The sequence below is a fragment of the Cygnus atratus genome, unplaced genomic scaffold (genome assembly GCF_013377495.2).
Source record: "Cygnus atratus isolate AKBS03 ecotype Queensland, Australia unplaced genomic scaffold, CAtr_DNAZoo_HiC_assembly HiC_scaffold_90, whole genome shotgun sequence".
NCBI classification, from domain to species: Eukaryota; Metazoa; Chordata; class Aves; order Anseriformes; family Anatidae; genus Cygnus; species Cygnus atratus.
Genome location: NW_026110215.1, coordinates 1 through 59,452, shown reverse-complemented (window position 1 = coordinate 59,452; position 59,452 = coordinate 1). Strand labels below are relative to the sequence as shown.

Genomic DNA, 59,452 nt, shown 5'->3' with positions numbered 1-59,452 from the left:
GTTGGGGTGTTTGGTGCCCGGGTGCAACCCCCCAAGAAGGAGCCGGGAGGCTGAGGGGTAGGAACTGGTTTATTGGTGCCGTGCTCGTACTGGGAGCACTGGGAGCGGTGCCGTGCTCATACTGGGAGCTCCGGGCCCAGACTGGGAGTGGCGGAGCCATACTGGGAGCAGCGCAGCCCATACTGGGAAGCCGCTTGCTGCGATGCTGGGCCCGTACTGGTTCCATACTGGTCTATACTGGTTCCATACTGGTGCACACTGGTTCCCTACTCAGTCCATACCGGTTTATACTGGTCCATACTGGGCTAGTCGCCGCCCCGCACGAGCAGCACGGGGCCCAGCCCCCTCCGTCAGCACCTCCAGGAACTCCACGTCTGCAGCGCATCAAGGAAAACCCCAAAACCGCCGCTTTTTGCCCCATTTCCCCTTCCCCTTTTTCCCCTCGCTTTAACCCCATTTTCCCCTCGTTTGAACCCGTTTTTCCCCGGGTCAGCCCATTCTGCCCCATTCCTACCTCCTTTCCCCCAGATTTGTCAGAAATCTCCACTTTTTGCCCCATTTTCCCAATCCTTCCCCTTTTCCCCTCATTTTACCCCATTTTTTCCCCTATTTCCCCCTTTAGTACCCACTTTTCCCCCTCATTTCCCTGTTTTCACCCTATTCAACCCCATTCCTCCGTCATTTCCTCCCTCCTTCCCCCTTTTCCCCCTTTTTTTGCCCAATTTCCCCCTATTTCACCCCATTCCCCCGTCGCCATGGCAGCGCTGTCAATCACCCGTCGCCATGGCTACGCTCCCCCGCCCTCCGTTGCTGTGGCAACACCTCCCTCCCGCCGCTCCACGTCTCCGTGACAACCGTGCCCCCTCCTTCCCGTTGCTAAGGACGTTGCGAGGGACGCCACCCCCGTCTCCATGACAACCACACCCCCTCCCCTTTCTGTTGCTAAGGACGCCGCCCCCGTTGCCATGACCACCGCCGCCGTCGCTAGGGATGCCGCGGCGAAGCCTGCCCCCGTTGCCAGGGACGCCGCGCCGTCGCCATGGATACAGTTGTCGTCACGGGGGCGGGGCGAGGCGGGGGGCGGGGCCGGCAGGTCGAGCAGCACCAGGCGCGCCCCCGCCGAGCGCCGCCCCATGGCCTCGTTCAGCCGCTCGGCCGCGTGCATGCGCCGCACGTTGGTGCTGCAGGCACCAGTACCGACCAGTACGGACCAGTATGGGTCGGTACAGGCCCGTGAACGCCGCCCCGGACCCGCCCAGTACAGTCCCAGTCCGTCCCACTCCCCTCCCAGTATACCCAAGTGCCTCCCAGTACCCCCCCAAGCCCCTCCCAGTGCCTCCCAGTCCATCCCAGTGCCTCCCAGTACCCCCCAGTTCCTTCCCAGTACCCCCCAGTCCCCTTCCGGTATGTCCCAGTGCCTCCCAGTATGTCCCAGTACCCCCCCAAGTCCCTTCCCAGTAGCCCCTGATACCTTCCCAGTATATCCCAGTGCCTCCCAGTCCCACCCAGTCTCCCCCATTCCCCTCCCAGTATATCCCAGTCCCTCCCAGTACCCCAGAATCCCCTCCCAGTCCCCCCCAGTCCCCTCCCAGTATATCCCAGTCCCTCCCAGTACCCCAGAATCCCCTCCCAGTCCCCCCCCAGCCCCTCCCAGTATATCCCAGTCCCTCCCAGTACCCCAGAATCCCCTCCCAGTCCCCCCCAGCCCCTCCCAGTATATCCCAGTCCCTCCCAGTTCCCTCCCAATCTCCCCATATCCCCTCCCGGTCCCTCCCAGTTCCCTCATATCCCTTCCCAGTACCCCAGAATCCCCTCCCAGTATATCCCAGTCCCCTCCCAGTCCCTCCCAGTCCCCCCAGTACCACTCACGGGCTGGGGCCCGGCCGGGGGCCGCCCCCTCCTCCCCCCTCCTCCTCCTCCCCTCCACTGGGGGGGGCGGAGCCGTGCCAGGCCTGCGGGGGGGGGGGGGGAACACGTCACGCGGTCACAAGGGGGTGTGGCCACGAGGGGCGTGGTCAAAAGGGGGCGTGGCTAGTGACGTCACCTGGCGCGCCAGGCGCATCTGGCGCAGCATGCGGGAGCGCTGCTCCATCATCAGCGTGCGCTCGTACGTGTAGGCGGAGACGTCGCTGTCGTGCTGCGGTGACGCCACGAGTGACGTCACGGTGACGTCAGCATGACGTCCCGCTCCCGGGGGAAGGGGGTACCCACCAGCTCGACCACCTCGGTGCGGGCCGGCAGGCGCAGGCGCTGGGCGAAGGCCTGCAGCAGGCGGCCCAGGGCCAGGCTGTTGTCCTCCAGCAGCGCCACCGCGAAGAGCCGCAGCGGGCACCCGCGCCACGCCTGGGGCCAGGAATGCCCACACCGACCCCATAAATGCCCGTACGGACCCGTAAATACCGACACCGACCCCATAAGTACCCACATCGACCCCATAAATGCCCGTACGGACCCATAAATTACCCACAGTGACCCCAGAAATACCCACACCGACCCCATAAATGCCCGTACGGACCCGTAAATACCCACACCGACCCCAGAAATACCCACACCGACCCCATAAATGCCCGTACGGACCCGTAAATACCCACACCGACCCCAGAAATACCCACACCGACCCCATAAATGCCCGTACGGACCCATAAATTTACCCACAGTGACCCCAGAAATACCCACACCGACCCCATAAATGCCCGTACGGACCCGTAAATACCCACACCGACCCCAGAAATACCCACACCGACCCATAAATGCCCGTACGGACCCGTAAATACCCACACCGACCCCAGAAATACCCACACCGACCCCATAAATGCCCGTACGGACCCGTAAATTACCCACAGTGACCCCAGAAATACCCACACCGACCCCATAAATGCCCGTACGGACCCGTAAATACCGACACCGACCCCATAAGTACCCACATCGACCCCATAAATGCCCTTACGGACCCGTAAATACCCACACCGACCCCAGAAATACCCACACCGACCCCATAAATGCCCGTACGGACCCATAAATATACCCACAGTGACCCCAGAAATACCCACACCGACCCCATAAATGCCCGTACGGACCCGTAAATACCCACACCGACCCCAGAAATACCCACACCGACCCCATAAATGCCCGTACGGACCCGTAAATACCGACACCGACCCCATAAGTACCCACATCGACCCCATAAATGCCCTTACGGACCCGTAAATACCCACACCGACCCCAGAAATACCCACACCGACCCCATAAATGCCCGTACGGACCCATAAATTTACCCGCAGTGACCCCAGAAATACCCACACCGACCCCAGAAATGCCCGTACGGACCCGTAAATACCCACACCGACCCCAGAAATACCCACACCGACTCCATAAATGCCCGTACGGACCCGTAAATACCCACACCGACCCCAGAAATGCCCGTACGGACCCGTAAATACCCACACCGACCCCAGAAATACCCACACCGACTCCATAAATGCCCGTACGGACCCGTAAATACCCACACCGACCCCAGAAATACCCACACTGACCCCATAAATGCCCGTACGGACCCATAAATTTACCCACAGTGACCCCAGAAATACCCACACCGACCCCATAAATGCCCGTACGGACCCGTAAATACCCACACCGACCCCAGAAATACCCACACCGACCCCATAAATGCCCGTACGGACCCATAAATTTACCCACAGTGACCCCAGAAATACCCACACCGACCCCAGAAATGCCCGTACGGACCCGTAAATACCCACACCGACCCCAGAAATACCCACACCGACCCATAAATGCCCGTACGGACCCGTAAATACCCACACCGACCCCAGAAATACCCACACCGACCCCAGAAATGCCCGTACGGACCCGTAAATACCCACACCGACCCCAGAAATACCCACACCGACTCCATAAATGCCCGTACGGACCCGTAAATACCCACACCGACCCCAGAAATGCCCGTACGGACCCGTAAATACCGACACCGACCCCATAAGTACCCACATCGACCCCATAAATGCCCGTACGGACCCGTAAATACCCACACCGACCCCAGAAATACCCACACTGACCCCAGAAATGCCCGTACGGACCCGTAAATACCCACACCGACCCCAGAAATACGCACACCGACCCCATAAATGCCCGTACGGACCCATAAATTTACCCACAGTGACCCCAGAAATACCCACACCGACCCCATAAATGCCCGTACGGACCCGTAAATACCCACACCGACCCCAGAAATACCCACACCGACCCCATAAATACCCGTACGGACCCATAAATTTACCCACAGTGACCCCAGAAATACCCACACCGACCCCATAAATGCCCGTACGGACCCGTAAATACCCACACCGACCCCAGAAATACCCACACCGACCCATAAATGCCCGTATGGACCCATAAATACCCACACCGACCCCAGAAATACCCACACCGACCCCATAAATGCCCGTACGGACCCCTAAATACCCACACCGACCCCAGAAATACCCACACCGACCCATAAATGCCCGTATGGACCCATAAATACCCACACCGACCCCATCAATACCCCTACAGACCCCATCGATATCCACACAGACCCCATAAATATCCGTACAGACCCATAGGAACCCACACAGACCCACAGAACCCCCAATATACCAGCCCATAACCCCCCCCCATATACCATGCCATAAACCACCCCCCAGACCCCCAAAACCCCATAAACCACCCCATAACCCTCCATATACCATCCCATATGCCCCCCAAACCCCCCCATATCCCCCAATATCACCCCCAAAGCCCCCATAACCCCCCCCAACCCCCAATATACCACCCCCATAACCCACCCCAAGACCCCCCCAAACCCCATAAACCACCCCGACGCCCCCCGACCCCATAACCCCACGCACCGGGTGCTGGCGCAGCAGCAGGGGCAGCAGGGTGAGCAGCCGCCCGTCGCCCACCACCCACCACACGTCCAGGGACCCCCCCGGTGCCCCGGTCCCCAGCGGCCCCTTGGCCACCAGCAGGGCCCGGCCACCGGCCGCCGCCACCCGCAGCAGCTCTGGGGGGGGACACACGGGGGTGGGGGACGGACACCGGCCCTATAACCCCCCACAACCCCCCCAGCCTCCCGCCAACCCTCCCAACTCCCCCAACCCCCCCCCCCTTAATCCCCCAATTCCCCCATAACCTCCCCCAAACCCCCCATAACCCCATTATACCCCCCAAACTCACCTACAGCCCCCCCCATAACTCTGTTATACCCCCCCCCAAAACCCCATTATACCCCCCAAACCCCCCCAAGTCCCCTGATGACCACCTTATAACCCCCCCATAACCACCCTATAACCCCCCAAATCCCCCATAACCCCCATAACCCCCCCCAATCCCCCCGTAACCACCCTAGAATCCCCCAAATCCCCCATAACCCCCCAAATGCCCCCATAACCACCCTATATCCCCCCCAACCCCATTATAACCCCCCCAACCCTATTATAAGCCCCATCCCCCCATAACCCCATTATAACCCCCATAACCCCATTATAACCCCCAAAACCCCTATAACTCCCCCAAGTCCCTGATGACCACCCTATAACCCCCCCATAATCATCCTATAACCCCCCAAATCCCCCATAACCCCCCCAAATCCCCCCATAACCACCCCATAACCCCCCAAATCCCCCGTAACCACCCTATAACCTCCCATAACCCCTCGAAATCCCTCATACCCCCATAAACCCCCAATCCTCATAGCCCCCCCATAACCACCCTATAACCTCCCATAACCCCCCAAATCCCTCACAACCCCCCCAAACCCCCCCATAACCCCCCAAATTCCCCGTAACCACCCTATAACCTCCCATAACCTCTCGAAATCCCCCCATAACCCCCATAACCCCCCAAATCCCTCATAACCCCCCATACCCCCCATAACCCCCCCAAATCCCTCATAACCCCCCATAACCCCCCAAATCCCTCATAACCCCCCCATAACCCCCCCCAAATCCCTCATAACCCCACCCCCATACCCCCCCCATAACCCCCCCAGCCCCCGTCTCCCCGTACCCACGAAGTCGCGGGCGGCGGCGGGGTCGTCGCGGCGGCGCCAGCCTCGGGGCCAGCCCAGCAGCACGGTGTCGGGGCGCAGGGCCCCCAGGCCGCAGCCCTGCACCAGCGCCGCCAGCCCCTCGCGCGCCCGCCCGGCCGCCAGCACCTGCACGAAGCCCCCGCAGCGCGCCCCCGCCAGCGCCCCCCGCAGCGCCTGCGGGGCACGGGGGGGTTATAGGGGGGGTTATGGGGTCACTAGGGGGTGTTCTGGGGGGCTATGGGGTGTTATGGGGTCACTAGGGGGTGTTATGGGAGGCTATGGGGTGTTATGGGGTCACCACGGGGTGTTATGGGGTCACTAGGGGGTGTTATGGGGTCACCACAGGGTGTTATGGGGTCACTAGGGGGTGTTATGGGGGGCTATGGGGTGTTATGCGGTCACTAGGGGGTGTTATGGGGTCACCACAGGGTGTTATGGGGTCACTAGGGGGTGTTATGGGGGGCTATGGGGTGTTATGGGCTCACTAGGGGGTTTTATGGGGTCACCACAGGGTGTTTTTGGGGGGGCTGGGGGGGATATGGGGTGTTATGGGGTCACTATGGGGTGTTATGGGGGGGTTAGGGGGTCTTACAGGGGGATATGGGGGGGCTACGGGGTGTTATGGGGTCACTAGGGGGTGTTATGGGGGGCTATGGGGTGTTATGGGGTCACTAGGGGGTGTTACGGGGTCACCACAGGGTGTTATGGGGTCACTAGGGGGTGTTATGGGGGGGTTAGGGGGTCTTACAGGGGGATATGGGGGGGCTACGGGGTGTTATGGGGTCACTGGGGGTGTTATGGGGTCACTAGGGGGTGCTATGGGGGATTACTGGGGGGCTACGGGGTGTTATGGGGCACTACAGGACACTATGGGGCACTATGGGGCACTATGGGGTTCCATGGGATTTAATGGGGTTCTACGGGTTCTGGGGGGTTCTAGTGGGTTCTAAAGGGTTCTCTGGGATTTAATGGGGTTCTGTGGGATTTTATGCAATTTAATGGGTTTCTACTGGGTTTTTACGGGGTTCTGTAGGATTTTATGGGGTTCCGTGGGATTTTATGGGGTTCTGTGGGGTTTTATGGGATTTTATGGAGTTCTATGGGGTTTTATGGGATTTAATGGGGTTCTATGGGGTTTTACGGCTTTTTACGGGGTTTCCCAGTGCCCTACCTGCTCGGCGGCCCTGACGCGCTCCCTGGCCTGCAGCACGTCCCCGGGCAGCACGGAGGCGGCCACCGTCAGCCCGCCGGCGGCCCGCAGCTGAGCGGCCAGGGCCAGCAGCTGGGGCTGGGTGACCCGCAGCTCGGCGTCCAGCTTCAGCAGCACCAGCAGCTGGGGCCTGCGGGACCCCAAAGGGATTTAGGGTCGGGGTACAGGGCCGGGGGGGGGACCCCACCCCATAGCCCGACCCCACTCACCGCCGCGGCGGGCGCTGCTCCAGGTGCCGTAGGGCCGCCAGGGCGGCGCTCAGGGGGAGGGAGCGGAAGCCCTCGCCCCACTCCGAGGGGGCGCTGGGGGGGATTTGGGGGTTAGTTATGGGGTTTGGGGGGATTTAGGGGGATTGGGGGGGAATTGGGGGGCTTATGGGGGGGTTGGGGGGATATAATGGGGTTTTAGGGGGTTGGAAGAGGGCTTGGGGGGAAATAACGGGGTTTGGGGGGAAATAATGGGGTCATGGGAGGGAATAATGGGGTTGTGGGGAGAGATAACGGGGTTTTAAGGAGGTTATAACTGGGGTTATGTGGGGAGATAATGGGGTTTTAGGGGGTTAGAAGGGTGTTATGGGGGAAATAATGGGGTTACGGGGGGAGATAATGGGGTCATGGGGGAAAATAATGGGATTTGGGGGGAATTGGGGGAGTTGGGGGCGTTATAGGGGATTTGGGGTGGGAGAAGGGGAGGGAAGGGGGAATGGTGTGGGGGGAAATGGTGCCCAGAGGGGGTAAAAATGGGGTGAAAAGAAGGGAAAATGGGACCCAAAGGGGAAAAAATGGTGGCTGAAGGGGACAGAAGGGGACCAAAAGGGACCCAAAGGGGACAAAACCTGACCCAAGGGGACCCGAGGAGACCCGAGGGGACCCGGGGGGGACAGGAGGGGACCCAAAGGTGACAGAAAAGGACCCAAAGGGGATAAAATGGGATCAAAAAGGGGACGAAAGGGGACAAAATGGGACAAAAAGGTGCCCTGAGGGGACACAAAATGGCAGCCTGACGGGACAAAATGGCAGCCTGAGGGGATGAAATGGGATCCAAAGGGGACAAAAAGGGACCCAAAAGGGACAAAATTAGACGCAAAAGGGACAAAATGGGACCCGTGGGGACCCTTGGGGACAGGAGGGGACCCGAGGGGACGCGGCTCACCCCTGGAGGTCGGCGTAGGTGTAGGCCATGCCCGCCATGCCCAGCGCCGGCAGGGCGTAGAACCAGCAGGTGGCGAACATCAGGGCCAGGCACAGCCCCGCGCCCGCCAGCGACACCGCCCTGGGGACAGCGGGGACACGTCGGGGACATCGGGGACATCAGGGATGTGTTGGGGGACGTTGGGGATACTGGGGACGCGTTGGGGATGTTGGGGACGCGTTGGGGATGTTGGGGACGCCTTGGGGACATCAGCGATTTTGGGGACATTGGGGACAACTTGGGGATGTTGGGGACACCTTGGGGACACGTTGGGGTCATCGGAGATGCTGGGGACATGTTGGGGACATCAGGGATGTTGGGGACATCAGGGACATGTTGAGGAAGTTGGGGACATGTTGGGCACATTGGGGACACGTTGGGGATACGTTCGGGACATCGGGGACGTACTGGGGACATCGGGGATGTTGGGGACACCTTGGGGACATTTTAGGGACACTCTGGGGACACATTGGGGATACTTTGTGTACATTTTGGGGACACACTGGGGAAACTTCGGGTACATTTTGGGGACACGCTGGGAACACGTTCAGGATACTTTGGGGACACTTTGAGGACATGTTGGGGACACCTTGGGGACATTTTGGGGTAAGTTTGAGTATAATCTCAGGACATTTTGGGGATATTTTGGGGACACGTTGGGGACACTTTGTGGACATGTTGGGGACATTTTGGGGTAACTTTGGGTCCGTTTTCAGGACACTTTGGGGACATTTTGGGGCCACGTTGGGGATATTTTGGGGAAACCTTGGGGATATTTTGGGGCCACCTTGGGGACATTTGGGGGGGGCACGTTGGGGATATTTTGGGGACACTTTGGGGACACCTGGGGCCGCGGCTCACCAGTGGTAGAGGCGGCAGCGCGGGTTCCAGCCGGGCGCCGTCAGCAGCCCCTGCATGGCGCAGGCCAGGTTGAGGCACAGGTAGGCGGTGAGCGAGAACCTGGGGAGGGGTCATGACGTCATGGGGGGGTGGGGCTTGATGTCACCGAGAGGGCGTGACGTCATCGCGATGACGTCAGAAGGAGGGGACAGGGCCACCCACACGGACAGGACGGGCGCCACCAGGTCGATGGAGCCCAGCAGCACGCCCAGCTCCGCCACCGCCGCCGTCACCGCCAGCGGCCACAGCTCGCCGCGCCCCAGCGCCTGTGACACCACCGATGACATCATCATGACGCCATCACCGGGGTGGTGACGTCATGAGGAAGGGGAGGGGCCACTCACGGGGGGCAGGGGGAGGGCGCGGGCCCGGGCCAGGCCCCTCAGGAGCCGCGAGCCCCCCGCCAGCGCCTGCAGCCCCGCGCCCCCCGCCGCCAGCAGCGCCCCCGCCAGCGGCAGCCACGGGGACGGCCACGACAGCGCCGCCAGCACCGGGCGGCCCCGCAGCGACGAGCCGAACCTGCATGGGGACAGGGGGACGTGATATGGGGCGTGGGGACAGGGGGTGGGGTGACATGGGGGCGTGGGGACACGGTATGGGGACGTTGGGACAGGATATGGGGTGATATAGGGGCATGGGGACACGGTGTGGGGACATGGGGACACGATACGGGGACATGGGGACACAATATAGGGACATGGAGACATTTATAGGGCCAATATAGGGACGTGGGGACACGATATAGGGGTGTGGGGACATTTACAGGGACACGGCAGGGACGGGGGGACGCCACCAAAGGGATGGGGACAACAACAGGGACACTGTGAGGACATTGAGGGGACCCCTGGGGACACCATAAGGACATGGGGACACCCATGGGGACATTGGGGACACCCTGGGGACATTGGGGACACCCACAGGGACACCACAGGGACATGGGGACACCCATAGAGACACCCAAAGGGACATTTAGGGACAAAGGGGACACCCATGGGGACATCAGGGACACCCACAGGGACATTAGGGCCATCCATAGGGACACCGTGGGGATATTGGGGACTCCCTGGGGACATCGGGGACCCCCTGGAGACCCCCATAGGGACATTGGGGACCCTTTGGGGACCCCCATAGGGACATCGGGGACCCCCTGGGGACTTTGGGGACCCCTTGGGGACATTGGGGACATTTGGGGACCCCGTGGGGACACGCAGGCACCCACTTGTCGCGCAGCAGCTGCCCCTCCACGCAGGCTCCCAGCAGCAGGGCCGCGCTCAGGTCTACGCCGTCAAGGAAAGAAACCCCAAAAAACAGGCACCCGGCCCCAAAACGCACCCCCGAAGACACTTTAGGGGTCCCCCCCACGCTTTTAGGGTCCCCCACCCCCATTTTGGGGTCCCCTCCCACATTTTGGGGTCCTCTTCCCACACTTTAGGGTCTTCCTTCCCCATTTTAGGGTCCCCACTCATGTTTTAGGGTCGCCCTCCCACATTTTGGGGTCCCCCCAAACAGTTTAGGGTCCCCCCCTCACATTTTAGGGCCCCCTCCCACACTTTTAGGGCCCCCCACCCCCCATTTTGGGGCCCTCCACCCCCATTTTAGGGCCCCCTTTCCACATTTTAGGTTCCCTCACCCCCACTTTGGGGTCCCCTTTTACATTTTAGGGTCCCCGTTTTACATTTTGGGGTCCTATTTTTCTATTTAGGGTCCCCTTTTCCCATTTTGGGGTCCCCCTTTTCCCATTTAGGGTCCCGGATGCACCCCAAGGCACTGCCGACAGCGGCCCCGACGCTACCGGCGGGGATGGAGTGGGCGGCGTCGCGCAGCTCCCCGGCGTGGCTGCAGCCCCACAGCACCCCTATAGGGACACACATGCATAATGGCGGCCCTATAAGGTTTATAGGGCCGTGGGGGGGGTGCTTATAGGGCTGCCGGGGGGCCCAGACCCACCGGAGGCCGTGGGGAGGCTGAGACCCAGCAGGAGCCCAAAGGTGGCGGCGGTGTCGCCGAGGGGCGGCTCAGGGGGCCACAGGTTCCCTATGGGATCGCATATAGGGTCGGATTTAGGGTCGGGGGGCTCTGCGGGGTGCCCCCAGTGCCCCCCGGGGGGGACTCACGGGCCAGCAGGCGGGCGCTGGGCCCCGGTACGGCCGGCAGGGGGGCGGCGCTGCCGTTGTCCCCGCGGCGCGGCGTGGGGCAGGGCTGGAGATGGCCGCCGGGGGGCTGCGGGAGGCACAACCTGTGGATTATAACCTCCTTTGCATAAATCTGCATACATTTGCATACATTTGGGTAAACGGGGGAGGGACTTACGTGGGGCGCGCCCCCGGCAGGGCGGCGCGGAGGGCACCCGCCTGCAGCCCCAGCAGGGCCAGCAGGAGCCCGGCGGGGCCCAGGGGGGCGGCGCGGGCGGCGGGGGGCGCGGCGGCCCCCAGCCCCAGGAGCCCCAGGAGCCCCGAGCCGTAGCCGCGGCCGTTGGCCAGCAGGGCCCCGCGGCCGTGGCCCGGTAAGATGGCCGCCTGCGGCACCACGTACACCTGCGGGGACACGGCTGCGGCCACGCCCAAGGTGGACGCCCTGGGGGGACGCCCCACGGCCACGCCCAAGATGGCCGCCACAGGATAGCCACACCCAAGATGGTTCCCCCAGTGACCACACCCAAGATGGCCACACCCAAGATGGCTGCCCCAAGGGGACCACCCCAATGGCCACACCCAAGATGGCCGCCCCATGGTGTCTCCCCCAACGACCACGCCCAAGATGGCCACACCCAAGATGGTTCCCACAATGGCCACACCCAACATGGCTGCCTCGAGCTGGCCACCCCAATGGCCCCACCCAAGATGGCTGCCCCAAGTTGGCTCCCCTAATGGCCACGCCCAATATGGCTGCCCCCTTGATGCCCCCCCCAATGACCACACCCAAGATGGCTGCCTCGAGGGGTCGCCCCCAATGGCCCCACTCAAGATGGCCGCACCCGATGGCTCCCCACCAATGGCCACACCCAAGATGGCCACCCCACGCCCCACCCCACCCCACCAGGCCACACCCCCTCCCTTCAAACCCTGCCCCTCCAACCCCCACCCCCTCCTCCAAGCCCCTCCCACTTCCCCTTGACCACGCCCCCTCCCTCCACCCCTCCCAGGCCCCGCCCCCCGCAGGCCCCGCCCCTTAAAGGGCCAGCTCACCAGCAGCAGCTCGGCGGCGCCCAGGGCGGCGCTGGCGGCCCCGAAGGCGGCCCCCAGGAAGGCGCAGAGCCCCACCGCGCCCCCCGCCTCGGGGCCCAGCGCCCCCCACAGCAGCGCCAGCGGGCCGCCCCCTGCGGCGCCCCGCAACACCCCGTGACCCCAAATACCCCAAAACCCCCAAAAGATACCCCAAAGAGCCCCAAAACCCCACCAAAATACCCCAAAACCCCACAAAAAGATCCCCCAAACCCACAAAAATACCCCAAAATACCCCAAAACCCCACAAAAACACCCCAAAATCCCACAAAGTGACCCCAAAACCCCATAAATAACCCCCCAAAACACCCCAAACCCCCGCAAAAACACCGAAAACCCAATAACCCCCAAACCCCACAAAAACACCCCAAAACCCCATAAATAACCCCCCAAAAAAACCAACCCCCCACAAAGATACCCCCAAACCCCATAAAGAACCCCCAAAACACCCCAAAACCCCACAAAGGTACCCCTAAGAGCCCCAAAACCCCATAAAAATACCCCAAAACCCCATAAATAACCCCCCAAAACACCCCCAAATACCCCGTAAAAACCCCAATGACCACCCCAAATACCCCACAAATACCCCAAAACCCCACAAAAATACCCCGAATAACCCCAAAATACCCACACCCCCCAGAAAACACCCCCAAGCCCCACAAATACCCACGAAATACCCCACAAATACCCCAAAACCCCACTAAAATACCCCAAATACCCCACAAATAGCCCCCCCCAAAACAAAATACCCCCAAACCCCATAAATACCCCCTAAACAACCCTTAAATGCCCCAAGTGCCCCACAAACACCCCCAATACCCTGACCCGAAATACCCCAATAACCCCCCAAAGACCCCAAATCCCCCCAAATCCCCCAAATTCCTCCAAATCCCCCCAAACCCCGACCCTGACCCCGCTCACCGGGGGCACCCCCGTTGGTGGCGATGGCGCTGAGGGACAGGGCGGTGAGCACGGCCTGCGGGGCGACGCGTCTGGGCACCCTAAAACCACCCCAAAACCACCCCAAAACCCCCCAGAGACCCCACAACCCCCCAGAGACCCCCAAACCCCCCAAAATCCCCCCATAAAACCCCCAAATCCCCCCATTCTGACCCCAAAAACACCCCGACCCTATACAAACCCTATAACGGCCCCATAACCCTCACGCAGGCACCCAGCAGCACACCACCCCCAGGACCCCCCAGAACCCCCTTTTCTCTCCCCAAACCCGCGCATAAACCCCTGACATCGCCCCACCTTGACCCCGAAACCCCCCCGACCCTATAAAAACCCTACAAAAACCCCACAGGACTCACGCAGGCGCCCAGCAGCACGCCGACCCCGCAGACCTGCAGCACGCCGCCCGACCCCACAGCCCAGGGCAGCCGCAGCACCAGCACCAGCCCCAGCAGCGTCTGCAGCGACGGCGTCGCCACCCCGCACAGCGTGCCCAGCGCCCGCCGCTGCGGCCCCAAATAGCCCCGTCACCCCAGAGGGACCCCCCAAGGGACCCCAAAACCGCCCCCCCCCCCCAAAACCCCAAATAACACAAAAGGGACCCCAAAACCCCAAAGGGAACCCAAAAACCCCAAATAACACAAAAGGGACCCCAAAACCCCAAAGGGAACCCAAAAAACCCAAAACCCCAAAAGGATCCCCCCAAAAAAACAAAAACCCCCAAAGGGCCCCCAAAACCCTAAAAGGAACCCAAAAAAACCCAAAGGGATCCGAAAACCCCAAAAGGACCCCAAAAGGACCCCAAAAGGACCCCAAAACCCCAAAGGGAACCCAAAAACCCCAAATAAGACAAAAGGGACCCCAAAACCCCAAAGGGAACCCAAAAAACCCAAAACCCCAAAAGGATCCCCGAGAAAACCCAAAAACCCCCGAAGGGCCCCCAAAACCCTAAAAGGAACCCAAAGGGACCCCAGAACCCCCCAAACCCCAAATAACCCAAAAGGGACCCCAAAAACCCCAAAGGGACCCCAAAAATCCCATATCACCCTAAAAGGACCCCAAAACCCTAAAAAGAACCCAAAGGGACCACAAAATCCCAAAAAAAACAAAAGGGACCCCCCCAAAAAACCAAAGGGAACCCAAAAACCCCAAAACCCCAAAAGGATCCCCCCAAAAAAACAAAAACCCCCAAAGGGCCCCCAAAACCCTAAAAGGAACCCAAAAAAACCCAAAGGGATCCGAAAACCCCAAAAGGACCCCAAAGGGACCCCAAAACCCCAAAGGGACCCCAAAACCCCAAAGGGAACCCAAAAACCCCAAAAGGAACCCCAAAACCCCAAAAGGGACCCCAAAACCCTCAAAAGAACCCAAAGGGACCCCAAAACCCTAAAGGACCCCTCGGTTTCCCCCATATCCCCTGGGTCCCCCTTATAGGGTTTGGGGTCCCCCCCTTATGGGGTTTTAGGGTCCCCCCTCCCCTTTTAGGATAACCCCCTTTTAGGGTCTCCCCTTCATAGGGTCTCCCCCCACCCTTTTTGGGGTCCCTCCCTTTATAGGGTCTCCCCTTTTAGGGTCCGTCCCCCATCCTTTATAGGATCGCCCCCTTTTAGGATCCCCTTTACAGGGCCTCCTCTTTTAGGGTCCCCTTTTAGGATCTTCTCTCTTAGGGTCCCTCCCCCCCACCCTTTATAGGGTCCCCCCTTTATAGGGTCTCCCTTTTAGGACCCCTCTTTATAGGGTCTTCTCTTTTAGGGTCCCTCCTTTATGATCTCTCCTTTTAGGATCTCCCTTTTTAGGATCCCCTTCATAGGGTCTCCCCTTTATAGGGTCTCCCCTTTATAGGGTCCCTTCTCCCCACCCTTTATAGGGTCATTTATAGGGTCGCCCCCTTTTAGGGTCCCTTATAGGGTCTCACCGGGCCGGGCCCCAGCTCGCTGTCGGGCCCCAAGCTGCTGTAGGCGGCGATGCGGCGTAATAGGGCCGGGACGCGGGGCCGGGCAGCCAGCTCCTCCTGCGGCCCCATAAGGTTTGTAGGGTCGGTTATAGGGTCAGGGGGGTTATGGGGTCACGGGGGGGGTTATGGGGTCATGGGGGGGGGTTATAGGGTCGGGGGGTTATGGGGTTAAAGGGGCCGGGCGGCCAGCTCCTCCTGGGCCCCATAGGGGATTTATGGGGTCGGTTATAGGGTCGGGGGGTTTATAGGGTCATGGGGGGGGGTTATAGGGTCGGGGGGGATTATAGGGTCAGGGGCTGTTTTAGGGTCAGGGGGTCCTTTAGGGTCAGGGGCTGTTTTAGGGTCAGGGGGTCTCATAGGGTCACGGGGCATTTTGGGGTCAGAAACCCCCATTTTGGGCTCAGAATCCCCGATTTGGGGGCCACGACCCCACCCCGGACCCATTTTAGGGGGGGGCGGGGCCGCTCACCTCGAACAGCGCCAGGTTGTGGTCGCAGGGGGCGTGGCCTCCGGCGGGGGCGTGGCCAGGCGGCTGGGGGGCGTGGCCTACGGGGGTGGCGGGCGATGAGCGAGGCCCCGCCCCCTCAGGCCCCGCCCCTCGCCCGCAGGCCCCACCCACCCCCCGCGGGCCGTACCACGCTCGGCGCGGGGGGGGGCCGAGGCCTCGCTGGGGCTGGGGCTGCTGTCGGAAGGGGGGGGGCGGGAGCTGGAGGCCGAGGGGGGCTCGGGGCTGCTCTCGGATGCCTCCCCCCCCCGGCTGGGCGTCACCACGAAGCGCACCGCTGCTGCCATGGCGACCGGTGGGGGGGCGTGGTCAGGGCCAGGGGGCGGGATCAGTGCGGAGAGGGGGCGGGGTCACGGCGGCCTGGGAGGGGGGGGTATAAAAGGGGGGGGAAGGGTTTGGGGGGAAAAGGGGGGTTTTGGGAAAAAGGATGAAGAAAGGAGGGGAATGTTAGTTTTTGAGGGGAAAGGGACGAGTTTTGTGAGAAAAATGTCACTTCTGAGGGAAGTAGACCCAGTTTGGAGGGGTAAATGACAGTTTTTGAGGGAAAAGACCCAATTTAGAGGGAAAAATGTTGGTTTTTGAGGAGAAAGGGCCCAGTTTTGAGGGAAAATGTCAGTTTTTGAGGGGAAAGGGCCCAGTTTTGAGCAGAAAATGTCGGTTTTGAGGGGAAAAGACCCAGTTCTGTGAGAAAAATGTCAGTTTTTCAGGGAAAAATGTCAGGTTTTGAGGAGAAAAGCCCAGTTTTGAGGGAGAACAACAGTTTTTTGAGGGGAAAGGGCCCAGTTTAGAGAGAAAATGTCAGTTTTTGAGAGAAAAAAAGTCAGATTTTGAGGGAAATATGCCAGTTTAGGGAAGAAAATGTCATTTTTTGAGGGGAAATGCCCAGTTTTTAGGAGAAAATGTCAGTTTTGAGGAGAAAGCGCCCAACTTGGAGGGGAAAATATCAGTTTTTGAGGCAAAATGTCAGTTTTTGATGGGAAAGCGCCCCACTTTGTGAGAAAATGTCCTTTTTTGAGGGAAAAATGTCAGTTTTTCAAGAGAAAGGCCCAGCTTTGAGAGAAAATGTCGGTTTTTGAAGACAAAGGTCCCAGTTTTTAGGAGAAAATGTCGTATTTTGAGGAAAAAGGCACCAGTTCTGGGAAGAAAATGTCAGTTTTGAGGGAAAAGGACCCAATTTGGAGGGGGAAATGTCAGTTTTTGAGGAGAAAGGGCCCAGTTTGGACGGGAAAAGCCAAAGTTTTGAGGTAAAATGTCAGTTTTTGAGGAAAAAGGCCCCAACGTGAGGGAAAAACATCAGGTTTTGATGAAAAGGCCCAGTTCTGAGGGAAAATACCCCAATTCTGAGGCAAAAGGCCCCAATTTGGGGAGAAACCTCCAATATTCATGGGCGCCCACCCGGTTTTGACCAAGAAAAGCCCATTTTGAAAGAAAAAACACCAATTTTGACAAAATGCACCTCAACTTTGAAGGGAAAAAGGGAAACTCCACAATTTTGAGGGGGAAAAAAACTATTTTGGGGGATAACGCCCCAACTGTGAGTGAAAACAGCCAGTTTTGAGGGGAAAAACACTGTTTGGAGGGAACTCTGGAGAAAAAAGAGCACTTTTGGCGCCATTTTTGTGAATAGAAACAACATTTATTGGAAAAAAAGACAATTTTGAGTGAAAGAAATAACCTTGAGCAATGAAAAAAAGCCGTTTTGAGAGAATCCCTGCAGTTTTGAAAGACAAAATTCAAAATATAAGGGGAAAAAAAGCGTTTGGAGGATCAAAAATTGCCCTTTTTGAAGGAAAACCGCATGGTTTTGATGTCAAAACACTGTTCTGAGGAGAAAAACACTCTTTTGGGGAGCAAAATGCCCTTTTTGAGGGAAAAAAGGAACATTTTGAGGGAGAAAAGCTCCTGTTTGAGAGAAAAAAAAAATCAAGGAAAAATAATTCTTCCTAAAAAAATAAAGCAATTTAAGGACAAAAAGTTTTAAACCACACCCACAAACAACAATTTTGAGATAAAAAACACACTTTTAAGGAAAAAAAAGAGCATTTTGTCTGGGGAGAACAACGCAATTTTTGGGGGAAAAAACCCACAATTTTGGGCACTGATCCCCCTGGGGAGACACCCGCCCCTCCCTGCAGCACCCAGTGTGCCCTTTTTGGGGTGAAAAACTGGCATTTTGGCATCTGACACCCCCCTCCCAGCATCCCAACCCCTCTTCAGGGCCTCGTCATACTGCATTTTGGGGCAAAAAACACACTGTTTTGGGGCCCGCCACATCTACAGCGCCACAACTGGGGTAGAGGAAGGGTTATTTTGGGGCCAACCCCCCTGACTGCAAGCCCAACCCCCTTTCCGTCCCCCGAACCTCCCATTTTGGGTCCAAACCCCACAACTTTAGGTCCAAACCTCCCATTTTGGGTCCAAAAGACACAATTTTGGGTCCAAGCCCCCCCATTTTGGGTCCAAAAGACAGAATTTCAGGTCCAAACCCCCTGATTTCAATCCCAAACACCCCCCTAATGGGGCCCAACCCCTCTCCTCCCCTCCCCCCGCCCCCCTCCCCCTGTAGCGTACGATTTTGGGCCGAAAAGCGCCGATTTCGGGGCCGCTGCTGACAGGAGGGGATGAGGCAGCGGGGGGAGGGGGGCGGGGCTAGAGGCGGCGAGGCCACGCCCCCCGCTGCGGCAGGGGCGTGGGTGCCGCAGGGGCGGGGCTGGGAGCGACGGGGCGTGACCAAGGGGACGGGGCGCGGCCGAGGGGAAGCAATGAATGGACGGCGCTGAGCGAAGGGGCGTGGCCTGTCGGAAGCCACGCCCTCCCCGTAGAGCACGCGGGCGCGGCGTGGGAAAAACTCATTTTATTGAATGGAGACGGCGGCGCCTCGGGGGCTCCCCCGGGTCCTAGCGCCGGGTGCCCCCGTGGGGGGAGCTCCCGGAGCCGCTCCCGGTGCCCGGCTCAGAGCAGCGGCCGGGGCTGCTGGGTGAGCAGGACGCCGAAGCGGCGCTTGAGGACCAGGCGGTGCCGGGAGAAGCGGTCGTCGGGGGAGAAGCGGGCAGGGTGCGCCGAGAACGTCGGGGTGCCGGCGGGGGACAGCTTCTGCGGGGACAGCGGGGGGCGTGAGGCCGGGAACGAGCCGCGGAGCCCCCCCCGGAGCCCCCCTGGATCCCTCCCGGTTCCCCCCGGAGCCCTCCCGGTGCCACCCGGTACCTTGAGGGTGTAGACGCGCTCGCCGCGCTCGTTGTAGTAGCACTGCAGGAACATGGCGGCGGCCGGGAGAGAGGGGGGGGAAGAAGAAGGAGGAAGCGGAAGTGGGGGCGGCGGCGCATGTGCCCGCGGCCGCAAAGGCGGCTGGGAGTTGTAGTCCCAGGCAGCCCAACTGCGCATGCGCGCAGGGCGCGCAAAGGCTGCTGGGAGTTGTAGTCCCCAAGCTGCTCAACACCCTTATGCTTCTCCATTATGGGGTGACGTCACGCAGCGTAACGTCACGCAGGATGACGTCACTCACCAGAATGTCGTCACCGCCCTTCTCCCCTCCCATTGGCTGCCACCCCCTCTCCGGGGAAGGGCAGGAGGTCGCCCCAGCGGCTGGTGCGGGCCTGGCGGTAGAGGGACCTGCGGGATGATGTCATAAGTGAGCGTGTCCCTTGGCGTTATGATGTCATCGATGACGTCATACCATGCCTACCGGCCGTGCCGGGCCGCCGTCACCGCCAGGCGCCGCTGGGCCCCGTCCGGGCAGCAGAGGGACAGGGAGACGTGGCGGGGGCGGGGGCGGACGGGGGCAGTCACCCGGGCCCAGCCCGCCGGCGGTGATGTCATTGGGTCTGGTGATGATGTCACAGGGTCCGGCGATGACGTCACAGGGTCCGGCGATGACGTCATCGAGCTCCCAAGCCTCCGCACCACCAGGAAGGACACCAGCTCCCGCTCGGGGGCGGAGGGGTTCTGCAATGGGGGAGAAATGCGTGTCCCAGTACAAACCAGTATGTCCCAGTGGCCCCCCAGTCCATCCCACTATATCCCAGTACATCCCAGTATGTCCCAGTAGCCTCCCAGTACATCCTAGTGTCCCCCCAGTATGTCCCAGTGCCCCCCAAGTCCATCCCAGCGCCCCCCCAGCTCACCCCAGTATATCCCAGTGCACCCCCAGTATATCCCAGCCCATCCCAGTATATCCCAGTGCTCACCCCCGACAGCGGCAGGGGCCAGAAGCTCTGGGCGAAGGCGCAGGCCCGGCCCTGGCTCAGCCGGGGACAGGGCAGGCGGTGGGGACACTGCGGAGACATTGAGGGGAGGGTACTGGGGGATACTGGGAGGAACTGGGAGGGACTGGAGGGCACCGGGAGGGGACTGGGGACATTCTGGGGGCGCTCACCGGGGCGAAGATCTCCACAGCGTCAGCGTCGGGTCCCTTTTTTTTGAGACGGGCGGGATAAAAAGGGTTGGTGACGTCATCAGTGATGTCAGTGAGGGCCGATGACATCACTGATGATGTCATTGATGATGTCACCCACCTGCAGCAGCTCCTCCCGTGCCTCCATCAGCGCCTGGTGCCCGGCGCGGGTCCCGTTCTCCAGCAGCACCTTGGGGGGCGGGGCAACCTATGACCCCCCCCAAGTGACCCAAACACCCCCAAAATCCCCCCAAAATGTCCCAAAATCCCCCCCAAATGACCCCAAAATGTCCCAAAATCCCCCCAAAACCCCCCAAATGACCCCAAGCCCCCCCCGAAATCCCCCCAGCCCCCTGAAATGACCCCAAATCCCCCCAAAATGTCCCCAAATCCTCCCCAGACCCCCCCCAAAGCCCCCCTTAATCCCCCCAAAGTGTCCCCAAATCCCCAAATCCTCCCCAGACCCCCCCAAAGCCCCCCTTAATCCCCCCAAGTCCCCCCCAGACCCCCGAAATGCCCCCCAGACCCCCCAAATGCTCCCAAATCCCCATGAAATGTCCCCAAATCCCCCCAAATTCCCCCCAAATGCCCCAAAATCCCCCCCCAAATCCCCCTTAACCCCCCCATACCCCCCCATGACCCCCCCAAATCCCCCCTTAACCCCTCATAACCCCCCCCCAATCCCTCCCCAGCCCCCCCAGACCCCAAAATCCCCCGAATTCCCCCCAAAACCCCCCCTCCCCCCCCTCACCAGGACGCCCCCCGTCCTCCCCCACAGCCCCCGCAGGGCCCGGGCCCGCTGGCCCCGCCCCCGCAGCCCCTCCAGGGCGCGCCGACCAATCACGAGCTCCCAGCGGGCCTGGGGGGCGGGGCCAAGATAGGGGGCGTGGTCAGGGGCGTGGCCTAGCAGGGGGCGGGGGTCAGGGGCAGGTGCCACAGGGGCTGGGGGCAGCAGGGAGGGGGCGGGGCCAAAGCGAGGGGGCGTGGTCAAGGGGTTGGGGTGTGGCTTGAAGGAGGGGGCGGTGCCCCGCTTGGCCCCGCCCCCCCGAGGGGAGGGGCTCACCTGGGGGCCGGGTGGGAGCAGGGGGCGGAGGAACACGGGGCCAAAGTGGGCGGGGCCTGGCGTGGCTCCGCCCCCTGGGGGCGGGGCAAACAGGGGGTTAGGGCCTGATGGCCCCGCCCCCAAGGGCCTTGAAGGGACCCTAAAGGGCCCCAAAAGGGCCCAAATTGCCCCCCAAATGACCCAAATTCCCCCCAAAACGACCCAAATCCCCTCAAATCCTGCATAGCGACCCTAACTTGCCCCCGAATCCCCCAAAATTGCCTGAAATCCCCCCAAAATCCCCCCAAAACTGCCCCAAATCCCCCCATAGCGACCCTGAATTGCCCCAAATCCCCCCAAAATCACCCCAAATCCCCCCAAAATCCCCCCAAAGTGACCCTAAATTGCCCCAAATCCCCCCAAAATTGCCCAACCCCCACCCCCTAAAACTGCCCAAAATTGCCCCAAGTCCCCCCAAATTGCCCAAAACCGCCCGAAATCACCCCAAAACCCTGCCCGTACCGTGGCGCAGGCGCTCAGCCAGCTCCCTCATGGCTCCGCTGGGCTCCACACACACGAACTGCTGCAGGCTGCGGCCCCACATGCCCTGTGCCGCCCTATAGGGGGCCAGACCCTATAGATACCCCCTCCAGACCCTATAGATCCCCCCGCAGACCCCCCTCAGACCCTATAGGGAACCCCCAGACCACCCCAAAACCCAATAGACCCCTCCCCAGGCTCTATAGGGGATCCCCTAGACCCTACAGGAGAAACCCCAGACCCTATAGATACCCTAGAGATCCTCTATAAGCCCCCCAGCTCTCTATAGGGGACACCCCCAGACCCTATAGACCCCTTATGGACCCTATAGACACACCCCCGACCCTACAGACCCCCCAAATGGGACACCACAGACCCTATAGAACCCCCCCAGACCCCTATAAGCCCCTTACAGACTCTATAGACACCACCCCCAAACCCTATATGGGGCATCCTAGACCCCTATAGACCCCCCCCAGACCCTATAGGGAATCTCCAGCCCCTATACACCCCCTATAGACCCCATATAGGCCCCCCAAACCCCCATAGGGGACCCCCCGGACCCCTCCCCAGACCCCTATAGGGGACCCCCCAGACCCTAAAGACCCCCTACAGACCCCCCAGCCCCTATAGACCCCCTATACACCCCCTATGGACCCCTATAGACCCCCAACCCCCTACAGGGGAACACCCAGACCCCCCCTAGACCCTACAAGGGAACTCCCAGACCCTATAGGGAACCCTCAGACCCCACACACCCCCCAGCCCCTATAGATCCCCTATAGTCCCCTCACCAGCACGCGGTGCCCAGCCCGGAGCCGAAGTCCAGCAGGGTCCTGGGGGCGAAGTCGGGGGCGCGCACCCGGATCTGGAGGGGGGGGCGGGAGCGGGGTCAGCCCCAAAACCCCCCAAAATCCCCCCAAATCCCCAAAATGCCCCAAAATCACCCCAAAACCGCCCCCACCTCGCTGAGCGCCCGCCCCACGGCCGCATAGTCCCGCGCCAGGCGAGCCGCCAGGTAGCTCCGCGCCGCCTCCGCCGTGTCCCTGGGGGGCAGAGGGACCCTATAGGGGTGCCTACAGGGGCTATAGGGCCCCACACACCCCTATAGGGCCCCCAAACCCCCCCATATGGCTCCTATAGGGCCCCACAGACCCCCTATAGGGCCCCATAGGGCCCCGGAGACCCCCCATAGGGACCCCAAACCCCCTACAGGGCCTCTATAGGACCCCTCAAACCCCTACAGGACCCCAGAGATCCCCTATAGGATCCCCAACCCCCCCCATAGGACCCCAGTGACCCCCTACGGGACCCCAAAACCCCACTACAGGGCCTTTATAGGGTCCCACAGACCCCCTATATGACCTCAACCCCCCCCCATAGCACCTCACAGACCCCTATAGAGCTCCCAACCCCCCCCTTAGGGCCTCCAAACCCCCTATAGGGCCCCAAAGACCCCCTACAGGACCTCTATAGGGCCCCAAAACCCTCCATAGGGCCCTCCAGACCCTCTACAGGACCCCCAGACCCCTATAGGACCCCATAGACTCCCTATAAGGCCTCTATAGGACTCCAAAACTCTTCATAGGGCTTCCCAGACCCCCTATAGGACCCCACAAACCCCATATAGGACCCCAGTGACCCACTATAGGGCCTCTGTTGGGCCCCACAGACCCCTTTAGGCCCCCCTAGGTCCCCCTATAGGGCCCCCAAACCCCCCATAGGACTCCTCAGACCCTCTACAGTACCCCAAAACCCCCCTTTATGGTCTCTATAGGGCCCCACAGACCCCTATAGGACCCCAGAGACCCTCTATAGGGTCTCCATAGGGCCCCAGACCCCTATAGGGCCCCCCGGGCACCTCACTTCGGGTTCCGGGCTCCGGCTCCGCTTCCTCGCTCCCGAATCCCCTGGGGACGTATAGACGTGTATGGGGGGGGGATTGGGGTGTGCTGTGACATCATCACACCCCCCCCCCCGATGACGTCATCACCCCCCTGATGACGTCACCGCCTCGCTCACCGGGGGGGCGCCGCCCCCACAGCCGCTGCCTCAGCACCTCCGCCTGCGCCCGGCTCCAGCCTATAGGGGAGGGGGAAAAAGGGGGGTCAGCACAGCCCTATAGACCCTATAGATCCCCTATCGATCCCCTACAGCCCCTGTATGGCCCCTATAGATCCTCTAAAACCCCTATATGGCCCCCATAGATCCCTTATAACCCCTATAGATCCCCCCAGCCCCTATAACAGCCCTATAGCTCCTACAGATCCCCTATAGATCCCCTGTAGCCCCCCTATAACTCCCCTATAATCCCCTACAGCCCCCCTATAACCCCCCCAACAGCCCCTATAGCCCCCCAAAGATCCCCTATAGCACCCCCCAGCCCCCTGTAGGCCCCTATAGCCCCCATACCTCCCTCCTGCAGCAGGATCTTCGCTGCCCGCACCAGGGCCGGGGGCAGCTGCAGGGCCCCGGGCTGCACGGCCCCCGCATGCTGCAGGGACGGGGTCAGTGGGTGGGGGCCCTACGGGGGGGGCCCGGGCCCTATAGAACCATAGGGACCCCCTGGGGGCCCCCCTGAGCCCTTTAAAGCCCCCCACCAGGCCCTATAAAGGCCCCCCAAAGCCCCACAGACCCTGTAGGGACCCCCATAGGCCCTGTAAGGACCCCCACAGGTCCTATAGAGACCCCCCAGAGCCCTATAAGGACCCCCCCCCAGAGCCCTCATGGGCCCTATAGGGATCCCCATAGGACTCCCATAGCCCCTCAGATCCCCATAGGGACACCCAGGCCCTATAGAGACCCCCCAGAGCCCCATAGGGACCCCTCAGAGCTTCATAGGACCCCCAAAGCCCCATAGGGACCCTATAGGGACCCCCCCAGGCCCTATAGAGACCCCCCAGAGCCTCATGGGGCCTATAGGGATCCCCATAGGACTCCCAGAGCTCCATAGGGACCCTACAGAGAACCCCCAAAGCCCCATAGGGACCCCCCAACCCCCCCAGTGCCCTATAAGGACCCCCATAGACCCCCCATAGACCCTATAGGGACCCCCAAAACCCCATAGAGACTCCATAGGCCCCATAGGAACCCCCCCAGAGCCCCACAGACCCTATAGGGACCCTCAGAGCCCCATAAAGACCCTATGAGGGCGCCTATAGGCCCTATAGAGACCCCCCCAAAGCCCCATAGAAACCCCCCAGACCCTTATAGGCCCTATAGGGACCCCTCAAACCCCCCCCAGAGCCCCATAGGGCCCCCATAGACCCTATAGGACCCCCCCCAGGCCCCCAGGCCCCGCCCCCTTCCCGCCGTGCCTTGCGCCCCGCTGCCCCCCGCGCGCCCCACGGGGCCCGCAACAGCCGCCGCGCCGCCATGGGCGCCGCCATCTTGGCTCCCGCCCACCTCAGGCGGCGCAGCCAATGGGAAGGGAGAGTGACCGTGATTGGCAGGCGGCGGGGAGAGGGGCGGGCCCGGGCCTCGCGCATGCGCAGCGCGCTGCGATCCCCCCGCCCCTTCCAACCTTGCCAGCAGCGGATTGGCTGGCGCTCCGCGTTCATTTGCATGCGCGCCGCCGATTGGCTGCTCGCTCCGCTCTTAAACGCGCCCCGCCCCCAGCCCTCGTAGTTGGCCCCGGAACCCGCCCGAGGCCTCACCGCCCGCAGCGCCCAGCGCGGGCCCAGCCGTAACCGGGAATCCCCCCGGGACCCCCTGGGACTCCCCCGGGACCCTCCCGGGACCCCCAAGCTATGGACGTGCTGCGGTGAGAGCGGGGAGCGGGCCTGTGGGAGCGGTGGGGGAGGGTGTGGGCAGCGCCATCTTGGTTTTGAGGCGAGATGGGCGCCGCCATGTTGGGTGGGGGCCGCAGGATTGGGTGGGGGCCGCCATCTTGGGTGTGGGGGCCGCCATCTTGGGTGGGAGGCGGTAGGTTGAAGGAGGCCGCCACTTTGAGTGGGAGGTGCCATGTTGATGGCGGCACCCTGCTAGAGGCGGCCATCTTGAAGGCGTGGCTTGTCTCTCGCCCCGCCCCCTTCAGGACGGTGGCCCGCAGGGCCTGGCCCGCCCCGGCCCCGCCCCCGCGGCCATTTTGGGTGTGCGACCACCGCCGGGGGCGGCCCCGGGGGGTGCTGGCGGCCGGCCTGGAGGAGCTGCGGGGGCAGGTGAGGGACACAACCGCCCCTGGAGACCCCCAATTACCCCCACGGTCCTTAATTACCCCCAAGACCCCCAGTAATTGCCCCCCAGACCCCAATAATTGCCCCCCAAGGGTACTAATTGCCCCCTTGGGAGCCCCCTAATTGCCCCCAAGATCCACCATAATTGCCCCCAGGACCCATAATTGCCCCCCAAACCCCTAATTGCCCCCAATATTCCTTGTAATTACCCTCAAGAGCTGCAATTGCCCCCCGGGATCTCCTCAAGATGCCTATCTGCCCCCCATAATTGCCCCAAAGATGCCCAATTGCCCCCCAACAGCCCATAATTGCTCCTCCAGACTATCAATTGCCCCCTTGGGACATCCCATAATTGCCCCCAAGACCCGCAATTGCCCCAAAACTTCCCCTAATTACTCTCAAGACCCATAATTGCTCCCTTCGGATCCCTAAATTGCCCCCCAAGAGCTGTAATTGCTCCCTTGGGACCCCCCCTAATTACCCCCGGGACCCCCCCTAATTACCCCCGGGACCCATAATTGCCACTTGAAACCCCATAAAACTGCCCCCCAAACCTATAATTACCCCCAAGACCTGTAATTACCCCTTGGGAGCCTCCTAGTTGCCCCCAAAACCTGGAATTACCCCCCACGGCCCCCTATAATTACTCCGAAGACCCACAATTTCCCTTTGAGACCCCATAAAATTACCCCCAAAGCCCATAATTACCCCCCAGGACCCAAAATTGCCCCTTGGGAGCCCCCGATTGCCCCCAAATCACACTCAGACCCTGTAATTGACCCTAAAACCCAACAAAATCACCCCAGAATTACCCCCCATGGACCCAAAACTGCCCCCAAAACCTGCAATTGCCCTTGGGACCCTATAAAAGTACCCTCAGGACCCAAAACTGCCTCTTGGGAGCCCACTAATTGTCCCCAGGCTCCCCCAAATTGCATTCATGCCCAATAATTGACCCCACAACCCAACAAAATCACGCCATAACTGCCCCCATGACCCCGTAATTGCCCCCAAGACCTGCAATCGCCCCTTGGGAGCCCCCCTAATTGCCCCCAAATCAAATTTAGGTCCCATAATTAACCCCACAACCCAACCAAGTGACCCCATAACACCCCATAACTGCTCCCCACAACCCCATAACTGCCCCATTGACCCCATAACTGTCCCCCTGACCCCTTAACCACCCCCTGGGGCAGGCAGCGGAGGCGCTGGGCCTGCCCCTGCCAGTGGAGCTGGTGCTGGCGGAGGACGGCACGGCCGTGGACACCGAGGGCTTCTTCGGGGCGCTGCCGCCCCACACCCCCCTCGTGGCTTTGGGGCCGGGCCAGCGCTGGGAGCCCCCGAAGGTGAGCCCCAAAACCCCAAAACCTCCTCTCACCCTGCTCAGCGCCCCTTAAATCTCCGTTTTTCTCCCAAAAATTACAGGCGGTGACGTTCGGGGGGCAGTGGGACCCCCCCGGGGCGCGGGGCGGGGACGAGGTGGCGCGGGTGACGGTGGCGCTGGCGCGCGCCGGGCCCCGGGACCTGGTGGGGCGGCTGCGGGTGACGGCGGCCGTGCGGGGGCTGCGCTGCGACGTGGCGGGGCTGGGCCCCGAGCGCCTGCTGAGGTGGGTCCCCGATAACCCCCTAAGATCTTCTCCTGCCCCATAGAAAGCCCATTGGTTATGGGGTTGGCCCCGTTGAGGTCCCAATGGGGGATTAGAAGGTTTTGCCCCATAAAAGGGTTTCTTGGGGCGTTGGGTCAATGTCAACTCTTTGGGGTCTTCTCCTGCCCCATAGGAAGCTCCGTTGGGTGCGGGGTTGGCCTCATTGACTACGCCCCCCATGGAGATCCCAATGGGGTGGAGAAAGCTCTTGCCCCGTAGAAGCTCTTCATGCTTCATTGGGTCAACGTTGACCCCGTGGGGTCTTCTTCTGCCCCATAGAATGCCCCATTGGTTGTGGGGTCAATTCCATTGACTGCTCCCCCCATGGAGATCCCAACGGGGCACAAAAAGGTTTGACCCCACAGCACCTTTCCCTATTCCCTTGGGTCAACGTTTACCCCATGCGGTCAACATTGACCCCATACCATCTCTTCCTGCCCCACAGAAAACCCCACAACTTGTGAGGCTGCCCCACGGACCCCTCTCCCCACAGTGGGGTCACTCTCTTCCTATGGGGTCTCACTGCTCCTCCCCATCACTCCCTGCCCCACAAGTCCTTCTGCCCTACAGGACCCTTTCCTACCCCATAGGGCGCTCCAGCCCCACAGCGGGGGGCTCCTGCCCCATAGCGCGGCGCCGTGGGGCAGCTCCGAGCCCCCCCCCTCACCCCTCCCCCCCCCCAGGGAGCTGCTGCGGCTGCTGGCGGCCATGACGCGCGCCGTGGGGCAGAGCCTGCTCAACCTCTCGGCCCTCCTGCGCCGCCTCCTGGACAGCGCACCCCAAAGGGGCGGGGCCTATGAGCATTAGGCCCCGCCCCCTTTCCCACAAACCCGCCCCCGACTTATAGCCCCGCCCCCTTCCCCATAACCTGCCAATAAAGAGCTGTGATGTGGTTTGGAAGACTCATGGGGGGACACAAAATGGCCGCCGAAGGGTGGGGGTGTGTTTGGGAGGAGCCAACGGGCCTGGCCCCACCCCTGGTTGTGAAAATAAAGTGAAAATGTGAAGAAATTGGTTAATTTATAAAAATACAGATAGAATAGAAAAGACAGAGCAGACAAGACTTGGTTATGCGGTACCAGAGCGTCGCCTATAGGGATCCTCTCTAGTGGTCAGTTCTCCAGCACCTCTATGGCCACTGGTCCTCCAGCAGCTCTATGGTTTGGTGGTCCTCCAACAACTCTATGGCCACTGGTCCTCCAGGAGCTCTGTGGCTGCTGGTCCTCCAGGCTGCTCTATGGTTGGTAGTCCTCTAGCAACTCTATGGTTGTAGCACAGAAAGGTGACCCTCTACTGCTCAGTCCTCCAACACCTCAGTGGTACAAGCCACACCCAAGCTTTGGAGACACTCTAGTCAGTCCTCCACCACCTCTATGATCTCCATACCAAGCAGAGGGACCTTCTATCCGCCCATGGCCACTCTCTATGGTCTCACCTTCGTACTCATGCTCCTCCAAGCTCCGCCCCTGACGCCTCTCTACCCCTGGCGGCGGGAACTCGCTGGCTCTCAGTCCTCCAGCCGCCACTGCCGGGGCCGGCGCAGGAGGAGGCGCAGCCGCCGCTCGACGCCGCGCCCGTGGGGGTCCCGCAGCAGCGCCGGGCGCTGGGGGGCTGCAGGGGGGGGGGGTGTTAGCGGGGCCATTTGGGGGCGCTGGGGGGCGGGGGGAGGGTGCTGAGCACCCAGGGGCGCTCACCCAGCTCGGCGGCGATGGCGGCGCGGGTGCGGGGCGAGGAGGAGGCCAAGATGGCGTCGAGGACGCGGCTGCCGTTGCGGTGGCAGGCGAGCGACAGGAAGTGACCCTGGAAAACCCATCTGTTATCCCCGATAAACCACTGCCAAACAGGAAGTGATGTCACGGGGGGGGATAAAGCCCCCCAAGATGGCCGCCGGTACCTTGAGTTTGCGCAGAAGGCGGCGGCGGGCGCGGGGGGGCACGGAGGGGGAGGCGAGGAGCGCGTCCCACACGTGGCTGCCAGGGGGGCTGAGCGCCAGCGCCGCCAGGGCCGCGGGGGGCAGCGCCGCCAGGGCCCCCAGCACCGGGCCGGGGTCCCCGAAGTGCAGCAGGTGCTGGAGGAGCAGCGAGCCCGGCAGCGTCACGGCGCCTGGGGTGGGCTGCGGGGAGAGAAAGGGGTACTGGGAAACACTGGGAGGAACTGGGAAGGGTTTTGGGGGGACTGGGAAGGGACTTTGGGGGACTGGGAGGCACTGGGAGGGATTTGGAGGGGACTGGGAGGCACTGGGAGGGATTTGGAGGGGACTGGGAGGCACTGCAAAGGGACTGGGAGGAGTTTTGCGGGGACTGCGAGGGGTTTGGGAGGCACTGGGAGGGGTTTGGGGGGGACTGGGGTATACTGGGATGCACTGGGATATGGTGGAAGGCAGTTTGGGGGGACTGGGAAGCACTGGGAAGGGTTTAGAGAGGACTTGGAAGGGACTGGGAGGCATTGGGAGGGAGTTACAGAGGATTGGAGGCACCGAGAGGGACTGGGAAGGGTTGGGATCAACCCAGGGGACGTGGAGCAGCCAGGAAACCCTGCCCCCCATCGTAGCCCCGCCCCTCACCTCAGGCTCCGCCCCCTGCTCCTTGTCCCCGACCCCCCAGGGCCGCAGGGCAGCCAGCGGCCCCACGCAGCCCTGGCGGCGCTCGGGCGGCTCCCAGCAGTCGAAAGCCTATTGGGCAAGACCAAAAAGGGGCGGCGCTTAGCCGAGTGGGCGGGGAGATGGGTGGGGCCTCGGGCTAGAGGGGCGGGGCTTACCTCAAGCACACGGCGCAGGGCCTGGGGCTGCAGCGGGGGGTGGCGGCGGCAGGCGCCCGTCAGCGCCGTCAGCACCCCGGGGTGCCCCCGCGCCAGGGGCTGCTGCAGGGCGGGGCCCAGCTCCTCCAGCACCGCCCCCACCTGGGGGCGGGGCCAGCATTAGTCACGCCCACTCAGCACACAAGCCCCGCCCACTAGCAGGCGGAGCCACACACATCCCTCGCTCCCTCTTGGTGCGCCCCGGTTTAAGCCCCGCCTACCACGTCGCAGGGGGCGTGGTCCAGCAGGCGCTGCAGGCCGTGATTGGCCAGCCGGTGGTTGGCCACGCCCACAAGGTGGCCCTGGAGGTGCTCCCGGAAGAGATCCCGCAGCTGCTGGGGCCCGGCCGCCGCCAGCACCGCCTCCACCAGGCGCCCGCGCTGCGCGTCCTGCAGCGCTGCCACCAGGGGGCTGCAGCCAATCAGAGAAAGGCAGTTAGAGCCCCTGGCCAATCAGGAACGGGCAGCCGAGACCCCCGGCCAACGAGAAACGGGGAGCCGGAACCCTTGGCCAACGAGAAACCGGCAGTTAGAACCCCCAACCAATCAAAAAAAGGTAGCCAGGAGCCCCAGCCAATCAAGAACAGGCAATTAGAACTCCTAGCCAATCAAAAATGGGCAACTGGAACCCCCAGCCAATCAGAAATAAGCAGCCAAAACCCCCGACCAATCAAAAACAAACAACCAGGATTCTCAACCAATCGAAAACAACCACCCAGAACCCCTGGCCAATCAGAAACAAACAGCCAGAACCCCACAACCAATCAAAAACAAGCCCGCAAGCCCCACCCCCCAGCACTAACCAATGGGAGCTCACCTCTCCCCGGGGGCGTGTCCCGGCAGGGCCAGGTAGCCAATGAGGGCGTCGCAGAGGCGGGTGCAGGCGGCCGATTGGCTGTGGCGCAGCGCCTCCAGCGCCCCCTGCAGGCAGAGGCTGGCACAGGGCGGGGACACCAGGGCTGGGGGCAATTGGGGGGGCAATTAGTGGGGGCGGGGGGCAATTAGGGGATGGGGGGTAATTGGGGGGGATTGGGGGGTAATTAAGGGGGTCAGGGGCAAATTGAGGGGGTTGGGAGGGCAATCAGGGGGGGCAGGGGGCAATTACGGGGGTATTTGCCCCCCCCCCCCCCACTCACAGGGCAGATTCTCCTCGAAGACCTCCGCCAATTGCCCCAGGAGGAGGGGGAAGGAGGGGGGAAGCTCCGCCCCCTTTGGTTTAGGCTCCACCCCCTTGGCTGCTGGCTCCGCCCCCTTCGGTTTGGGCTCCGCCCCCCTGTGGGGTGGGTGAGGGGGTCCTGGGGGGTGGCAAAGAGCAGTGAGAGCACGGCACCTTCCCCCCTTAATTCCTCCTTCCCTTAATTAATTTCCCTTCCCATTAATTCTTTCTTTCCTTAACTTTAATTCCCGTTAATTGCTGCCTGAAACCCCCCCAAATCCCCCCCAAACTCCCCAATAACCCCCTAACTCCCCCCAAAAGCCCCCAATAATCCCTTAAAACCCTCAATATTCCCCTAAAGACCCCAAAAAACGCAATAATCCCCTAAATTCACCTAAACCCCTCCAAGAGCTCCCAATAATGCCCTAAACCCCCCCAAATGCCCCCAATAATCCCCTAAACACCCCCCTATAGTCCCCTAAAGCTCCCAGTAATCCCCTAAAGACCCCCAAAAGCCCCCAATATTCGCCTAAAACCCCCCCAAAACCCCCAATAATCCCCTAAATGCCCCCAAAAGCCCCCCAATAATCCCCTAACCCCCCCAAACCCCCCCAATATTCCCCTAACTTCCCCCTAAAAGCCTCCGATACCCCCTAAACACCCCCCAATAATCCCTTAACCCCCCCTCCCCCAAAACGCCCCCCCCAAAAGCCCCAATCCTCCCCAAAAAGCCCCAATCCCCCCTCACCTGCCCCCTGGATGCCCGCCAGCGCCCTGAGCAGCGCCCTGAGCACGAAGCTGCCGTTGGGGTGCCGGGCGAACGCCACCGCCTCGCCCCGCACCACCGCCGCCTGCCGCCCCACGGCGTCCTCCAGCCGCCCCATAGCGTCCCCCGGCGGCCCCACAGCGTCCCCCGGCGGCCCCACAACCTCCGGGACCCGCTGCAGGGCGGCCTCGAGCACCCGAGCCCCCAGCGGGTGCCCCGCGGGCCCCCCCAGGCCCCCCACCAAGGGGCTCAGCACCCGGCTCAGCACCGCCGCGGGTGCCCGGGGCAGCAGCGCCTCCAGCACCCGCGAGCCGCTGGGGTCCAGGGCAACCCCCGGGCCCGCCGCCACTGCCTCCGCCAGAACATTTGTGGCAAAAAGATCTGAAAAAAAGAGAAAAAAGAACGTAAAACATTCAATTACTATCTTAAATATCTTTATTTCAATCCGTTAGTGGTCTAAAGTTTCTTTATTTGCCCCCAAATGGCTCCCTAATGAAGCAAAGTCCTGTAAAAATACCTTCAAACCCCATTAAAAATCCCAAATTTCTCTATTTTTCCCCTGAATGACTCCCTAAGAAAACAAAATCCTCTAAAAATACCTTCAAAACCCATTAAAAATCCAAAAATTCTGTATTTTGCCCCTAAATGAGTCTCTAAGAAAACAAAAACCTCTAAGTAACCCCCGTAAATAATTTTCAATTCTTTAAACTTCCCCATAGAATGACCTAAATCCACCCAAAATAGCCTCAATGAACCACTGTTTCCCTACAGTGACCCCAAATGTTCTTAAAAAGTCCCAAATTCCTTCAGGAAACCCTGAAGCTCCTTAAAAACGAATTTGTTTCTACCTAAAATGCTTCGTGGAGACCCCAAATCTCCTCAGGGAAGGCTTAAGGAACCCAAATCCCCTCATGGAGCCCCCAAAAGAGCCTCAACCCCCCTATAACCTTCTTTAATCGCCCCCAAACCCTCTTTAATCCCCTAAAACTCTATTTAATCTCCTGAATTCCCTCATGGAACCCCCAACTCCTCTCAGAGGAGCCTCGTCCCCCCTCAAATCCCCTCATGAATCCCCCAAAAAGTGCCTCAACCCCCTAAAACCCTCTTCAACCCCCAAATCCCCTCACAAACCCCTCAAATAAGCCTTAACCCCCCCAAAAAATCCCCTTTAACCCCTTGATCCACTCACAAAATCCCCAACTCCCCTCAGGAAGTCCCCCCCCCCGGCCCCAAACCCCCCGTCCCGCAGCCCCCAGCGCCCCCCGCCCGCTTTTACCGAGCTCCTCCGGGCTCAGCCCCTCCTGCAGCGTCTCCAGAGCCCGTCGGAAATAAGCGGCGACGTCGCCCTCCAGCACCGGGGCCACCCGGCCCCGCCGCACCCCCATGGCGCCCACCGGCGGCAGCGGCGGAGGGAGGAGGAGGAGGAGGCACAAAATGGCGCCCGCCGCGCCGCCCGCTGAGGGAGGGACAAAATGGCCGCCGCCGCTGGCCGCCGCCATCTTGGTTGTACCGTGGCGGCCGCCATCTTGGGGGTGGCTTCCCCACAGTGCCCCGCGGCTCCGCCCCGCCCGGTTCCGCCTCCTTCCCGGCGTGCCCCGCGCCCGCCGCCGCTCCGGCCCGGCCCCGGCGCCTCTCGCTGCTCCCCGCCGCTATGGTGAGTCCGGCCCACAGTGCCCCGCGGCCCCCAGTGCCTCCCAGTAGCCCCCCAGTACCTCCCAGTAGCCCCCCCAGTTCTTCCCAGTAGCTTCCCAGTAGGTCCCAGTGTCCTCCGGTCACTCCCAGTAGCTTCCAGTAACCGTCCAGTATGCCCCAGTTCATCCCAGTCCCATCCCAGTGCCCTCCCAGTACATCCCAGTATCCTCCCAGTCATTTTCTAGTCCCTCCCAGTGGCCTCCCAGTCCACCCCAGTCACCTCCCAGTGGCTTCCCAGCCCATCCCAGCTTGTCCCAGTTGCCTCCCAGTATGTCCTAGTCCCTCCCAGTCACCTCCAAGTCCCATCCCAGTTTCTCCCAGTCCATCCCAGTGCCTCCCAGTTGCTTCCCAGCCCCTCCCAGTTCCTCCCAGTTCCCTCCCAGTGTTCTCTGATCCCTCCCAGTAACCCTCCAGTATATCCCATACCCATCCCAGTGCTCTCCCAGTATATCCCAGTCCCCTCCCAGTACATCCCAGTGCCTCCCAGTCCATCCCATTCTATTCCAGACCCATCCCAGTGCCCTCCCAGTATATCCCAGTTCCTCCCAGTCCCCTCCCAGTCCATGCGATTCTATTCCAGTCCCCTCCCAGTGCCTCTCAGCCCCTCCCAGTACCCCCCAGTATATCCCAGTATCCCCCAGTCCCCTCCCAATACCCCCCAGCCCCCTCCCCGCTCCCCCCGCCCGCCCCCAATCCCAGCATGCCCCACAGCACGGCCGCCTCAAGCTCCGCCCCCCGGACGCCGCGCGCCGCCGGCAGCGCGAGGAGAAGCTGCGGCGCTACCGCGTCGCCATGGCGACGCTGATTGACAAGGTAACCACGCCCCCCTCCGCCCCAACCCCGCCCACCTCGCGGTTTGGCCCCGCCCACTGAGCCGCGGCTGGCCTATGGCGCAGCGGGGGCGGGGCGAGCTGGACGCGGAAGTGGTGGAGCTGACGGGGGCGGTGCTGGCGGCCAATCCCGACGTGGGCACGTGCTGGAACCTGCGGCGTCGCGCGCTGGAGCTGCTGGGCGGCGATTGGTGGATGGCGGCGCGGGGGGCGGGGCCTCGCGGGAGCAGGGCGGGGCTTGGGGAGTGGGAGGGGGGAGCGGGGAGGGAGGGGGGAGGGGGGAGGAGGGGGTTGAGGGGACTGGGAGGGATTGGGGGGAACTGGGAGGGACTGGGAGGGGGTGGGGGGGACTGGGGACACTGGGGGGAGAATGGGAGGGGATCTGGGGGGAACTGGGAGGGGGTATGGGGGGGATTTGGGGGGTGCTGGGGTATACTGGGAGGGGATTTGGAGGCGTTTGAGGGAACTGGGATATACTGGGAGGCACTGGGAAGGGAGTTGGGGGGGGATATGGGGGGACTGGGAGATACTGGGAGGGAACTGGGGGACACTGGGAGGAGACTGGGGGACACTCAAGGCCGTTTATGGGTGTGTGCTGAATTGCATTGGTTTATATGGGTTTACACTGGCTTGTACTGGTTTTTAGTGGGTTTTAGTGGTTCGTACTGGTTCGTACTGGTTCACACTGGTTTGTACTGGTGCGCAGGGTGCCGGGCGAGCTGGCCTTCGTTGGGGGCTGCCTGGGGGTGAACCCCAAGTCCTACGGGGCCTGGCACCACCGGCGCTGGGTGCTGCGGCACGCGCCCCCTGACCCTGCCGCCCAGCGTGCCTTCTGCGCCCGCCTGCTGGACGCCGACCCCCGCAACTGTGAGACTGGGAGCACTGGGAGGCACTGGGGGGCACTGGGGGGCCGCTAGGAGGGGCTCCAAGTTTTTTGGGGGCGGGGGTTGGGGCTAAAAAAGGGGATTTTGGGAGGGCTTTTGGTGGTAGGGGGTTACTGGTTTGGACTGGTTTGGACTGGGAGGGGTGGGGGGTGGTACTGGGGAGCACTGGGAGGGCGGGTTGGGGGTCCTGAACCGTACTGGCAGGGATTTGGGGTCTTTAAAGTCATACTGGTGTGTACTGGAAGGAGTTTTAGGCCTCTAAAACCGTACTGGTTTATATTGGGAAGGCTTTAAGGTGATACTGGGAGGGCGTTCAGGCCTCTAAACCCATACTGGGTGATACTGGGGTGTACTGGGAGGAGTTTTAGGGTGCCTAAGCCACAGTGGGTGATACTGGGGCATACTGGGAAAGTATTTTGGGTGTGCCAAACCGTACTGGGAGGAGTTGTAGACCTCAAAAGCCATACTGGGATGTACTGGGAGAATATTTTGGGTGTCTGGGGTGATACTGGGAGGAGTTTGAGGGTTCTGAAGCCATACTGGGTGATACTAGGATGTACTGGGAGGAGTTTTTGGTTTCTAAAGTCATACCGGGTGATAGTGGGAGGAGCTTTAGGTCTCTAATACCATACTGGGATGTACTGGGAGAATGTTTTGTGTCTCTGCAACCTTACTGGGGGGCCTTTTAGGGCATCTAAAACCATACTGGGTTGTGCTGGGGCATACTGGGAGGACCTTTAGGTCTCTAAATCCATACTGGGAGGACGTTTTAGGTGTCCTGGGGTATACTGGGATGACTTTTAAGCCTCTACAACCTTACTAGGATCTTTAGGGTTTCTAGACCCATACTGGGATGTACTGGGACATATTGGGAGAATCTGTAGATCTCTAAAACCATACTGGGTTATACTGGGATGACTTTTGGCCCTCTATAACCATGCTTGGAGGCCGTTTGGGCCTCTATAACCGTACTGGGAGGACTTTTAGGGCCTCTAAAACCGTACTGGGATGTACTGGGAGATACTAGGAGTTTGTTTAGCTCTCTAAAACCATGCTGGGCTATACTGGGGCAACATTTTGGGTCTCTACAGTGTTACTGGGAGGAATCCTGGGTCTCTAGACCCTTACTGGGATACTATTTGGGCCTCTACAACTATACTGGGAGGACTTTTAGAGCCTCTACAACAGTACTGGGAGACCTTTTAGGGCCTCTAAAGCTGTACTGGGTTGTACGGGGACATACTGGGAGATTCTTTAGGTCTCTAAAACCATACTGGGTTGTACTGGGAGGCCGTTTTGGGACTCTTGGGCTATACTGGGAGGCCTTGTGGGCCTCTACAGCGTTACTGGGAGGACTTTTGGGTCTCTACAACTGTACTGGGACACTTTTTAGGCTCTCTAAAGCTGTATTGGGTTGTACTGGGACATACTGGGAGAATTTGTGGGGATATATAACATACGGGGATATACTGGGAGAATGTTTTGGGCTTCCACAGCCTTACTGGTAAGACTTTTGGCCTCTACATCCATATTTGGAGGCCGTTTTTGACCTCTACAACCCTACTGGGAGACCTTTTAAGGCCTCTAGACCCGTACTGGGCCGTACTGGGAGCCCTGACGGCCGTCCCTCCGCAGTCCACGCGTGGGAGCACCGCCGGGCGGAGGCCGGGGGCGAGGCGGAGGCCGAGCTGGCCTTCACGGCGGAGCTGCTGGCCCGCGACTTCTCCAACTTCTCCGCCTGGCACCACCGGGGCCGGCTCCTGGCCGCTGGCCCGCTGCCCCCGGCCCGCCTCCGCCAAGGTTCGTAGCACCTTTTCGGGGCAAAAACCCCCCGAATTTGGGTCTTCGTTGCCTGAAATTTGGCGTTTTTGCCCCAAAACCAGAGCTGGAGCTGGTGCAGAACGCCGTCTTCACCGACCCGCAGGACCAGAGCGCCTGGGTCTACCTGCGCTGCCTGCTGGCCCGCGGTAGGGGCGGGGCCAAAAGTGGGGCGGGGCCACCCGTAGGCCCCGCCCACTTTGTGACCACACCCTGTTTGCCTCCGCCCCCTTTATTTAGCCACGCCCCCGCCCCGCCTCCTGAGCCTCCACGCCGACCTGGAGGACGGCACGCTGGCCGTCGCCTTCTCCCGCCCCGTCGTGGTGAGGCCACGCCCCCTCAATAAACCACACTGCCCAATAAGCCACGCCCCCACAATAAGCCATGCCCTCTGCCAATAAACCACGCCCCCCCAGGTCGCCCCCGGGTCCCTGGAGGCCGCCCTGGAGGACCAGCCCCTCCCCGGGCCCTGGCGCCCTGCCGATGGCCGCCCCCGCCCCAGCTGCTTCTGGGTAGGTGTGATGTCACCGGGGGGTGGGGCTAAGGGAAAAGTGGGCGGGGTTAACAAAAAGTGGGCGGGGTTAAAGCCGGGAGGCTCCGCCTCCATTTAATGCCTTTCCCCCCCAGCTCTGCAGCCTGCCCCCCGGCCTGGCCACGCCCCCTGCCCACCTCCACGTCACCTGGCAACAAGGCCCCACCCACTGCGAGGTGATGCTCCGCCCAGGTAGGAGGCCACGCCCACTTTTAAGCCCCGCCCCCCGGTGTATAAATGCGTGGCTCCGCCCCCTTTAACCTATCCTCATCCCCCAGGGGAAACTGAGGCATGGTGGCAGGAGCCAATCGCGGCCCGGGAGCTGATCTGGTAAGCCACGCCCCCTTTTTCCTTAAGCCACGCCCCTTTCCAGCAAGCCACACCCCTTCCAATAAATCACATCCCTTGGAATAACCCACGCCCCTTTACCACCTATGGCACAGCCCCTTTAAGCCTCCTCTGGGTTGCCACGCCCCTTTCAGCCACCAGGCCACGCCCCTTAGTTAAGCCCCGCCTTCTGCGATAAACCACGCCTCCCTGTAATAAGCCACGCGCCCTTTTCCATTCACCCCATGCTCCCCAGCTGTCAGGGGCGTTAACTGAGGCCCCGCCCCCTTAGGTTAGGCCCCGCCCCCTTGGGTTAGGCCCCGCCCCCTGGTCGAGGCCACTCCCCCTGACCCGTGGCCCCGCCCCCAGGCCGGAAGTGGGCGTGTCCGACCCCGCGGTGCTCTCGGAGCTGGCCCAGGCGTGCCGGGAGCTGCTGGAGCTGGAGCCACGCAGCCGGGGTAAGCCCCGCCCCCAACCCCTTTAAGCCCCGCCCCTTAACATAACCACGCCCACCACTCTGACCACGCCCACCCGCAGGCTGCCTCCTGACCCTGGCGCTGCTGCTGGGCGCCCTGGACCCGCGGGCGCACCGCGACGAGCTGCGGCAGTGCTTGCGTGCCCTGCAGGTAGGGGGCGGGGCCTCCCACAAAGGGGGCGTGGCCTCGAGGAAAAAGGGGGCGTGGCCTCACGGTGCCCCACCCCCTTTTCCGGGACAGGAGGCAGACCCGCTGCGGCGCGGCTTCGTGGCGGACGTGGCCTCGCGGGCGGAGGTGGCGCTGGAGGTGCTGCGGGAGGGGGCGGAGCCTGGGGAGCTCCGCCTCCACGATAAGGTAGGGGCGGGGCTTAGGGCTTGGGGGCGGGGCTTGGGGCTTGGAAGCTCCGCCCCCCAGCACCATGCCCTGCAGTGACCTTACCCCAAGTGTGGGGTGGCCACGCCCCCCTGTTGGGTATGGCCACGCCCCCCAATGGTTTGGCCACGCCCCCCAATGGTTTGGCCACGCCCCCAGGCGCTGACGTCACTGCCCCTGCTGGAGCACGCAGCCCTCGCCACCCACCTGGAGCTGGCCCGGAACGAGCTGGGGGCGCTGCCCCCGGGGCTGGGGGGGCTGCGGCGGCTGCAGGTGGGGCCACGTGACCTGTCACGTGACTTTTGGGGGGGGCGGGTCACGTGGTGGTGGGGTCACGTGACTTTTTTTTGTCCCCCCCCTGTTCAGGTGCTGGACGTGTCCCATAACAAGGTGCAGACCCTGCGGGGGCTTCCGCCCCTCCCGCGCCTGGAGGAGCTGCGATTGGACGGCAACCGTATCCTGGGGGCGGGGCTTAGCACGAGGGGCGGGGCTTGGCGTGGTGGGCGGGGCTTGGGCTAAGGGCGGGGCTTCATTGGGGTGGGCCTTAATGGATACATGAGGGTAAAGGGTGGGAGCGGGGCTAATGGGAAGGGGAGGGGCTTAAAGAATTGGGCGTGGTCTTTGTGGGAGGAGCTTAGCAGAAGGAGGAGGGCCTATGGTAAAGGTGAGTGTGGTCTACGGAGGGGGTGGGGCTTAAAGGGTGGGCGTGGCCTAGTGGGGAGTGGCACTTGGGTATGTATGAATGGGACCTGGTGGGCGGGGCTTGTTGCAAGGGGCGGGGCCTCTCTTTGTGCCACACCCTCCTTGACTCCGCCCCCCTCAGCTATAAGCCACGCCTCCGACCTGGCCCCATTGGCTGCCTGCCCCCGCCTGGCGCGCCTGCGATTGGCCGGGACGCCACTGGCCGCCGCCCCCGAGGCTGCTGCCCAGCTGGACAAGCTCCTCCCCCACGTGGCTGTCGCCCTCGCCTGATTGGATGGCTCCGTTTGCTCCGTCCCTTTCGTCTGGACCTGGCTCCACCTCCTTTGGGCTCTTAAAGGGGCAGGCGCCCCAATAAAGTGACATCACGGGGACGTGGCTCATGGCCCCGCCCAGGCACCAGCTCTTCCCAGCCCTGCCCAGTTCCTCCCAGTTCCTCCCAGTTGCTTCACCACCGGCCTGGTTGCACCACCGCAGGGCGGGGGGGGCCCCACGCGGCCGCCAGACCTGTTCGGCCGCCCCTGCCAAATAGTGAGCCGCGCCCGGGCCTGCCAAAAAGGGAGCCCGCCTTGCCGTGCCCTGCAGCCCTTCCCTTGCCAAATAGTGCTGCCGCCCTGCCGAATTGTGAGCCGCCCGGCCCCTCCCAACAGCCACCCTCCGGCTAAATAGTGCGCCACCCCTGCCAAATAGCGAGCTACCCCGCCCCTTGCGAAATCCTGAGCCTGTGGATGTGCCCTGTGGTTGCCCTGCCACATAGTGAGCCGCCTGCCACAAAGGGAGTCATTGTGTTGCACCATTCTGCATCCCTGCCAGATAGTGAGCTCATGCTAAATAGAGAGCCGATGGCTCATCCCATAGTACCTCCCTTGCCAAATAGCGAGCAAGAGCACACAGGTGAGCCCTGCCAAATAGGGAGCCATTGCCCCATCCCATAGGGACCCCCTGCCAAATAAGGAGCCCTTGGCCTACCCCATAGCGAGCGATCTGCCAAATACAGAGCCATTGGGTTTCCCATAAGGACCCCTGCCAAAAAGGGAGCCATTGCCCTACCCCGTAGTGTCCCCCTGCCAAATAAGGAGTCCTTGGTTTTCCCATAGAGACCGCCTGCCAAATAAGGAGCCACTCACATCTTCTATGGTGTCCCCCTGCCAAATGCAGAGCTATAGGTTTTCCCATAGGGACCCTTGCCAAATAGGGAGCTCTTGAGCCGTCCCATAGCGTTCCCCCTGCCACATAGTGAACCAACACACCTCCCATAGCGACCCCTGCCAAATAGGGAGCCATTGCCCTACCCCATAGCGTAGCCCCTGCCAGATAGTATGCCGCCACATAGTGAGCCAAGGCCCCACCCCATAGGCGCCCCTCTTGCCACATAGTGACCGCCCGGCCCCACAAGTGTGGGGCAATCGGGGGCGGGACCTGCGGTGGCCACGCCCCTTCCTCCCCGGGGCCACGCCCCTTTCCTTAGAGCCACCGGCACCAGTGGGAGAGGGGCACTGGGAGCACTGGGAGCTGCTGGGAGGTACTGGGGCAGCGGGAGGGGGTAACTGGGCAAACTGGGAGCACTGGGAGGGGGTTACTGGGCAAACTGGGAGAAGTTAGGCTTACTGGGGGGGGTTACTGGGCAAACTGGGAGGACTGGGAAGGGCTTACTGGGCAAACTGGGAGAAGTTAGGCTTACTGGGAGGACTGGGAGGGGGTTACTGGGCAAACTGGGAGAAGTTAGGCTTACTAGGAGCAGTGGGGGGGGGTTACTGGGCAAACTGGGAGCACTGGGAAGGGCTTACTGGGCAAACTGGGAGAAGTTAGGATTACTGGGAGGACTGGGAGGGGGTTACTGGGCAAACTGGGAGCACTGAGAAGGGCTTACTGGGCAAATTGGGAGAAGTTAGGCTTACTGGGAGGACTGGGAGGAGGTTACTGGGCAAACTGGGGGCAGTTAGGCTTACTGGGAGGGGGTTATTGGGGTTACTGAGAGCACTGGGAGGGGGTTACTGGGCAAACTGGGAGCACTGGGAGGGAGTAGCAGGGCTGCTGGGAGGACCCAGGGGGGATACTGGGAGGACTGGTTGTTACTGGGAGCAGTGGGAGAGAGTTATTGGGCAAACTGGGAGCACTGGGAGGGGTCAGGAGGGTTACTGGGAGGACCCAGAGGGGCTTACTGGGAGAGGCTGCTGGGCAAACTGGGAGCACTGGGAGGGGTCAAAGAGTTACTGGTAGATGGGGGGGGTTACTGGGAGGGCTCCGAGAGTCTTACTGGGAGGGATACTGGGAGCACTGGGAAGGATACTAGGAGCACTGGGAGGGATACTGGGAGCACTGGGGTTACTGGGAGCACTGGGAGGGGCTGACTGGAAGCACTGAGGCAACTGGGAGCACCGGGAGGGGGCTGCTGGGAGCCTGAGCAGAGGGCTACTGGGAGCACTGGTGGGCACTGGGAGCACTGGTGGGCACTGGGAGCACTGGGAGGGGGCGGCGGGCAGACTGGGGGAACTGGTCGGGCCGCGGCGGGGGAGGAGGCGGGGGGGGAGCGGCTCGGGCAGGCCCAGACCAGTGTCCCCGCGGCACTGGGAGGGACTGGGAGCACTGGGAGGGGCTGCCAGGCCCTACTGGGGGGACTGGGATATACTGGGGGGGGGACTGGGGGGACTTGGGGGGGTTACTGGGGCATACTGGGGGGAAATGGGCCATACCAGGGGGGTTACTGGGGGGAACTGGGCTATACTGGGAGTACTGGGGAGGTTACTGGGCCATACTGGGGGCACTGGGCTGTGCTGGACAGTAATGAGGGGGTTACTGGGCTAAACTGGGGTGAACTGGGGACACTGGGCCATACTGGGAAGGGTTTGAAGGCCTCCGTGGGCCATTGTGGGAGGTGTTACTGGTGCATGGTGGTCCATACTGGTTCCTACTGGTCCTTATTGGTCCATACTGGTTTCTAGTAGACTGTACTGGTCCATAGTGCTCTTACTGGTTATACTGGGAAGGGCTTAGGGGCCTTAAGGGGCCATTCTGGGAGGTCCCTACTGGTTCCTGGGGTCCATACTGGTTCCTGGGGGTCCTTACTGTTTCCTACTGGTCCTTACTGGTCCATACTGGTTTCTAGTAGACTGTACTGGTCCATAATGCTCTTACTGGTTATACTGGGAGAGGTTTATAGGCCTTAATGGGCCATTCTCGGAGGTTCCAACTGGTCTGTGGTGATCCATACTGGTTCCTGGAGGTTCCTTCTGGTTCATGGGGGTCCATACTGGTTCCTGGGGGTTCCTAGTGGTCCTTACTGGTCCATACTGGTTCCTAATGGACTATACTGGTCCAAAATGCTCTTACTGGTTATACTGAGAAGGGCTTAGAGGCCTTAATGGGCCGTTCTGGGAGGTCCCTACTGGTCTGTGGAGGTCCCTACTGGTTCCTGGAGTTCCATACTGGTTCCTGAGGGTTCCTACTGGTCTTTACTGGTCCTTACTGGTTTCTAACGGTCTGTACTGGTCCATAATGCTCTTACTGGTTATACTGGGAAGGGTTTGTAGGCCTTAATGGGCCATTCTGGGAGAACCATACTGGTTCCTGGGGGTCCCTACTGTTTCGTGGAGGTCCCTACCAGTCCGTACTGGTCCTTACTGGTCCATACTGGTTTCTAGTAGACCCTACCAGTCCATAACGCTCTTACTGGTTATACTGGGAAGGGTTTCTAGGCCTTAATGGGCCATTGTGAGAGGTTCCTACTGGTTTCTGGGGATCCATACTTGTTTGTGGAGGTCTGTACTGGTTTCTGGGGGTCCCTACTGGTTCATACTGGTTCTTATTGATCCATACTGGTTTCTAATGGACTCTCCTGGTCCAGAACGCTCTTACTGGTTATACTGGGAAGGGCTTGGGGGCCTTAATGGGCCATTGTGGGAGGTTCCTACCGGTTCCTGGGGGTCCATACTTGTTTGTGGAGGTCCATACTGGTTCCTACTGGTCCATACTCGTTTTTAATGGACTGTACTGGTCCAAAACACTCTTACTGGTTATACTGGGAAGGGCTTGGGGGCCTTAATGGGCCACTGTGGGAGGTCCCTACCGGTTCCTGGGGGTCCATACCGGTTCCTGGGGGTCCATACCGGTTCCTGGAGGTCCGTACCGGTCCGTACTGGTCCTTACTGGTCCGTACTGGTGCCCGCAGGCCATGCCGGACGCCGACCCCCGCCTGGATCCAGGCCGCTGGGCGGCCGCCAGCTTCCGGCCGCGGGGGGTGCCCCCCACCCCCGCCCCCCGCCCCCGCCGGGGCTTCTGGCGCCGCCTCGGGGGGTGCTGCGGGTGCTGCGGGTGCTGCCGGCGCGGCAACGAGGACTGGGAGCCCCCCCCCGGGGAGGTGCCGGGGCGGCGGCCCCCCCCAGCCAATACGGCCAGGTGGGTTTCGGGCCGAGAAACGGCGCTTTTCGGCAAAAAAATGACCAAAAAAAAGGCGGTTTCGAGGCTCCCCATGGGGAAGGAGCGGCAGTTTCGGGTCCCCCCCCCCAGAAGAAATTTGGGGGTTTTGCCCCCCCCCTCCCGTTTGGTGTCCTGGGGGGGGTTCCTCGTGCTGTACCCCTCCCCTTCTTCCACCCTGCCACATTTGGGGGCGAAAAAAATGCCATTCTGGGGCTGTTTCCAGGCTCTTTTCGCAAAGACATTTTCAAGGCCCCCCCCCAGTGCCACTTTTAGGGGTTTCTTGCCCCCCCCACAAGGGAAATTTAAAGGTTTTGGGGTCCCCCCTCTTAGCACCCCTCTCCTGCCCCCGCCCCGTATTCCCCAGTCGCCATTTTAGGCCAAAATCACTATTTTGGGGGACATTTTGGGCTATTTTGGGGCAAAAAGGCAGCGTCAAGGACCCCCAGAAGGCCCTTTTAGGGTTTTTACACCCCCTAAAGGGGAATTTAAGGGGTTAAAGCCCCCCCTCCCTTTAATACCACTCCTCAACATGTCTCAGCGTCCCCATTTTGGGGTAAAAAACACCCTTTTTGGGTCCGTTCCTGGGCTGTTTGGTAGGAAAAGTGCTGCGCGGTGAGGAAATGATGGTTTCAAGGCCCCCCCCGAGGGGGGTGGATTTTGGGGTGTTTTGGGGGGTTCCCGGGGTCGGATTCGCGCGGGGTTTTCACCGCCTGGCCCCCCCCCAGGCCTATTGGCCCCCCGGGGCCTGGTGGTGGGCTCGGCGGCCAATCGGGTGGCCCACCACACCTCCGAGTTCGCCTGCCCCCACCTGGTGGTGCGCCGGGGGCAGCCCTTCGACCTCCGCATCCTCCTGCCCCGGCCCTTCGACCCCGAGGACGACAGCCTCTGCGTGGAGCTCACCCTCGGTCAGGGGGGGCGTGGGGGGCGATGGGGGGGGGTGTGGGGGGCGAGGGGAGGCCGTGGGGGGTGAGGGGAGGCCGGGGAAGGGCGAAGGGGGAAAGGGGAAGGGCAAGGGGGGAAGGGGAAGGGAGGCCGGGGAGGGCGAGGGGAGGATGGGGAAGGGCAAAGGGGAAAAGGGGAAGAGCAGGGGAGGCCGGGGGGGGGAGGGGATACCGGGGAGGCCAGGGAAGGGGAGGGGAGGCCAGGGAGGGCAAGGGGAGGCCAGGGAAGGGAGGCCGGGGAAGGGGAGGGGAGGCCCAGGAAGGTCAATTAAGGGTTGAGGATTAATTGGGGGTGTGGTGACATCACGCAAGCTGTGATGACATCACCCAGGAGGGGCGATGATGTCACTGAGGCCGCCACCGCGCCCCTTGTTTGGGGTGGACTCGGCCCCGCGCCCCTGCTGCGGGGCGCGATGACGTCACCCAGGGGCATGGCGACCTCGCCTGCCCTGGTGGTGACATCACACCAGGGTGATGACATCGCACCGGGGCTGATGACGTCACGGCGGGCTGGTGATGTCACCCGGCAGGCCCCAACCCGCAGGTGGCCAAGGGCACCCACGTCCTCATCCCACTGGGCGAGACCTCGGCCACCGGCTGGACGGCGGAGGAGGAGGAGCTGGAGGAGGGGGCGGAGCGTCCCGGAGGCCCCGCCCTCCGCCTCTGCGTCACGTCCCCGCCCGACGCTCCCATTGGCCGCTACCGCCTCAGCGTCAAGACCCGCACGGGGGTCGGGGAGTACGCCGCCCCCTTCGAGGACGCCAACGACATCATCCTCCTCTTCAACCCCTGGTGCCCCGGTGAGTTGGAAGCGTTTTGGGGCAAAAAACAACAGATTTGGGCAGTCTGGGGGCTCCTTGCGGTGAGATTCGGCGGTTTCGGGGCTCCCCCGTGGGTTATTTGGTGGTTTCGGGGCTCTCTGGGTTGAGATACGGTAGTTTCGGGGCTCCCCAGAGGTTTTTTGGCAGTTTTGGGGCTCCCTAGAGGAATATTCAGCGGTTTCAGGGCTCCCCAATTTCAGTTTGGCAGTTTTGGGGCTCCCGGGAGATAAATTTGGAAGTTTCAGGGCTTTCCGGGGTGAGATTTGGCAGTTTCAGGGCTCCCCAGGTTGAGATTTGGCAGTTTTGGGGCTCCCTGGGTTGAGATTTGGCAGTTTTGTGGATCCTCAGGTTGAAATTTGTTGATTTTGAGGTTCTCCGGTGTAAGATTTTTTGGTTTGGGGGCTCCCTGGGTTGAAATTTGTCTGTTTTGAGGCTCCCCGGGTTGAGATTTGTCGGTTTTGGGGCTCCCCAGTGCAAGATTTGTCAGTTTCAGGGCTCCCCTGTTTAAGAGTTGTCAGTTTCGGGGCTCCCCATGGTGAGATTTGGTGGTTTCGGGGCTCCCCGCAGATGACAACGTCTACATGGAGAAGACGAGCGACCTTAACGAGTACGTCCTTAACGAGACGGGGCGCATCTTCTACGGCACCGAGGACCAGATCGCCGAGCGCTCCTGGAACTACGGGCAGGTACCCCAAAAAAGGGGGGGGGGAACCCCAAAAATGTAAGGCCCCAAAAACAGGAGAATCCTCCCCAAAAATGAGAATGACCCCAAAAATCTGGGTGGGAACCTCAAAAGAACTGAGGACCCCAAAATGGGGAGGTGGAACCCCAAAATGTTGAATTGAACCCCAAAATGGGCAGGTGGGACCCCAAAATTTGGGGATATCCTAAAACGGAGGATCCTAAAAAATGAAAAACACCTAAAAAAACATAGAATGTCCCCAAAATCATGATGGGCTGTCTCCAAAAAATGATTGGGGGTTCCCAAAACCGTCACAAATCCAGGGAGGACCCCAAAAGAGCTGCTGGATTTTTGGGTGGATTGTGGTGATTTTGGGGCGGATCGGGGGGATTTTGGGGTGGATTGTGGGGATTTTGGGGCGCCCCTGATTTCGGGGTCCCCCCAGTTTGACGCAGGGGTGCTGGAGGCCTGCCTCTACATCCTGGATCGCCGCGGGATGCCCCACAGTGCCCGGGGGGACCCTGTCATGGTGTCCCGTGTTGTCTCCGCCATGGTGGGTTTTGGGGAAAATTCTGAGGTTTTTGGTTATAATGTGATGGGGTGCTCTGAGAGGGTTTGGGGGGAAATATTGGGGTTTTGTGGGAGCCAACGTGGGTTTTCGGAGGGTTAATTTTGGGTTAATTCCATTGGGTTTTGTCTTTCTTTGGGATTTTGGTGGCTTCTGATAACATTTTTGGGGGAGTTTCAACAAGATTTGGGGGTGTTTCCATGGGTTTTGAAGGGTTCTGATGGGATTTGGGGTGATTTCATGGAATTTGGGAGCTTTTGGGGGATTTTGGTGGCTTCTACTGAGGGAAGTTCAAGATTTGGGGGCATTTCCTTGGGTTTGGGCCTTCTGATGGCATTTTTGGGTGAGTTTTAATGGGATTTGGAGGTTTTTGGGGTGTCCTATTGATTTTTGGGGTGCCCTATTGATTTTTTGAGGTCCCCAACCCCCCTGGAGGGGGGTGTTTTGGGGTCCATTTTGGGTGGTTTTCATTGGGTTTTTGAGGTAATTTTGCACATTCTGTCCTCTCCTGCCGCCATCTTGGTGCATTGGGTGGCGCCGTTTCCGGGGCCTCATTTTGGGGTGTTTCGGGGCATTTGGGGGTTTCTGGGGGCGTTCTGCCCCTCTGTGAGGTTTTGGGGTGCCGCAGGTGAACTCCCTGGACGACAACGGGGTGCTGGTGGGCAACTGGACGGGCGACTACGCGCAGGGCACCAACCCCTCGGCCTGGGCCGGCTCCGTGGACATCCTGCGGGCCTACCACCGCGGCGGTGCACCCGTGCGCTTCGGCCAGTGCTGGGTCTTCGCCGGCGTCATGACAACCGGTACTGGGCTTTACTGGTCTATACTGGGAGGGGGGAGGGGGTGGGTGGTGATAGGGGTGGTGTGATGGGGGGGAGGTGGGGGTAGGGTGGGGGTTTGGGCCTGGTTTGTATGGGCTTGGGTCTGGTTTGGGTGGTTTTGGGGTGTGGTTTGTACCGGTTTGACTCCGGTTTGGACCAGTTTGATCCAGTTTATACCCATGTGACTCCAATTTATACCGGTTTGACCCTATTTATACTGGTTTGACCCCACCTCATATCGGTTTGAGCCCAATTCATAGTGCCTTGACTCCATTTTACACCAGTTTGACCCCGGTTTATACCGGTTTGACTCCAGTTTATGTGGTTTTGGGCGCGGTTTATACTGCTTTATACCAGTTTAACCCCATTTTTTACCAGTTTGACTCTGGTTTATACTGGTTTGACTCTGGTTTATACCAGTTTAACCCCAATTTGTACTGGTTTGACTCCGGTTTATACCAGTTTGATGCCACTTTATACCAATTTGAGCCCTGTTTATACCGTTTTGAGCCCAGTTCATACTGGTTTGACTCTAGTTTATACTGGTTTGATCCTAGTTTATTTTTTTTTTGCCCCCGGTTCATACTGGTTTATACTGGGAGAGGGCGTGAGGTGGTCTCAGAGCACCTGGGAGCCACGAGGAGGTGCTCGGAGTAAGGGAGAGAAGTTGAGTCAAGGTTCTTGGCTACATACTGGTCTGTACTGGTTCATACTGGTCTGTACTGGTTCATATTGGTCCATACTGGTTCTGACTGGTCTGTACTGGTGGGCGCAGTGCTGCGGTGCCTGGGGCTGCCCACCCGCACCGTCACCAACTACAACTCGGCCCATGACACCGACGTCTCCCTCACCACCGACATCTACTTCGACGAGAACATGCGGCCCATGGAGCGCCTCAACACCGACTCCGTCTGGTACTGGTTTATACTGGTTTATACTGGTTTGGGCTGGGCAGGTGCAGGGCAGCAGCACCAGGAGGGCACAAGGAGGTGGTTTGCGGCACCACGGGGGTAGGAATGGCTGGCAGGGCGGCTCCTTCTGGGTCATACTGGTCTGAACTGGTCCATGCTGGGTCATACTGGCTTATACTGGTCTGCGCAGGAACTTCCATGTGTGGAACGACTGCTGGATGAAGCGCCCCGACCTCCCCGATGGCTACGACGGGTGGCAGGTTGTCGACGCCACCCCGCAGGAGACCAGCAGCGGTACTGGTTTATACTGGTTTATGGAATACAGACGTTTATACTGGTTTATACCAGTTTATACTGGGAGGTGCTGGTAGGAGACCTGGGTGGGAGGTTCAGGGGATGGTTGGTGGCCAATGGGCAGCCCTTTGTGCTGGTCTGTACCGGTCTGTACTGGCCTGTACTGGTCTGTACTCATGTATACTGGTCGGTATGGGTCTGTACTGGTCTATACTGGTCTGTACTGGTTTGTGCTGCCCCTCACAGGGCTCTTCTGCTGCGGGCCCTGCTCGGTGACGGCGGTGAAGAATGGCGAGGTCTTCCTCAAGTACGACACCCCATTCGTCTTCGCTGAGGTAGGGGGCGTGGCATACAACCAAGGGGGTGTGGCTTAACCAAACAGGGTGTGGTTTATCTGCAAGGGGCGTGGATTATCGTCCTATGGGCGTGGCTTAGGGCTGGTGGGAGGGGCTTATGGCCAGGGCAGGCTCCATGGGAAGGGTGGAGGCACAAGAGGGAGGGTGTCAGCGCTAAGGGGGTGGGGCTAAGGGGTGGTGGGCGTGGTGTGTGCTAATGAGGGGGGGGTGTCCATGCTAATGAGGGGGCGTGGCCACAGGTGAACAGCGACAAGGTGTACTGGCAGCGGCAGCCCAACGGGGCCTTCTCGGTGGTGCACGTGGAGGAAGGTGCCATCGGGCGCCGCATCAGCACCCTGGGGGCGGGCTCGGGGGCCCGCATGGACATCACCCACCAATACAAGCACCCCGAGGGTGAGGCCACGCCCCCCCCTTCCTGGCCACGCCCCCTTCCTGGCCACGCCCCCCTCCCTCTGGCTCTGACCTGACCCAATGAGCCCTGACCCCGAGCCTTGACCCCGAGCCTTGACCCTATTGTTCCTGAGCCCGACAGCCAATGAGGGTTGGGCCCTTGTGTCGGTGACCTGGTGACCCTTGACCCCCATGACCCCCAGACCCTTGACCCATCACCCTTTGACCCCAAAAACCCATCACCCCTTGACCCGTTGACCTCAAGACCCCTTGACCTGTTGACCTCAAGACCCCCTGACCCCATGACCCATTGACCTCAAGACCCAAAACCCTTGACCCACGACCCCATCCCCTTTGACCCCCTTGACCCAACCACCCCCACCCCGCGATCCCTTGACCCCGGGACCCCCCAACCCTACTTCGCGTGACCTCCTCCCGCGCCCCTTGACCCCTGACCTCTAACCCCTGCCCCCCGCAGGCTCGGAGGAGGAGCGCCGCGCCGTCTCCACAGCCACCTCCCACGGCTCCCGGCCCCGCACCCGGGGGACCCCGTCCACCGGGGAGGTGACGGTGACAGTGGGGGCGGGGCCGGCAGTGGCAGGGGCGGAGCTAGAGCTGCGGGTGGTGGCCCTGCAACCAGGGGGCGGAGCCTCGGACGCTCCGCCTCCGCCTGGCCCTTGCCCCCGTCCGCTACACCGGGGTGGCCGGGGCCCCCTTCCGCCAGGAGCAGCACCGGCGTGCCGTGCCCCCAGGGCAGGGTGAGGCCCGTGACCCCCTGGGGACCCCCCCTAAAAAATCCCCCTGGGACCTCAGGGGATCGTCCAACGCCGTGTCCCCCCCATCCCCGCAGAGGAGACGGTGACGATGACGGTGGGGTATGCGGAGTACGGCCCCCACGTGGGTGACCAGGACGCGCTGAAGCTGTCGGTGGCCGGGGCGGTGGAGGAGACCGGGCAGGTGGTGGCCAAGGAGCTGCGCGTGCGGCTGCAGGCGCCCGACCTCACGCTCACAGTAGGGGCTGGCCGTGTCCCTCGGGTCCCGTCCGTGTCCCTTGGGTCCTGTCCATGTCCCTTGGGGTCCATCTTGGGCCCCATCCGTGTCCTTTGGGCTCCATCTGTGTCCCTTGGGCTCCATTTTGGGCCTCGTCCATGTCCTTTGGGTCCTATCCACATCCTTTGGGCTCCATCTTGGTCCTCGTCCATGTCCTTTGGGTCCCATCCACATCCCTTGGGTTCCATCTTGGGCCTTGTCCATGTCCCTTGGGCCTTGTCCATGTCCTTGGGTCCCTTGGATTCCATCTTGGGCCCCATCCGTGTCCCTTGGGCTCCATTTTGGGCCTTGTCCATGTCCTTTGGGTCCCATCCACACCCCTTGGGTCTCCTCCACGTCCCTTGGGCCCCGTCCACATTCCTTCGGTCCCGTCCTTGTCCCCTGGGTTCCATCTTGGGCCCCATCCGTGTCCTTTGGGCCTTGTCCATGTCCCTTGGGCTCCATCTTGGGCCTCATCCATCTCCCTTGGGTTCCTGGGTTCCATCTTGGGCCTAGTCCCCCTCCTGTGGGCCCCGTCCCTGTCCTTGGGTCCCTTGGGTGCCACCTTGGCCCCGTCCCCACCCTGTCCCCCCGTGTCCCCGCAGCTGCTGGCGCCGGCGGTGGTAGGCCAGGAGGTGCCGGTGCAGGTGGTCTTCCAGAACCCGCTGCCGCGGGCGCTGACGGGCGCCGTGCTGCGCATGGAGGGCGCGGGGCTGTCCTGCCCCCAGGCCGTCACCGTGGGGTGGGGACACCGGGACAGCGGGGGTGGGGTGGGTGGGATTGGGGTGGGGGTGGGGACATGGTGGGGGGGAAGGATTTGGGTGGGGGTTGGGGTCCCAGGTGGTGGGGTGGGTGCCTGTGGGGTGGGGGACCTAATGGGGGGTGGGGTGGGGAGCGTGGGGCACCCAAAGGGTCCGTGGGGCACCCAATCACCTCTCGGACATCTAGTCAACCTTGGTGGCACCCAATGGGTCCATAGGGCACCCAAAGGGGCTGTAGGTCACCCAAACATCCATGAGGCACCCAAAGGGTCCATGGGGCACCCAACCACCCCTGGGGCACCCAGAGGGTCCATGGGGCACCCAACCAACCCCGGTAGCACCCAATCACCTCTAGGGCACCCAGTCAACCTTGGTGGCACCCAAAGGGGCCGTGGGGCACCCAACCATCCCTGGGACACCCAATGGGTCTAAGGGGCACCCAACCACCTCTAGGGCACCCAAAGGGGCTGTAGGTCACCCAAACATCCATGAGGCACCCAAAGGGTCCGTGGGGCACCCCAACCACCACTAGGGCACCCAATCACCCCCGCTGGCACCCAAGTGTCCATGGGGCACCCAAAGGGTCCATAGGGCACCCAATTACCTCTAAGGCACCCAAAGGGTCCATGGGGCACCCAACCACCTCTAGGGCACCCAAAGGGGCTGTAGGGCACCCAGTCATTGATGGGGCATCCAATCATCCATGGGGCACCCAAAGGGTCCACAGGGCACCCAACGACCTCTAGGGCACCCAAAGGGTCTATGGGGCACCCAATCACCTCTAGAGCACCCAATCATCTATGGGGCACCCAATGGGTCTTTAGGGCACCCAACAGGTCTATAGGGCACCCCCCACCCCCGTCAGCACCCCAGGGTGCCCGCGTGCCACCCGTGTCCCCGTTGTCCCTGCAGGACGGTGGAGGCGGGGCAGACACTGCGGCTCCGGCAGCCGGTGGTGCCGCTGCGCCCAGGGCGCCGGCGCCTGGTGGCGGCCATGGAGAGCGCCCAGCTGGGCCCCGTGCATGGCACCCTCCAGTTCGACGCCGCCCCCGACCCTACTGGGAGCGCTGGGAACGCTGGGAGCGCCGCCGAGCCCCCGCCCCGCACCCGCAGGGGGCGACGCCGCCGGGCGCGCCCTGCTGGGAGCACTGGGGGGTGACTGGGGGGGGACTGGGAGCACTGGGAGGGGGGTATGGGGTGACTGGAGGGGGACTGGGAGCACTGGGAGGGGGATGGGGGGCATTGGGAGGGACTGGAGGGAACTGGGAGCACTGGGAGGGGTATGGAGGGCACTGGGAGGGGACTGGGGGCAACTAGGATGGGATTGGGGGCACTGGGGGGGGACTGGGAGAGGACTGGGAGCACTAGGAGGGGGATAGGGGGGCATTGGGAGGGACTGGAGGGGACTGGGAGCACTGGGAGGGGACTGGGAGGATGTCAGAGGGTACTGGGGGCACTGGGAGGGTGACTGGGTGTACTGGGAGGGCTCCGTGGTGATACTGGGAGGACTGGAACCAGGAATGGGGGTTACTGGGAGCACTGGGGCCAGGCACAGGGGTTACTGGGAGCATTACTGGGAGCACTGGGACCAAGCACAGGGGTTACTGGGAGCACTGGGAGCACTACTGGGAGCAGCTATCGGGGTTACTGGGAGCACTGGGACTGTTACAGGGAGCTCTGAGGGAGCCCCTCCCACCCCTGGCCCCTCCCCCCAGACCCGCCCCCGATGACGTCACCGCCCCTCCCCGTGACGTCACCCAATAAAGCGCCGCGCCGCAGCCCCGCCCCCCGCGTCGTTATTGGGGGGGGCAGGGAAGCGCGGGAAAAGTGACGTCACAAAGGCGCGCGCCGCCAATCGGGGGGGCGGGGCGGGGCCGCGGCGCGCTGACGTCACTTCCGGCGCCGCCGCCGAGCACGCGGGGCCGCCGTTGGGGTCCCGGCGCCGCCGCAGCCCCCGCGCGGAGCCCGCCCCGCCCCCCCCCCCCACCGGAAGTGACGCAACCTGGAGGGAGGGACCATGGGGAGGAGTGACGTCAGGTGTGCGGGGGGCGGGGCTGAGGGGGCGGGGCTTCCGGCTTGGGGGAAGAGCGGGGGAGGGGGCGGGGGTACGGGGATGGGGGCGTGGTCACTGGGCGGGCGTGGTCAGGGGGTGGGGCGGGGCCTGGGAGCTGAGGGGCGGGGTAATGGAGGTGGGGGCGGGGCCTGGGAGCTGGGGGCGGGGCTTGAGGCTGGGGTTTGGGCTAAATGTGGGGGTCTGGGGGCGGGGCTACGGGGCGGAGGGCGGGACTGGGCGGTGGTGGGCGGGGCTACGGGGCGGTGGGGGGGGCTACGGGGTGGAGGGCGGGACTGTGCGGTGGTGGGCGGGGCTACGGGGCGGTGGGCGGGGCTACGGGGCAGTGGTGGGCGGGGCTATGCAGCGGTGGGTGGGGTTATAGGGTGATGGGTAGGGTTATGGGGCGGTGGGTGGGGCTATAAGGATGTGGGCGGGACCACAAGGCAGTGGGCGTGGCTATGAGGCGGTGGGCGGGGCTATAAGGCAGTGGGTGGGGCTACGAGGCAGCATTCAGGGCTAAGGGGCTGGTACAGTGCTATATACGGGCATGCGGGCGGGGCTTTCGGCCCGCGGGCGGGGCTATCACCTCGTGGGCGGGGCTATCACCTCGTGGGCGGGGCCCCGCCCCCAAGTGGGCGTGTCCCCGCCCTGACCCCGCCCCCCAGCCCCCCCCTGGCCCTGCGGCTGGCGCTGGCGGGGGCGTGGCACGTGGTGCGGGGGCGGAGCCTGGCCCAGTTCCCGCGGGTGCTGCGGCTGCTGGAGGCCGTGGGGCGCGCGGCTCCGGGCGCCGTCCCGCTTCCGGCACGGGGCCCGCCTGCGCCTCGGCCTGCAGGCCGCCGTGAGTACCCCTTCCCCCTTCCCAGCACCCCCTGCGCCCTACAAGATGGCCGACACCCTGCCCATCGCCCATTATAGAATGGCTGACACCCTACCCATCATCCCTCGAGCCCTACAAGATGGCTGGCGCCCTTCCCATCACCCCCTAGGCCCTCTCGCCCTCCCCATCATCCCCCACAAGACATGGCCGGCAACCTTCCCATCACCCTCTGGGCCCTACAAGATGGCCGATGCCCTTCCCATCATCCCTTGGGTCTCGCAAGATGGCTGACACCATTCCCATCACCCCCTGGTCCTCACAAGATGGCCGACGCCCTTCCCATCGTCCCTCACAAGACGTAACCGATGGCCATCTTCCCCCCTCGGCGGCCATCTTCCTCCCGCATCTTCCTCCCTCTATGGCCGCCGGCTTCTTCCTCGTTGGCCATTTTCCCCCCTCATTGACCATCTTCTCCCCTCGTTGGCCACTTTCCCCCCTCGGTGGCCATTTTATCTCCTCGCTGGCCATCGTCCCTCCTTGGCGGCCATCTTCCCACCCTGTCAGCCATCTTCCTCCCTCATCTTCCTCCCTCCATGGCCACCGTCTTCTTCCTCGTTGACCATTTTCCCCCCTCGTTGACCACTTTACCCCCTCGGTGGCCATTTTACCCCCTTGGTGGCCATTCCCCCCCCCTCGGTGGCCACTTCCCCCCCCCCCGCAGGTGGTGGTGCGGATGCTGCAGGAGGCGCAGCCGGACGGGAAGATCCTGGACGCCATCGACTCCTTCTTCCCCGAGGGCGATGGCGCGGCCATGGCGGAGCACAGCCAGGCGGTGGGCACCGGGGGGGGACACGGGGAAGGGGGGGGGGACATGGGGATGTCTCCTGACCCCCCCGGTGCCCCCCAGACCCCGCGGGACCTGGCGCTGGTGGAGGAGGCGCAGGAGAGCTTCCGCGAGCTGGTGCTGGCGCTGCTGGGGGACAGCCGGCGGCGGGCGGCATACCTGCGGGTAGGTACTCCCAGTACGGCCCAGGGCCTCCCAGTAGGGTCCTGGGGTCTCCCAGTAGGGTTCTGGGGCCTTCCAGTAAGGCCCTGGGGCCTTCCGGTATGGACCAGGGCCTCCCAGTAGGGCCTTGGGGTCTTCCAGTAGGGCCTGGGGACTCCCAGTAGGGTCTTGGAGTCTTCCAGTAGGGCTTGGGGCCTCCCAGTATGGCCCAGTGCCTCCCAGTAGGTCCGTGGGGTCTTCCAGAATGGCCCTGGGGCCTTCCAGTAGAGCCCAGTGCTTCCCAGTATGTCCATGTTGCCTCCCAGGGGCTCCCCAGTGCCTCTTTGTGCTGCCCAGTTCCACGGTAGCACTTCCTAGTGCCTCCCAGTTGCTCCCAGTGCCTCCCAGTTCCTCCCAGTACCCTCCCAGTTGTTCCCAGTACCCTCCAAGTCCTTCCCAGTCCCTTCCTAGCACCTTCCAGCCCCTCCCAGCCCCCCCAGTCCCCCCCGAGGGCTGCTGGGGTGGTGCCGGGGGGGCTCCCAGTCCCTCCCAGTTCCCTCCCAGTGCCTCCCAGTGTCCCGCAGGGCCCGGCGGGGCGGGAGTACGGGGAGCCATTCCTGCAGGCCCTCGAGAGCCTCTTCTACGAGTTCCTGCAGCGCCTCGAGAGCGCCCTGCCCCCCCCCGACCTCACCAAGGTGGGCGTGGCCTCAGGGGGAGGGGCCTCGGGGGGTGGGGCATAAGTGGGCGGGGTCACAGGGCGCGGGGCCTAAAGGGGGAGAGGCTGGGAGGGGGTAATGGGGGAGCGGGGAGGGGAGGGGTGGGGGGTTGCGGACGGGGCTTAATGGTAGGCGGGGTTTGGTTGGGTGGGGCGTGGCCATGCATTGCCCCCGCCCCCAGGGTCATAATGAAGGGGCGGGGCCTAAAAAGGGGGTGGGGCTGGTGGAGCAGGGAAAGAGCTGGGGTGGGTTTGGGGGTGGGGTTTAAACAGGTGGGGTCTGAAGGGGAGGAGCTTAAGGGGGTGTGGCCACTGGAAGCCCCGCCCCTCTAAGCCCCGCCCCCTAGCTTCAGGAAGTGGTGTGGAGCCAATTGGAGCCCGGGCCCCACCCCCGGGAGCTGCCAATCCTCAGCCGGTACCTGGTGGACATGGGCCACGCCCACCGCGGTAGGCGGGGCTTATTCGGGAGAGGGGGGGGTGGGGCTTAACACACAAAGCCACGCCCCTTGACACTAAGCCACGCCCCTCAGCCTCGTTGCCCCGCCCCCTGAGGCCGAGCTGCCGCCAGCTGGAGCCCGCCCACCGGTGAGTAGCCCCGCCCCCTTCCCTTAGCCATGCCCCTTTGGCCCCGCCCACCGATTAACCCCGCCCCCTTTTGTAGCCCCGCCTCCAGGTCCGCCAAGCCCCGCCCCGGGCTCCGCAGGCTCCGCCCCCTCAACACAGAGCCATTGGGTGAGCATTGGGAAGGGGGTGTGGCCTCAAAGGGGGGCGTGGCCACGCTGACCCCGCCCCCCTCCCCCCCAAGAATTCATCGGTGATGTCATCAGCGACTCGGACTCGGACGGCTTGCCCCGCAGGAAGGTGGGGCCGTTAATTAGGGGGGGTAATTAGCGGGATAATTGGGGGGAGGGATTAATTAGGGGGAATTAATTAACGGCGCCCCTCCCGCTTCTGTTCCCTTCTCCAGGGCCGCGTCCTGCCCCTCCACGCCACGCTATGCTCACTGCAGGTCAGTGTTAATGAATCCCCTGCTCAGTAATTGCCCTCCGTGCTAATTAACTCTTGCTGCCAAATAGTGAGCCATAGGGAATGACGGGCTGCCAGATTGTGAGTTCCAGTGCTGGGCCATACCAAGTGCTGCTGGGGAGGGGGGGGGCAAAGTGAGCCAATCAGCGAGGAGAAGCGGGGCAGGGCACCAATGGGAGCGTGGAAGGGGTTAGGAAGATGCTGTCGTTAAGGACAGGTGGCCAAAATCCGCGTTTTTAGCGTTAAAATCGGTTTAAAAATGTTTAGTTGTCCCCCCCCCCCGCAGCTTTACAATGGCACGTTCCGCGGGAGGCGGGCCACGGACTACAACTCCCAGCAACCCCCGCGCGCCGGGGGCGGCCGCCATTTTGTGCGGCGCCGGGGAAGGGGCGCGGCTTGAGGGCGCGGACTACAGCTCCCAGCGTCCCCCGCGCGCGCGGGCGGCGGCCATTTTGTGCCGCTCCCCAGCGCTGAGGGGGAAGGGGCGGGGCTTTGAGGGGGGTATTTCCGGTTCCGGGGGGGCGGGGCTTCGGGGGGGGAGAGGAGCCGGGCGCGGGGCACGATGCTGATCAAAGTGAAGGTGCGGGGGGGGAGGGGAGGGGGGGAGGGGGGGCATTATGGGATGGCGGGGGGGTGGGGGGGGTGGGGGAGGGGCGGGGGATCGGGGCGTTGTGGGATTTGGGGGGAGGGGGGGATGGGAGAGGGGGTGGGGAGGGGGTGAGGCGTTGGGGAGGGGGCGTGGCTTTAGGGAGGGGGCGTGGCTATACGCGGTGGGTGTTGCCAAAGTGGGCGTGGCCTCATCAAGCTCCTCCCCCTTACAGACGCTGACTGGGAAGGAGATCGAGATCGACATCGAGCCCACCGACAAGGTACGGAGCCCCTCCCCCGCCCTTCCCATCGTGCCCCGGGTGGGGGTGGGGTTATTGGGGGGGCGGGGCTCCGCGAGGCCCCGCCCACCCATCCCATAATACCCCTCCCGGGGGCAGGTGGAGCGCATCAAGGAGCGCGTGGAGGAGAAGGAAGGCATCCCGCCCCAGCAGCAGCGCCTCATCTACAGTGGCAAGCAGATGTGAGGGGCGGGGCTTAAACGTGATGGGCGGGGCCTAGTGGGGCGTGGTCACAAGGGGGCGGGGCCTATTGGCGGGGTGTGGTCCCACTGGGAGGGGCTATTTGGTTTGGGGGCAGGGCTTCAATGGGATAATCAATGGGGTGTGGGTTAATAAAGGGGAGGCGCCTAAGCGGGTGGAGCCTAAAGGGGTGGGGCATTAAGGGGAGGAGCCTAACGGCTGGCCCCGCCCCCCCCCCGCAGGAACGACGAGAAGACGGCGGCCGACTACAAGATCCAGGGCGGCTCCGTCCTCCATCTTGTCCTCGCTCTGCGGGGCGGCGGGGCCCGGCGGTGAAGGGGCGGGGCTCCTCCCAAGCCCCGCCCACCCGCCACGCCACGCGGGGGGCAGGGGGGAGCTCCCCCTCCTGGACCGCCCCCTGTGATGCTCCCTCTTCCCCCCCCCTCCACCCCCGGCCCCGGTTGATGATGTAATAAAGTGTCTTGATGGTGTCATAGCCCGAGTTTGTGGACGTCATTGGGGGCGTGGTTTAAAGGGGGGCGGGGCTTAGGGGTGGGAGGAAATTAAGTCATAATGAGCATTGCCCTTTTAAGGGGGGGTGTGTGGGCCCCTCGATGTGGCATTGCCTCTTTTAAT

General features: G+C 62.1%; 8 protein-coding genes across 10 annotated transcripts; 4 read left to right on the top strand and 4 right to left on the bottom strand.

Moving 5' to 3' along the window:
- Positions 1-115: 115 nt before the first annotated feature.
- LOC118261514 (solute carrier family 12 member 4-like) lies at positions 116-18,258 on the bottom strand. The gene is made up of 23 exons (XM_050717016.1): positions 18,231-18,258; positions 15,988-16,064; positions 15,480-15,575; positions 13,924-14,070; positions 13,529-13,583; positions 12,572-12,702; positions 11,501-11,606; positions 11,334-11,420; positions 11,179-11,241; positions 10,606-10,663; positions 9,731-9,905; positions 9,549-9,652; positions 9,348-9,446; positions 8,448-8,567; positions 7,505-7,597; positions 7,257-7,425; positions 6,064-6,259; positions 4,905-5,059; positions 2,212-2,343; positions 2,045-2,137; positions 1,870-1,952; positions 1,048-1,181; positions 116-374 (listed from the first exon to the last, which is right to left on the bottom strand). Exons 1-23 carry the CDS (start codon positions 18,256-18,258, stop codon positions 286-288), a joined length of 2,490 nt encoding a protein of 829 aa, XP_050572973.1. The 3' UTR covers positions 116-285.
- Positions 18,259-18,862: 604 nt separating this feature from the next.
- Positions 18,863-19,488, bottom strand: NOP10 (NOP10 ribonucleoprotein). Its single transcript, XM_035572366.2, has 2 exons — positions 19,228-19,488; positions 18,863-19,116 (listed from the first exon to the last, which is right to left on the bottom strand). The coding sequence occupies exons 1-2, from the start codon at positions 19,402-19,404 to the stop codon at positions 18,976-18,978; spliced, it is 318 nt and encodes a 105-aa protein (XP_035428259.1). The 5' UTR covers positions 19,405-19,488; the 3' UTR covers positions 18,863-18,975.
- Positions 19,489-20,255: 767 nt separating this feature from the next.
- Positions 20,256-25,372, bottom strand: METTL17 (methyltransferase like 17). Its single transcript, XM_050717015.1, has 10 exons — positions 25,313-25,372; positions 24,408-24,489; positions 24,018-24,077; positions 23,857-23,905; positions 22,960-23,041; positions 22,790-22,863; positions 21,978-22,072; positions 20,535-20,603; positions 20,396-20,431; positions 20,256-20,294 (listed from the first exon to the last, which is right to left on the bottom strand). Exons 1-9 carry the CDS (start codon positions 25,370-25,372, stop codon positions 20,418-20,420), a joined length of 585 nt encoding a protein of 194 aa, XP_050572972.1. The 3' UTR covers positions 20,256-20,294; positions 20,396-20,417.
- CIDEB (cell death inducing DFFA like effector b) lies at positions 25,371-28,700 on the top strand. Its single transcript, XM_050717013.1, has 4 exons — positions 25,371-25,405; positions 25,614-25,758; positions 27,596-27,777; positions 28,500-28,700. Exons 1-4 carry the CDS (start codon positions 25,371-25,373, stop codon positions 28,621-28,623), a joined length of 486 nt encoding a protein of 161 aa, XP_050572970.1. The 3' UTR covers positions 28,624-28,700.
- Positions 28,701-28,819: 119 nt separating this feature from the next.
- On the bottom strand, positions 28,820-34,566 carry NOP9 (NOP9 nucleolar protein). Of its 2 annotated transcripts, none has more exons than XM_035572363.2 (12): positions 34,519-34,566; positions 33,810-33,989; positions 32,516-32,914; positions 31,748-31,906; positions 31,429-31,570; positions 30,834-31,023; positions 30,574-30,714; positions 30,380-30,487; positions 29,711-29,929; positions 29,511-29,616; positions 29,252-29,427; positions 28,820-29,077 (listed from the first exon to the last, which is right to left on the bottom strand). In XM_035572363.2, the coding sequence occupies exons 1-11, from the start codon at positions 34,529-34,531 to the stop codon at positions 29,324-29,326; spliced, it is 1,761 nt and encodes a 586-aa protein (XP_035428256.2). In that variant the 5' UTR covers positions 34,532-34,566; the 3' UTR covers positions 28,820-29,077; positions 29,252-29,323. The 2 variants fall into 2 exon arrangements, with proteins under 2 accessions (XP_035428256.2, XP_050572969.1); XM_050717012.1 differs by lacking the exon at positions 34,519-34,566 and adding an exon at positions 34,446-34,465 and having other exon boundaries at positions 33,810-34,018.
- RABGGTA (Rab geranylgeranyltransferase subunit alpha) lies at positions 34,126-40,565 on the top strand. Of its 2 annotated transcripts, XM_035572364.2 has the most exons (16): positions 34,126-34,187; positions 34,937-35,038; positions 35,122-35,246; positions 35,762-35,922; positions 37,575-37,739; positions 37,823-37,906; positions 37,998-38,080; positions 38,174-38,269; positions 38,385-38,481; positions 38,568-38,619; positions 38,986-39,074; positions 39,154-39,242; positions 39,333-39,446; positions 39,624-39,737; positions 39,831-39,918; positions 40,288-40,565. In XM_035572364.2, the coding sequence occupies exons 1-16, from the start codon at positions 34,185-34,187 to the stop codon at positions 40,434-40,436; spliced, it is 1,611 nt and encodes a 536-aa protein (XP_035428257.1). In that variant the 5' UTR covers positions 34,126-34,184; the 3' UTR covers positions 40,437-40,565. The 2 variants fall into 2 exon arrangements, with proteins under 2 accessions (XP_035428257.1, XP_035428258.1); XM_035572365.2 differs by lacking the exon at positions 39,624-39,737.
- Positions 40,566-41,005: 440 nt separating this feature from the next.
- On the top strand, positions 41,006-58,149 carry TGM1 (transglutaminase 1). Its single transcript, XM_050717011.1, is given in 22 exon segments — positions 41,006-41,057; positions 45,305-45,484; positions 46,051-46,320; positions 46,909-47,027; positions 47,469-47,576; positions 48,220-48,394; positions 49,188-49,326; positions 49,514-49,617; positions 49,864-49,952; positions 50,213-50,366; positions 50,842-50,996; positions 50,998-51,121; positions 51,214-51,374; positions 51,998-52,134; positions 53,066-53,308; positions 54,872-54,971; positions 55,745-55,855; positions 55,931-56,032; positions 56,593-56,703; positions 57,071-57,170; positions 57,529-57,584; positions 58,036-58,149. Coding segments are annotated over 22 exon segments (2,904 nt in total).
- Positions 58,150-58,253: 104 nt separating this feature from the next.
- NEDD8 (NEDD8 ubiquitin like modifier) lies at positions 58,254-59,310 on the top strand. The gene is made up of 4 exons (XM_035572368.2): positions 58,254-58,329; positions 58,571-58,618; positions 58,736-58,818; positions 59,059-59,310. Exons 1-4 carry the CDS (start codon positions 58,312-58,314, stop codon positions 59,150-59,152), a joined length of 243 nt encoding a protein of 80 aa, XP_035428261.1. The 5' UTR covers positions 58,254-58,311; the 3' UTR covers positions 59,153-59,310.
- Positions 59,311-59,452: the final 142 nt, after the last annotated feature.

Excerpts from the sequence above, each read along its gene's own strand:
- LOC118261514 (XM_050717016.1), bottom strand. The coding sequence starts at position 18,258 with ATGCAGTATGACGAGGCCCTGAAGAGGG. Across the intron at positions 11,607-12,571 it reads GCGCCGCCGAGCTGCTGCTG|CCCCCCGGCGGCCATCTCCA; the intron begins GTGAGCTGGCCC and ends TGCCTCCCGCAG. Across the intron at positions 5,060-6,063 it reads CGCCGCCCGCGACTTCGTGG|AGCTGCTGCGGGTGGCGGCG; the intron begins GTACGGGGAGAC and ends GTCCCCCCCCAG.
- NOP10 (XM_035572366.2), bottom strand. The coding sequence starts at position 19,404 with ATGCGCAGTTGGGCTGCCTGGGACTACAACTCCCAGCCGCCTTTGCGG. Across the intron at positions 19,117-19,227 it reads AGCGCGTCTACACCCTCAAG|AAGCTGTCCCCCGCCGGCAC; the intron begins GTACCGGGTGGC and ends CTGTCCCCGCAG.
- CIDEB (XM_050717013.1), top strand. The coding sequence starts at position 25,371 with ATGGGCGCCGCCATCTTGGCTCCCGCCCACCTCAG. Across the intron at positions 25,759-27,595 it reads CAAGCTATGGACGTGCTGCG|GCGGTGACGTTCGGGGGGCA; the intron begins GTGAGAGCGGGG and ends CAAAAATTACAG. Across the intron at positions 27,778-28,499 it reads GGCCCCGAGCGCCTGCTGAG|GGAGCTGCTGCGGCTGCTGG; the intron begins GTGGGTCCCCGA and ends CCCCCCCCCCAG.
- METTL17 (XM_050717015.1), bottom strand. The coding sequence starts at position 25,372 with ATGGCGGCGCGGCGGCTGTTGCGGGCCCCGTGGGGCGCGCGGGGGGCA. Across the intron at positions 24,490-25,312 it reads GGGGGGCAGCGGGGCGCAAG|CATGCGGGGGCCGTGCAGCC; the intron begins GCACGGCGGGAA and ends CCGTCCCTGCAG. Across the intron at positions 22,864-22,959 it reads TGGGGCGGGCGCTCAGCGAG|ATCCGGGTGCGCGCCCCCGA; the intron begins GTGGGGGCGGTT and ends CCCCCCCTCCAG.
- RABGGTA (XM_035572364.2), top strand. Across the intron at positions 39,447-39,623 it reads AGCTCCGCCTCCACGATAAG|GCGCTGACGTCACTGCCCCT; the intron begins GTAGGGGCGGGG and ends CCACGCCCCCAG. Across the intron at positions 39,919-40,287 it reads GCTGCGATTGGACGGCAACC|CTATAAGCCACGCCTCCGAC; the intron begins GTATCCTGGGGG and ends CGCCCCCCTCAG.
- NOP9 (XM_035572363.2), bottom strand. Across the intron at positions 31,024-31,428 it reads GGACACGCCCCCGGGGAGAG|CCCCCTGGTGGCAGCGCTGC; the intron begins GTGAGCTCCCAT and ends GATTGGCTGCAG. Across the intron at positions 30,715-30,833 it reads ACCACGCCCCCTGCGACGTG|GTGGGGGCGGTGCTGGAGGA; the intron begins GTAGGCGGGGCT and ends CCCCGCCCCCAG.
- NEDD8 (XM_035572368.2), top strand. Across the intron at positions 58,619-58,735 it reads ACATCGAGCCCACCGACAAG|GTGGAGCGCATCAAGGAGCG; the intron begins GTACGGAGCCCC and ends TCCCGGGGGCAG. Across the intron at positions 58,819-59,058 it reads ATCTACAGTGGCAAGCAGAT|GAACGACGAGAAGACGGCGG; the intron begins GTGAGGGGCGGG and ends CCCCCCCCGCAG.